This window comes from Oncorhynchus mykiss, chromosome 11 (genome assembly GCF_057628025.1).
Source record: "Oncorhynchus mykiss isolate SJ-2025 chromosome 11, ASM5762802v1, whole genome shotgun sequence".
In the NCBI taxonomy this organism is placed as follows: domain Eukaryota; kingdom Metazoa; phylum Chordata; class Actinopteri; order Salmoniformes; family Salmonidae; genus Oncorhynchus; species Oncorhynchus mykiss.
The window spans coordinates 74511771-74575718 of record NC_143032.1 but is presented as its reverse complement, the minus strand read 5'-3'; the positions used below and the strand labels follow the sequence as shown (position 1 = coordinate 74575718).

General features: G+C 44.6%; 1 protein-coding gene across 1 annotated transcript; it reads left to right on the top strand.

Moving 5' to 3' along the window:
- Positions 1-7567: 7567 nt before the first annotated feature.
- Positions 7568-61724, top strand: LOC110536362 (protein Niban 2). Its single transcript, XM_021622109.3, has 14 exons — positions 7568-7989; positions 25286-25416; positions 26771-26899; positions 27134-27239; positions 28327-28494; positions 38776-38891; positions 39542-39646; positions 39919-40081; positions 41215-41402; positions 41654-41809; positions 42777-42890; positions 43160-43267; positions 43967-44078; positions 57893-61724. Exons 1-14 carry the CDS (start codon positions 7935-7937, stop codon positions 59110-59112), a joined length of 2871 nt encoding a protein of 956 aa, XP_021477784.3. The 5' UTR covers positions 7568-7934; the 3' UTR covers positions 59113-61724.
- The last annotated feature ends 2224 nt before the right edge of the window (positions 61725-63948 follow it).

The window sequence follows — 63948 nt, the reverse complement described above, 5'->3', positions numbered from 1 at the left end:
AGGTTAGGAGAATTAACGAGGCAGGTTAGGAGAATTAATGAGGCAGGTTAGGAGAATTAACGAGGCAGGTTAGGATAACAATTCTTTTTTTTACCCCTTTACCCAATTGGTAGCAGTTACAGTCTGTCTCATCGCTGCAACTCTCGTACGGACTCGGGAGAAGTGAAGGTCGAGAGCCATGCGTCCTCCGAAACACAACCCAACCTAGCCGCTCTGCTGCTTGACACAACGTACATCCAACCCGGAAGCCAGCCGCACCAATGTGTCGGAGGAAACACTGTACACCTGGCGACCTGGTCAGTGTGCGCTGCGCCCGGCCTGACACAGGAGTTGCTAGTGCACGATGAGACAAGGATATCCCTGCCGGCCAAACCCTCCCTAACCCGAACGACGCTGGGCCAATTGTGCATCGCCCCATGGACCTCCCGGTCGCGGCTGGCTGCGACAGAACCTGGGCTCGAACCCAGAATCTCTGGTGGCACAGCTAGCACTGTGATGCAGTGCCTTAGACCATTGCGAGGTTAGGATAATTAACTTGGCAGGTTAGGATAATTAACTTGGCAGGTTAGGATCATTAACGTGGCAAGTTAGGATCATTAATCTTAGGGATCCGATCCCGTTAGCGGGATCAAAAATCGACAACATCCGGTGAAGTAGGAGACGCCAAATTCAAATTACAAAATAGTAATAAGAAACATTCATGAACATACAAGTGTCCTACATCATTTAAAAGCTTAACTTCTTGTTAATCCAACCGCGTTGTCAGATTTCAAGTCCTTTACGACAAAAGCATACCATGCGATTATCTGAGGACAGCACCCCACATCAAAATACTTTTTCAAACCAGCACAGGAGTCACAAAAATCACAAATAGCGATTAAATAAATCACTTACCTTTCGAGGATCTTCCTCTGTTTGCAATCCCAAGGGTCCCAGATACACAATGTATGGTCGTTTTGTTTGATAAAGTCCTTCTTTAGATCCAAGAAAGTCTGTTTAGTTGGCGCCATTGATTTCAGTAATCCACTCGTTCAACATGCATACAAACAAATCAAATGTTCGCCAAACAAGTCAAACGATGTTTCAAATTAATCCTCAGGTACTCTAATATCTAAATAAATGATCAAATTTAAGACAGAGAATATTATGTTCAATAGGGAAGATAAATAATGAAGAGACTACTTTTCTAATAAGGGACACCTTGGAAAAACTACCTGCTCATTTTTCAAGAAACAAGCCTGAAACCCTTTCTAAAGACTGTTGACATCTAGTGGAAGCCATAGGAACTGCAATCTGGGTCCTTGTTATTTGTATATCCCATAGGCTAGCATTGAAATGGCCTGTGACCTCAAAAAACACATTTTCGGATGGATTTTTCTCTGGTTTTCGCCTGCCATATCAGTTCTGTTAAACTCACAGACATTATTTTAATAGTTTTAGAAACTTCAGAGTGTTTTCTATCCAATGCTACCAATTATATGCATATCCTAGCTTCTGAGCCTGAGTACTTTGGGCACATCAGTCATCTGAACTTCCGAACACTGCCCCCTAGCCATGTGGCATGTTAGGAGAATTAACATGGGAGGTTAGGAGAACCTTAATGATCCTAACCTGCCCTCCCCAGACAACCCCCCAGGTAAATAAGCCTGATGTGGAGGTCCTGGGATGGCATGGTTACATGTGGTCTGCAGTTATGAGGCAGGTTGGACATACTGCCAAATTCTCATTGGAGGCAGTTTATGTTAGAGAAATGAACATTCAATTCTCTGGCAAAAGATCTGGTGAACATTTCTTTCGTCAGCATACCAATTGCGAGCTCCCTCAAAACGTGCGACATCTGTGGCATTGTGTTGTGTGACAAACTGCACATTTTATAGTGGCCTTTTATGGTCCCCAACACAAGGTGCACCTGTGTAATGATCATGCTGTTTAATCAGCTTCTTGAAATGCCACACCTGTCAGGTGGTTGGATAATCTTGGCAAATGAGAAATGCTCATTAAACAGGGATGTTAACAAATATAGGCACAAACTTTTCTGGGATATTTTATTTTCAGCTCATGAAACATGGGACCAACACTTTACATGTTGTGTTTATATTTTTGTTCAGTGTACATATAAAAAGCGTGAATAGATACCATACAGTGCCTTGTGAAAGTATTTGGCCCCCTTGAACTTTGCGACCTTTTGCCACATTTCAGGCTTCAAACATAAAGATATAAAACTGTATTTTTTGTGAAGAATCAACAACAAGTGGGACACAATCATGAAGTGGAACGACATTTATTGGATATTTCAAACTTTTTTAATAATCCAAAAACGGAAAAATTGGGCGTGCAAAATTATTCAGCCCCTTTACTTTCAGTGCAGCAAACTCTCTCCAGAAGTTCAGTGAGGATCTCTGAATGATCCAATGTTGACCTAAATGACTAATGATGATAAATACAATCCACCTGTGTGTAATCAAGTCTCTGTATAAATGCACCTGCACTGTGATAGTCTCAGAGGTCCGTTAAAAGCGCAGAGAGCATCATGAAGAACAAGGAACACACCAGGCAGGTCCGAGATACTGTTGTGAAGAAGTTTAAAGCCGGATTTGGATACAAAAAGATTTCCCAAGCTTTAAACATCCCAAGGAGCACTGTGCAAGCGATAATATTGAAATGGAAGGAGTATCAGACCACTGCAAATCTACCAAGACCTGGCCGTCCCTCTAAACTTTCAGCTCATACAAGGAGAAGACTGATCAGAGATGCAGCCAAGAGGCCCATGATCACTCTGGATGAACTGCAGAGATCTACAGCTGAGGTGGGAGACTCTGTCCATAGGACAACAAAGTCGTATATTGCACAAATCTGGCCTTTATGGAAGAGTGGCAAGAAGAAAGCCATTTCTTAAAGATATCCATAAAAAGTGTTGTTTAAAGTTTGCCACAAGCCACCTGGGAGACACACCAAACATGTGGAAGAAGGTGCTCTGGTCAGATGAAACCAAAATTGAACTTTTTGGCAACAATGCAAAACGTTATGTTTGGCGTAAAAGCAACACAGCTGAACACACCATCCCCACTGTCAAACATGGTGGTGGCAGCATCATGGTTTGGGCCTGCTTTTCTTCAGCAGGGACAGGGAAGATGGTTAAAATTGATGGGAAGATGGATGGAGACAAATACAGGACCATTCTGGAAGAAAACCTGATGGAGTTTGCAAAAGACCTGAGACTGGGACGGAGATTTGTCTTCCAACAAGACAATGATCCAAAACATAAAGCAAAATCTACAATGGAATGGTTCAAAAACAAACATATCCAGGTGTTAGAATGGCCAAGTCAAAGTCCAGACCTGAATCCAATCGAGAATCTGTGGAAAGAACTGAAAACTGCTGTTCACAAATGCTCTCCATCCAACCTCACTGAGCTTGAGCTGTTTTGCAAGGAGGAATGGGAAAAAAATTCAGTCTCTCGATGTGCAAAACTGATAGAGACATACCCCAAGCGACTTACAGCTGTAATCGCAGCAAAAGGTGGCGCTACAAAGTATTAACTTAAGGGGGCTGAATAATTTTGCACGCCCAATTTTTCAGTTTTTGATTTGTTAAAAAAGTTTGAAATATCCAATAAATGTCGTTCCACTTCATGATTGTGTCCCACTTGTTGTTGATTCTTCACAAAAAAATACAGTTTTATATCTTTATGTTTGAAGCCTGAAATGTGGCAAAAGGTTGCAAAGTTCAAGCGGGCCGAATACTTTCGCAAGGCACTGTACATGGATACAATTAAAATACATCGTATAGGCCTGCAAACACTGAGTTAGAATGGATAGCAAAAACACAATCACAGGAATGGCTTCAGATCAAACTCTAGGTTGAGACTGAAGGGAGCTAGGGTGTTTAAATTAAAGGACAATTAACATGGCAGGTTAGGAGAACTAACCTAGCTGGTTCAGAGAATGATGTTAAGGTTAGGAAAAGAGTTAGGCTTAGATAAAATGCTACAAGGACGCAGCAAACATCCACGCAAAACGGTCTTGAGTGGCAACCAATCCGCCCAATTAGCTGTTAGGTTTCCATACACCCACTTCGTGATGATCCTCCCACTTGTTTCGCAACGCACACTTTCAAACTCACTCCACCTATCTATCCACTTATCCATGACTCCCATTGAAAAATATTGAAACAGCATCCTTCCTCCCTACCTTATTTGAAAAAGGCCCATGTTATTTTTGTGAAGACCTGAAAAGTAGGTACATCTCATCTGTATATGCCCTGTTTATCAAAGTGCTGGAAAAAGTTGTCAATAATCAACTGACTGGCTTTCTTGATGTCTATAGTATTCTCTCTGGTATGCAATCTGGTTCTGCTCAGGTTATGGATATGTCACTGCAACCTTAAAGGTCCTCAATGATGTCACCATTGCCCTTGATTCTAAGCAATGTTGTGCTGCTATTTTTATTGACTTGTCCAAAGCTTTTGATACGGTAGACCATTCCATTCTTGTCGGCCCGCTAAGGAGTATGGGTGTCTCTGAGGGGTCTTTGGCCTGGTTTGCTAACTATCTCTCTCAAAGAGTGCAGTTTATAAAGTCAGAAAATCTGCTGTCTCAGCCAATGCCTGTCACCAAGGGAGTACCCCAAGGCTTCATCCTAGGCCCCACACTCTTCTCAATTTACATCAACAACGTATCTCAGGCAGTAGGAAGCTCTCTCATCCATTTATATGTAGATGATGCAGTCTTATAATCAGCCTGCCCCTCCCCAGATTTTGTGTTAAATGCTCTACAACAAAGTTTTCTTAGTGTCCTACAATCTTTCTCTACCCTTAACCTTGTTCTGAACACCTCCAAAACAAAGATTGTGTTGTTTGGTATGAATGCCCCTCTCCCCAGAGGTGTGATTACTACCTCTGAGGGTTTAGAGCTTGAGGTAGTCACCTCCTACAAGCACTTGGGAGTATGGCTAGATGGTACACTGTCCTTCTCTCAGCACATATCAAAGCTGCAGGCTAAAGTTAAATCTAGACTTGTTTTCCTCTATCGTAATCACTCCTCTTTCACCCCAGCTGCCAAACTAACCCCGATTCAGATGACCATCCTATCCATGCTAGATTACGGAGACAATATTTATAGATTGGCAGGTAAGGGTGCTTTCGAACGGCTAGATGTTCTTCAACATTCGGCCATCAGATTTGCCACCAATGCTCCTTATAGGACACATCACTGTACTGTATACTCCTCTGTAAACTGTTCATCTCTGTATACTCGTCGCAAGACCCACTGGTTGATGCTTATATATAAAACAATCTTAGGCCTCACTCCACCATATCTGAGATATCTACTGCAGCTCTCATCCTCCACATACAACACCCGTTCTGACAGTCACATTCTGTTTAAGGTCCACAAAGCACACACATCCCTGGGTCGCTCGTCTTTTCAGTTCGCTGCAGCTAACGACTGGAACGAGCTGCAACAAACACTCAAACTGGAAAGTTTTATCTCAATCTCTTCATTCAAAGACTCAATCATGGACACTCTTACTGACAGTTGTGGCTGCTTTGCGTGATATATTGTTGTCTCTACCTTCTTGCCCTTTGTGCTGTTGTCTGTGTCCAGTAATGTTTGTACCATGTTTTGTGCTGCTACCATGTTGTGTTGCTACCATGTTGTTGTCATGTTGTGTTTCTACCATGCTGTGTTGTCATGTGTTGCTGCCTTGGTATGTTGTTGTCTTAGCTCTCTATTTGTGTAGTGTTGTCTCTCTTGTTATGATGTGTGTTTTATATAACTATAAATATATATGTAGTTGTGTGTTTTATATAACTATATATATAGTTATTTTTGTAATCCCGTCCCCGCAGGAGGCCTTTTGCCTTTTGGTAGGCCGTCATTGTAAATAAGAATTTATTATTAACTGACTTGCCTAGTTAAATACAAATAAATAAAAAAGTATATAAACTACAGTGTTGAGTGTGCTTATATATGTCCTATTTCAAGTAGGCAATTATACGCATGTGTGAATTGTAAATGTGTTTTTTTTGTATATCCCATATCCCCCTGCAGGAAATTCTATTAAACTATCCCGAGCACCTGGGTAGGCGTGTTTTGCAGCAGGTGAACGTTGATCGCATTTGTTTTGGAACTGAGCTGCCTCCCGGGCGTGAGCCATGTGCACTATTCAAACCCATAGCGAAGTTGTCTCAAAACAAAAGCGACGTAATTAAGCACGTGGAGTTATGTAGCAGTCTGTGTTTTAACATGAAAAATGTATTGGTTTTGATAAACACGCTTTATATGCTTCCTCAATGAAAACAAGTTAGACAATTCAAACAGCCTATATTTAATGGAAAAGATAACCAACCGGCTATTTGGCAGGCTAACTCCAAAAATGTCGCGGTTCAAAACAAATAGAAACTCGGAAATCTGACTTCCGAGTGTTCACGACAACTAGAAACACTGAAAAAACGAGCTCCGACCTAGAAAAAATGTTTTAAACTGTTATCGAACTCGGAATTCCAAGTCGGGACGTCGGGCCTCTTTCTAAAACTCCCACTTTCCGACCTGAAGACCACTGACGTCATAATTTGACCTCTTATTTGTTCGAGTTCCCAGTTGTTTTAAAAGCACAATTTCCCTGACTGAAACGACTGAGCCGAGAGTTGAGGACTAATAAAATCATATTACCCCCCTCTTGCAAAGATTGCGTCATCACCCCTTTCATTTGAAGGTGACTGATTAAATATTGTATTAATCAAATGTTTGTTTTTGTATTTAAAAAAGTGTAGGATTAATGTTAATTACACATTTAGTAATGAATTTCACACAATGTAACACTTTTGTAAGAGGCTCAGCATAATCGAATCCACCCATTATCAACGCCTAATATGGAGCATTCGCGTTAAGTGCCTTGCTCAAGGGCACATCAACCGCTTGATCACCTTGTCGGCTCGGGGATTCGAACTACCGACCTTTTCGTTAGTGGCCCAATCTAACCGATAGGCTAAATTTGGGGTCATTTCTAATGTAGCATAAGCACAGCAGTTTGGTTTATAGTTCAAACGCAGTTTAATTTCCTTCAATCACTTTACATATCGTAACATTATTATGGAAACTCTTTAGGCTCCCTCCTCCAGCTAGAAATTCTGGAATACGCGCGATGCAAAGGTAAACAGATCATTGCGCGATCTCTTGACGCGCCCTTGATATTAACGAATTGGCTTTATCAGTCAGTTCTGTCGAAGCCACACCTTTGCTTGCTTAAAGAAATGAGACTGAGGGAGTTTGATTAAGTGTAGTAGGCTTTTCCCGTAACTTGAACAGGAAAAATCTGCGAGGGAGGAGCGCCCTCTCAAATCGAACAATAGCGTATGGTACAAGGCAGAAAGATGCATCGTTCTGAAATATACATCTCTTTTCCAAAAATATAGGCCTATGTTTGCATTTTTAAACTAGTTTTAATTGGAAAGGCAGATCAAGCCATTTTATCTCAATAAAAAAACTTCCGCATGTGAAAACAGAATCCTACCAATGATTTGCATAATGTTATACTGACGTTACTCATTACTCCACGTGCTTAACCTTAGCCATCACGCCCAGGAGGAAGCACTGTTCCAAAACGAATGGAATCAACGCTACCCCGGTTCACCCGGGGCATTAATCAAATCCCCTCACTGGCATATGAACTCACATTGAGGGTGTGTCTCCCTTACTCTCTCAATGCGAAATAATAGACTGCAGCCTTGTGCTCAAGTCAACTTTGCTCTTTCCCGCTCGTACTCCAATCTCACTAATCACGTTATGTTGGCGGTTTAGCTAAGGGTGCGAAGGAGGCACCAGAGTTCAAAGTTGTTGCTGTGTTAATTTGTTTCTGTGTTGGTAGATTTCTGTGTTCTATTTGCCTTTGAAAAGAACGGGAGAGTTGTCATTGGATTAAGTTGTATTTGTCGCTATGGGAGACGTGATTTCGAGCCACCTGGATGAGGGCAAACGGGAGATCATTACAGGTGAGTGGGTGGGTTGGGATTACACACCCTGATGCGTTACTGCGGTAAAAGCGAAGTTGCATTTTGTCGCTGTGGGAGACGTGATTTCGAGCCACCTGTTTGAGGGCAAGCAGGAGATCCTTACAGGTGAGTGTGTGGGTTGGGACTTTGTCAATGTTTGCCTTTACCACAGTAACGCATCTCTGTGTGTGTAGGCGACGGATCATAAATGGGTGAATAAGAACTGTGAAACTGAACAGTAGCCTTCAACGTCAATGTTGCTAACAATTTAATGTAGCACTGAAGGGAAACACTAGTTCCCTCGGGTGCCCGCATGAAGAGCCAGAGGTAGCCTACACCACGTTCGTTTCTGTCATCTAGGAAGTAATTCCATCCATTCAATTTCTAGTCCAGTTCCCACAATGTAGTATTACCACATATAGCCTATTCCTAGTCCTGAACAGAACATGATTGGGGTAAAACACAGAGGCGTGGCTTAGGAGGGGGAAAGTTGTTACTTTTTTCCCAAAACATTTTTGTTGTATTTGTCACATGTTTTGTAAACAACAGGTGTGGACTAACAGTTATAGAATTACGTGCCCTTCCCAACAATGCAGATAGAGAGAGGAAATGGAGAGATAATAGAAAAGTAAAACGTGTAACAATAACTTGGCTATATACAAAGGGTACCAGTACTGAGTGGATGTGCAGGGGTATGAGGTAATAACATGGCTATATACAAAGGGTACCAGTACTGAGTTGATGTGCAGGGGTATGAGGTATTAACATGGCTATATACAAAGGGTACCAGTACTGAGTGGCTGTGCAGGGTTACATGGTAATAACATGGCTATATACAAGGGCTACCAGTACTGAGTTGATGTGCAGGGTTACATGGTAAAAACGTGGCTATATACAAGGGCTACCAGTACTGAGTTGATGTGCAGGGGTATGGGGTAATTGAGGTAGATATGTACATATAATTAGGGATAAAGTGACAATGATAAACCGTAGCAACAGTGTATTTGATGAGTCAAAAAAGTTAGTGCAGATAGTTAAATAGCTAACTATTTAGCAGTCTTGTGGTTTAAGGTAGAAGCTATTCAGTGTCCTGTTGGTTCCAGACTTGGTGCATCGGTACTGAATGCCATTCGGTAGCAGAGATAACGGCTGGAGTCTCTGACTATTTTTAGGGCCTTCCTATGACACTGCCTGGTATAGAGGTCCTGGATGGCAGGGAGCTCTGCCCCAGTGATGTACTGGGCCGTACGCACTACCCCCTGTAACGCCTTGTGGTCGGATGCCAAGCAGTTGCCGTACCAAGTGGTGATGCAGCCAGTCAGGATGCGCTCAATGGTGCAGCTGTAGAACTTTTTCAGAATCTGATTGCCCATGACACATCTTTTCATTCTCCTGAGGGGGAAGAGATGTTATGACTGTGTTGGTGTGTGTGTGGACCATGATGGATCCTTAGTGAGGTGGACACTGAGGAACTTGAAGATCTCTACCTGCTCTACTTTTATTTATTTTTAATTTTTTTGAGACTGTAAATGAATTGTTCTTTAGCTGTGTGAAAACCATAGACCAGGATGAGCATACGAACTGAGTTTTATCTGACTGTCTGATTAGGCTCTTGTGCAGCAGCCTGTATGACAGTTTCATGGATGTGCCTGTAGAAACGTGTCCAGTCTGGCAGCTGAGAGGATGGGCCTTGATCATAGTGGAATAAGACTTAGGGATTTAAGAGGGTGTGGTGGGCTATATGAGTGAATGTATGCTCCCAACATTGACGTTCAGTATCAATGATTAGCTTACCACCTCAATGCTTATGTTTTTCATTGAGTATTTAAAGCATCTTCAACAGAAGATGAACCTCACTGGTTTCAGGCACAGAGCATTTTACTGTCCGGTATCAAAATCGGTTCCAGCATTCCCGTTCTATGGACATTTTCATAAGAAAAGCTGCAGACAATATAAATCAATATGAAGAACTACCAGTGAAAACCTGAAGGATGGGGAAACCTTTGACTGAAGATGAAAGTCTTCCCCTATACCTTGATCAGGGAAGCATCTGAGGGAGTGGTCCTTGCAGATAAGAGGGAAACCAGGCAGCAATGTTGTAGGATTTGGAGTGATACTTTTAATGTCTTGGCCAGCCAATCCAGAGACTTGTGTATCATAAGTGGAATTGCAGGAATGCATGAAAAAACGCATGTGTGCCTGTGACTGGGGAAACTGACTGGGCCTTGGAAACTCTGACCTTGGGCTGCATGTAGTCTCCTAGGCTCTAGGGTACTGGGTGTCAAAGGCCTGAAGACGCCAAGGTATTCTTTCAAGCCCTGAAGTGTTCATTATGTGCCGTGTGTGTGTGTCTCCTGTCCTCTCTCTCTCTCCATGGCCTTGTTCAAGACTGAATGTCATGACTATTGTTGTCTTCAGTAATCTCTCGAAAGAGGTCACCACTAACCATTCCTTTCCTGTTTTAGATTGTGTTCACTTTGTTTAGTTGGTGGCATGTTCAAGAGTATGTCCTTGTAAGTAACTTGTGAATTACTGGTCAGTGGGTGTGGGCTGTGCAATGTTTCCTTGTGGCAGAAAGAGGCAGGGTTGTTGTCGGGTTTCACTGTGGGGAGTGGTGGGCTGCGAAAAGGGAGGTTTTGCGTGGCCTGGCGGGGCACTTCTCACTTCTCACTCACTCACTCACCAACCCACACCCTTTTGAGGACAGAGGTCTGTTTGAAAGAACAGGTAGCAGAAACACCCATGGGTTAGCTATTATCTCACTGGCAACATGGTCCAACACACCTAGGCTAATCCCGTTAGGGCCCATTTACCCTGTTTATGCCATTACACACATTAAATCAAACATTAAAACACACTCTCCCTCTGCTTTTGATGGCAGCAGGGTGTAAGTGTGTGAGTCAGTCTATGGGACTATCCCATTGGAATATTTTTCTAAAGCTCTGTGGTGCCCTGAGAAAGATGTGATTATATTTGTCTGTGCAAGACAAAAGAGTTAAAAAAATGTTTACTTGAATTCAATATTTCCCCACAGTTCGCTACATTACCGGTCAAAAGTTTTGGAACACCTACTCATTCAAGGGTTTTTCTTTATTTTTACTATTTTCTATGTTGTAGAGTGATAGTGAAGACATCAAAACTATGAATAACATTAACTTAATTCTAATACATCAATAAAATCAATTTAGCTTCAAATAAATAATGCAAAAACAAAGTGTTGGAGAAGAAAGTAAAAGTGCAATATGTGCCATGTAAGAAAGCTAATGTTTAAGTTCCTTGCTCAGAACATGAGAACATATGGTGGTTCCTTTTAACATGAGTCTTCAATATTCCCAGGTAAGACGTTGTAGTTATTATAGGAATTATAGGACTATTTATCTCTATACCATTTGTATTTCATATACCTTTGACTATTGGATGTTCTTATAGGCACTTATGTATTGCCAGTGTAACAGTATAGCTTCCATCCCTCTCCTCGCCGCTACCTGGGCCAGAACCAGGAACACATCGACAACAGCCACCCTCGAAGCAGTGTTACCCATGCAGAGCAAGGGGAACAACCACTCCAAGTGTCAGAGCGAGTGATGTTTGAAACGCTATTAGCGCGCACCCTGCTAACTAGCTAGCCATTTCACATCGGTTACACCAGCCTAATCTCGGGAGTTGAAAGGCTTGACGTCATAAACAGTGCAAAGCCTGAAGCATTGTGAAGAGCTGCTGGCCAAACGCACGAAAGTGCTGTTTAAATGAATGCTTACGAGCCTGCTGGTGCCTACCATCGCTCAGTCAGACTGCTCTATCAAATCATAGACTTAATTATAACTTAATAACACACAGAAATACGAGCCGTAGGTCATTAATATGGTAGAATCCGGAAACTATAATTTCCAAAACGTTCCGTATTTTATCTAACGGGTGGCATCCCTAAGTCTAAATATTGCTGTTACATTGCACAACCTTCAATGTTATGTCATAATTACGTAAAATTCTGGCAAATTAGTTTGCAATGAGCCAGGTGGCCCAAACTGCTGCATATACCTTGACTCTGCATGCAATGAACGCAAGAGAAGTGACACAATTTCACCTGGTTAATATTGCCTGCTAACCTTTCTTTTAGCTAAATATGTAGGTTTAAAATATATACTTCTGTGTATTGATTTTAAGAAAGGAATTGATGTTTATGGTTAGGTACATGTTGGAGCAACGACAGTCCGTTTTTGCGAATGCGCACCGCATAGATTATATGCAAAGCAGGACAAGCTAGATAAACTAGTAATATCATCAACCATGTGTAGTTATAACTAGTGATTATGATTGTTTTTTATAAGTTTAATGTTAGCTAGCAACTTACCTTGGCTTCTTACTGCATTCGCGTAACAGGCAGGCTCCTCGTGAGGCAGGTGGTTAGAGTTGGACTAGTTAACCGTAAGGTTGCAAGATTGAATCCCTGAGCTGACAAGGTAAAAATCTGTTCTGCCCCTGAACAAGACAGTTAACCCACCGTTCCTAGGCCGTCATTAAAAATGGGAATGTGTTCTTAACTGACTTGCCTAGTTAAATAAAGTTGTAAAAAAACAATCAAATAAAAAAATCGGCATCCAAAAATACAGATTTCCGATTATTATGAAAACTTGAAATTGGCGCTAATTAATCGGCCATTCCGATTAATCGGCCGACCTCTAGTCCATATTATGTTATGAACAGCTCAAATAAACAAAGAAAAATGATAGTCCATAATTACTTTAAGACATGAAGGTCAGTCAATATGAAACATTTCAAGAACTTTTGAAAGTTTATTCAAGTGCAGTCGCAAAAATTCGTCCTTTGGTCTGGTGTCCAAATTTGCCGTTTTTGGTTCCAACCACTGTCTTTGTGAGACGGGGTGTGGGTGAATGGATGATCTCCGCATGTGTATTTCCCACCGTAAAGCATGGAGGAGGAGGTGTTATGGTGTGGTGGTACTTTCCTGGTGACACTGTCTGTAATTTATTTATTATTCAAGGCACACTTAACCAGCATGGCTACCACAGCATTCTGCAGCGATATGCCATTCCATCTGGTTTGGGCTTAGTGGGACTATCGTTTGTTTTTCAACAGCACAATGACCCAACACACCGCCAGGCTGTGTAAGGGCTGTTTGACCAAAGAGAGTGGAGTGCTGCATCAAGGCAAAGGGTGGCTATTTAAAGAATTTCAAATATAACACATTTTGATATGTTTAACTTTTTTGCTTACTATATGATTCCATATGTTATTTCATAGTTTTGATATCTGTAATATCATTCTAAAATGTAGAAAATGCAAAAAAAAGAAACCCTTAAATGAGTAGGCGTTCTAAAACTTTTGACAGGTAGTGTATAATTTTTCAACATGCACTTAACTAAAGAAGTTGGTGGATTTTATGTAAGTCTGGTTGCTAAAGATTTGTTCTGGTCTTAAGCAGTGTGGTGTGTTTTGTGTGTGTGTGTGTATATAGGGAATAGAGTGCCTTTTGAGAACAGCCTTCTCCAGTGAGGCATTGGAACAGGACAGGATGGTATGCAGAAACCCTTCTGTTACCCAGACTCAGCACTGTTGAGGCCCCCAAGACAATTATCCTAGGCTGGGACATGACAACACTTCAAATGAATGAACACCACAACACAGCGTCAGCTAGACTCACAGTAACGCAGCTTTAGCTCTATTCGGACAGGATACTTTTTACTGGGGGATACTCTTGATGATACTTAACCTGTGTGAATAGTTATCCCTGTGTTTTGAGGGATATTACAGTTGAACAGGTGCTGCGCTCAGTTTGGGTAAGAACAAATTGATGCTTAAAGCAAAGTGCTATGCACATAGCCTATAGATGAACGATCTGTTCTGTAATATATCAACCTTCCTAGTGCCATTCTCTCTTTTAAAAGATGAGGTGGACGATATCGTGTCAATGAATTGATACATTGACAAATGTCAGTTAATTAAATATCTGCGTAGGTTAGTTTACGGTTCTTATTGATATGCATTATTATTTGGACTTTCTCCGAACTGAAGGCCATTAGGCCAATATTAGGATGTCCCTAGACATATTAAATATATTCACACCTAGAAGAGCCTCCAGGCTTCCGTCATAATGGTCAATTGTGAATTCAGAAAAAAACTAATGACGGGCAGTTCGGTAAAACGAATCCCGTCGGAATCGCCTTCTCGAAAAACAGACATACTGCGGTAATAATTACATAACCGAGGTTCTATAGCAATACTAGTGTCCTGTGCAGATGGCGCTTCAGATACTCACCCGTCTCTTCAGCTCTTCTATCAGTTCTTCTCCATCAAAGTGGATGTAAGGGAACATAAAGGAGGCTAATAGGGCGCTGACCTATTGACCCCGATGTTACTGCTTGACAGCGGTGTAGAGATCAACCTTGTAGTATACTATACACTCAACATTGACCTGGACTTCCTACCTAAAACAGGAAATAATGTATCCCCATCAACTCCCTATAGTAGCCAGGCTGTACACTTGCACAGAAGGATGGATGCTCTTCAGTCTGTGCACTAAAGCATATTGTATCTGACTGAATTATGTGAGTGTGTATATAAGAGTGAGAGTGTATATAATATTGCGGTATTATTTTTGAAACGATGTTATAGCAATTTATTTGTTGTTGTTGAGAAGCAGTGTTATCTAGTGCTAGTCGGCTGTACCTGCACCAAAACTCTGGCATTTTTCATCCTATAACTTGTTCTACATCTTTTCTTTACAATTTAGAGCAAAACATGTTTTCAGTACTTTTTTATTTCCCTGACCGAAACTCATTTTTTCATGCTCTCTCTCTGCAGCAGACATAGTGAGCAATACGTTTGGGACATCAAATTGCAATAAATATAGAATCAAGAGAATTGCAGTAAATATTGTATCGGCATCTAATTATCGTGAGGTCCCTGGCAATATAAAGGCGATAGGGTGTCATTTTAGGACACGGGCCTGGATCGAGTGTTTTTGTGCGTGCTCTTTCAGCTCATTTTGTTCTTCCATGTCTTCCCTCTGTTCTTGAGAGCTGTTGCTGTCTTCCCCCACATGGCCCCTCATGCCCAGTCAGCACCTCCTTCCATGCCTTCCTCCCCCTCACCACTCTGACAGAGAGACACTCCATCAGCCCACAGTCCTAACTACATGAAGAAAGAACCCTCACCCATCTGAACCCCCAACCCATCTGAACATCATGTTTCCCCCACTCATGCTCCAGATCTCTAGGACACAGTGGAGTTAGGGATTATGAGACCGGTCTTGTCAACTTTGAGGCCCATGATACTGTATGCCAGTTTTCACACAACATGAGAATGGAAAGTTTATTTTCCATTTTTGATTCTGCTGAAGTTTGGGAACAGCGTCAACAGACACAAGGTCGGAGAGTTGGCTGCTTCGTCAGAGAAGTTCTCAGTTGAACCAGACGTTCCTTCACAGAACATGCGTTACAGGGAAGTTTATTCAAGTGTAGCCTGAAAGGCAGCTGAGGCCAGTTGAACAGGGACTGTGTTATCTGCCAGTTCAGCTCCTTCATGCTGTCTACTAAGCATAATGGACTGAGATGAATACATGTTTTTCTTTGCTCAAGAGGTCCATTGGTTCCTGTCACCATGTGATCATGCCTCACTTCATAACAACAGAGTAACTCAAAGGACAGTGTTGGGAGTATGGCAGCTGAGTCATGCTGCCAAACCAACCACTTACACCTCACTGTGAATCTCTGTAGTGTTTATCAAGTCTGCCAAAGTCACACAGTGTGCTCTTTGTGTTACCTTGTTACAATCATAATAGTCGGGATGAACACTGCCTGTCTGTTCGTCTGATTTCATCAGGATATCTATTCTTGTGTCATGTTTGAGATGAGTGGCACGTCTGTGTGACTCAATCAAGTGACGTACAAACACATATCTTGTGGTTTGTACTCCTCAGGCCTGTCACAAGCTCTCAAAAGTGACTATTTTCCACACTCCCAACATATGACGAATTTGATTGTCACACTGTCAGTGAGTGAAGGGTTTGCTCGGCCAACATTGAGACCCAGGCCCCCTCTCTCTCTCCTAGCTCCCTGGTTAAGCTTTTCATCAGGAACAGTTCAAACATCGCTAACCCTTTAATGGGGCCTTAACCATTGAACTCATTTCCAGGTTTTGTTCCGTTAGTGGCACTGTGATGAAGACACTGGACTTACTCTTTCCTCCCTGACTGAGCTTTCTTAAGGTTACATTCCACAGACACTTCCTTCCAAGTCGGCCAGCTGGCCCACCACTGCCAAGACATTCCTCAGAATTTCATCTTATTTCTGTCCAATATTACCACCTCTGGCTATTCAACCCTCACAGATCACTCAATGCTTAATTAAACAACATTTAGTAACTTGTCTGTTTTATTCTTAGACTTAATTTTACTGCAGGAAAGTTGGTGCATTAGACTCGCTACATAAAGGAGGTGAACTACGTGAGACTGAATAGCTGTCACAAACACAGATGCTGCAGAATCTGTGGGATAGTTGAGTTCAGGGAAATTCAATAGTAACGGAAATACGCTGAGACTCATTTCATTTTTTTTCTCACTTAAAATGTATGCCAATCAAAGACCATTGTAAAAAAGTTAAACAAACCATACAACTCTATGCACAAGGACTACCTTTAACAATGTACACAGCATTTGACAAAAACACACTTATTAGAAGAACACCCTAGATGCAAAGAACCCCCCCCCCCCCCCCCCCCCCCAGAAATCAAAGCCTGAAATTTAAATATGCCTTTATTGCCTTTATTTTCATTTGACATGCTAGGATTGAACTTTGCTTGTTGGTGCTCATGGGTCCTTTCAGATGACAATGACCTTGAGATACCATATGTCTGGTGACTGGATGGATTTGGGCTACCTGGGAGTGGTGCAGCAATGGGCAGTTTTGTACTCTGTTGTCAGTCAGGATGTTTGTTCAGGATGGTTTGTGAGTCACCACACTAACAGTGATGCAGCTATGAATGGCTGTCCTAAACGTCTCTGCTAGATCCACTCTTGAGGCAGTGGGAGCACAGAGGATGGACTGAAAGTGGAATGTAAGAGTTGTAGATGTTATGGAAGGTCTATGTATCAAGGCCATGAGGAGTGGCTCATGGTGAACTGTCCTGTTATCCTGTCTCTCCTACATGTTAATAATAGTGGACAACCCACGTTGGTGATCTGCTGCCTGTTATCCCTCCCCATGACTTAGTTCCTTAGCATAATTCTTTAGTCCAGTTTATAGAAATGAAATCAGCCATTAGATCCATTGAGTGATTGTTTCTTTGGTCCTATGACTCAAGTCCCCCCAGACTCTTTGACTGACTGACTGCCTTATGGATTTACCAGAGGCTTCAATTAGTCTTTAGAAAGCTAATCTGATCCGAGGCTATCTCTCATCATTTTTTCCCCCAACCACCTCTACTCTCTTCCAGTAAAATAAAAATGTCATAACTGCAATGCAGAACAGATGGGATCAGAGGAAGATGATCTCTGCTCCAGTTATAATTACAATTGTCGAACATTAGAATATTTCCTGTAGAAGTGCTGTATGAAAAATACATATTTTGAAATTCTAGTTTGACGTATGTACTGTAGATCACTGACCTATTCACCCTTGTTTGTAAAGCACTCAGAATTATTCAGTATACCAATCTCCACAGAGTGTAGATAAGGATGGTTTGCAGCTGTGTCCTGAAGGGTTATGGGTTGGTTTATGTGTTATTAGAATATGATTGGTCCACAGAGCAGTAGATGGGAGGACCCAAGCCGTGGTTTGCGTCCCAAATGGCACCCTTCCCTATATACTGCACTATGTTGACCAGAGTAAAAGTAGTGCGCTATTAAGGGAATAGTGCCATCTGGAACACAGGTGCTATTCTGTCCCCTACGCCTGGCCTGGTTCCAGCTATCCCTCCTGACTCTCTCTCTGGAAGAGAGTGAACCCCTGAGCCTGAGTCTCCCTCTACCCTGCCAGCAGACCATTCCTCCCTACGCTACGTTTACAGTCTCCCTCTACCCTGCCAGCAGACCATTCCTCCCTACGCTACGTTTACAGTCTCCCTCTATCCTGCCAGCAGGCCATTCCTCCCTACGCTACGTTTACAGTCTCCCTCTACCCTGCCAGCAGACCATTCCTCCCTACGCTACGTTTACAGTCTCCCTCTACCCTGCCAGCAGGCCATTCCTCCCTACGCTACGTTTACAGTCTCCCTCTACCCTGCCAGCAGACCATTCCTCCCTACGCTACGTTTACAGTCTCCCTCTACCCTGCCAGCAGACCATTCCTCCCTACGCTATGTTTACAGTCTCCCTCTACCCTGCCAGCAGACCATTCCTCCCTACGCTACGTTTACAGTCTCCCTCTACCCTGCCAGCAGGCCATTCCTCCCTACGCTACGTTTACAGTCTCCCTCTACCCTGCCAGCAGACCATTCCTCCCTACGCTACGTTTACAGTCTCCCTCTACCCTGCCAGCAGACCATTCCTCCCTACGCTACGTTTACAGTCTCCCTCTACCCTGCCAGCAGACCATTTCTCCCTACGCTACGTTACGTTTACAGTCTCCCTCTACCTTGCCAGCAGGCCATTCCTCCCTATGCTACGTTACGTTTACAGTCTCCCTCTACCCTGCCAGCAGGCCATTCCTCCCTACGCTACGTTTACAGTCTCCCTCTACCCTGCCAGCAGACCATTCCTCCCTACGCTACGTTTACAGTCTCCCTCTACCCTGCCAGCAGACCATTCCTCCCTACGCTACGTTTACAGTCTCCCTCTACCCTGCCAGCAGGCCATTCCTCCCTATGCTACGTTACGTTTACAGTCTCCGTCTGCCCTGCCAGCAGACCATTCCTCCCTACGCTACGTTTACAGTCTCCCTCTACCCTGCCAGCAGACCATTCCTCCCTACGCTACGTTTACAGTCTGCCTCTACCCTGCCAGCAGACCATTCCTCCCTACGCTACGTTTACAGTCTCCCTCTACCCTGCCAGCAAGCCATTCCTCCCTACGCTACGTTTACAGTCTCCCTCTACCCTGCCAGCAGACCATTCCTCCCTACGCTACGTTTACAGTCTCCCTCTACCCTGCCAGCAGACCATTCCTCCCTACGCTACGTTTACAGTCTCCCTCTACCCTGCCAGCAGGCCATTCCTCCCTATGCTACGTTACGTTTACAGTCTCCGTCTGCCCTGCCAGCAGACCATTCCTCCCTACGCTACGTTTACAGTCTCCCTCTACCCTGCCAGCAGACCATTCCTCCCTACGCTACGTTTACAGTCTGCCTCTACCCTGCCAGCAGACCATTCCTCCCTACGCTACGTTTACAGTCTCCCTCTACCCTGCCAGCAAGCCATTCCTCCCTACGCTACGTTTACAGTCTCCCTCTACCCTGCCAGCAGACCATTCCTCCCTACGCTACGTTTACAGTCTCCCTCTACCCTGCCAGCAGACCATTCCTCCCTACGCTACGTTTACAGTCTCCCTCTACCCTGCCAGCAGACCATTCCTCCCTACGCTACATTTACAGTCTCCCTCTACCCTGCCAGCAGACCATTCCTCCCTACGCTACGTTTACAGTCTCCCTCTACCCTGCCAGCAGGCCATTCCTCCCTACGCTACGTTTAGTCTCCCTCTACCCTGCCAGCAGACCATTCCTCCCTACGCTACGTTTACAGTCTCCCTCTACCCTGCCAGCAGGCCATTCCTCCCTACGCTACGTTTAGTCTCCTTCTACCCTGCCAGCAGACCATTCCTCCCTACGCTACGTTTACAGTCTCCCTCTACCCTGCCAGCAGACCATTCCTCCCTACGCTACGTTTACAGTCTCCCTCTACCCTGCCAGCAGACCACTCCTCCCTACGCTACGTTTACAGTCTCCCTCTACCCTGCCAGCAGACCATTCCTCCCTACGCTACGTTTACAGTCTCCCTCTACCCTGCCAGCAGACCATTCCTCCCTACGCTACGTTACGTTTACAGTCTCCCTCTACCTTGCCAGCAGGCCATTCCTCCCTATGCTACGTTACGTTTACAGTCTCCCTCTACCCTGCCAGCAGGCCATTCCTCCCTACGCTACGTTTACAGTCTCCCTCTACCCTGCCAGCAGGCCATTCCTCCCTACGCTACGTTTAGTCTCCCTCTACCCTGCCAGCAGACCATTCCTCCCTACGCTACGTTTACAGTCTCCCTCTACCCTGCCAGCAGGCCATTCCTCCCTACGCTACGTTTACAGTCTCCCTCTACCCTGCCAGCAGACCACTCCTCCCTACGCTACGTTTACAGTCTCCCTCTACCCTGCCAGCAGACCATTCCTCCCTACGCTACGTTTACAGTCTCCCTCTACCCTGCCAGCAGACCATTCCTCCCTACGCTACGTTACGTTTACAGTCTCCCTCTACCTTGCCAGCAGGCCATTCCTCCCTATGCTACGTTACGTTTACAGTCTCCCTCTACCCTGCCAGCAGGCCATTCCTCCCTACGCTACGTTTACAGTCTCCCTCTACCCTGCCAGCAGACCATTCCTCCCTACGCTACGTTTACAGTCTCCCTCTACCCTGCCAGCAGACCATTCCTCCCTACGCTACGTTTACAGTCTCCCTCTACCCTGCCAGCAGGCCATTCCTCCCTACGCTACGTTTACAGTCTCCCTCTACCCTGCCAGCAGGCCATTCCTCCCTACGCTACGTTTACAGTCTCCCTCTACCCTGCCAGCAGGCCATTCCTCCCTACGCTACGTTTACAGTCTCCCTCTACCCTGCCAGCAGACCATTCCTCCCTATGCTACGTTACGTTTACAGTCTCCCTCTGCCCTGCCAGCAGACCATTCCTCCCTACGCTACGTTACGTTTACAGTCTCCCTCTGCCCTGCCAGCAGGCCATTCCTCCCTACGCTACGTTTACAGTCTTCCTCTACCCTGCCAGCAGGCCATTCCTCCCTACGCTACGTTTACAGTCTCCCTCTACCCTGCCAGCAGGCCATTCCTCCCTACGCTACGCTTCGTTTACAGTCTCCCTCTACCCTGCCAGCAGGCCATTCCTCCCTACGCTACGTTTACAGTCTCCCTCTACCCTGCCAGCAGACCATTCCTCCCTACGCTACGTTTACAGTCTCCCTCTACCCTGCCAGCAGACCATTCCTCCCTACGCTACGTTTACAGTCTCCCTCTACCCTGCCAGCAGGCCATTCCTCCCTACGCTACGCTTCGTTTACAGTCTCCCTCTACCCTGCCAGCAGGCCATTCCTCCCTACGCTACGTTTACAGTCTCCCTCTACCCTGCCAGCAGACCATTCCTCCCTACGCTACGTTTACAGTCTCCCTCTACCCTGCCAGCAGACCATTCCTCCCTACGCTACGTTTACAGTCTCCCTCTATCCTGCCAGCAGGCCATTCCTCCCTACGCTACGTTTACAGTCTCCCTCTACCCTGCCAGCAGGCCATTCCTCCCTACGCTACGTTTACAGTCTCCCTCTACCCTGCCAGCAGGCCATTCCTCCCTACGCTACGTTTACAGTCTCCCTCTACCCTGCCAGCAGACCATTCCTCCCTACGCTACGTTTACAGTCTCCCTCTACCCTGCCAGCAGACCATTCCTCCCTACGCTACATTTACAGTCTCCCTCTACCCTGCCAGCAGACCATTCCTCCCTACGCTACGTTTACAGTCTCCCTCTACCCTGCCAGCAGACCATTCCTCCCTACGCTACGTTTACAGTCTGCCTCTACCCTGCCAGCAGACCATTCCTCCCTACGCTACGTTTACAGTCTCCCTCTACCCTGCCAGCAAGCCATTCCTCCCTACGCTACGTTTACAGTCTCCCTCTACCCTGCCAGCAGACCATTCCTCCCTACGCTACGTTTACAGTCTCCCTCTACCCTGCCAGCAGACCATTCCTCCCTACACTACGTTTACAGTCTCCCTCTACCCTGCCAGCAGACCATTCCTCCCTACGCTACGTTTACAGTCTCCCTCTACCCTGCCAGCAGGCCATTCCTCCCTACGCTACGTTTAGTCTCCCTCTACCCTGCCAGCAGACCATTCCTCCCTACGCTACGTTTACAGTCTCCCTCTACCCTGCCAGCAGGCCATTCCTCCCTACGCTACGTTTAGTCTCCCTCTACCCTGCCAGCAGACCATTCCTCCCTACGCTACGTTTACAGTCTCCCTCTACCCTGCCAGCAGACCATTCCTCCCTACGCTACGTTTAGTCTCCCTCTACCCTGCCAGCAGACCATTCCTCCCTACGCTACGTTTACAGTCTCCCTCTACCCTGCCAGCAGACCACTCCTCCCTACGCTACGTTTACAGTCTCCCTCTACCCTGCCAGCAGACCATTCCTCCCTACGCTACGTTTACAGTCTCCCTCTACCCTGCCAGCAGACCATTCCTCCCTACGCTACATTTACAGTCTCCCTCTACCCTGCCAGCAGGCCATTCCTCCCTACGCTACGTTTACAGTCTCCCTCTACCCTGCCAGCAGACCATTCCTCCCTACGCTACGTTTACAGTCTCCCTCTACCCTGCCAGCAGACCATTCCTCCCTACGCTACGTTTACAGTCTCCCTCTATCCTGCCAGCAGGCCATTCCTCCCTACGCTACGTTTACAGTCTCCCTCTACCCTGCCAGCAGGCCATTCCTCCCTACGATACGTTTACAGTCTCCCTCTACCCTGCCAGCAGGCCATTCCTCCCTACGCTACGTTTACAGTCTCCCTCTACTCTGCCAGCAGACCATTCCTCCCTACGATACGTTTACAGTCTCCCTCTACCCTGCCAGCAGACCATTCCTCCCTACGCTACGTTTACAGTCTCCCTCTACCCTGCCAGCAGACCATTCCTCCCTACGCTACGTTTACAGTCTCCCTCTACCCTGCCAGCAGACCATTCCTCCCTACGCTACGTTTACAGTCTCCCTCTACCCTGCCAGCAGACCATTCCTCCCTACGCTACGTTTACAGTCTCCCTCTACCCTGCCAGCAGGCCATTCCTCCCTACGCTACGTTTAGTCTCCCTCTACCCTGCCAGCAGACCATTCCTCCCTACGCTACGTTTACAGTCTCCCTCTACCCTGCCAGCAGGCCATTCCTCCCTACGCTACGTTTACAGTCTCCCTCTACCCTGCCAGCAGACCATTCCTCCCTACGCTACGTTTACAGTCTCCCTCTACCCTGCCAGCAGACCATTCCTCCCTACGCTACGTTTACAGTCTCCCTCTACCCTGCCAGCAGACCATTCCTCCCTACGCTACGTTTACAGTCTCCCTCTACCCTGCCAGCAGACCATTCCTCCCTACGCTACGTTTACAGTCTCCCTCTACCCTGCCAGCAGGCCATTCCTCCCTACGCTACGTTTAGTCTCCCTCTACCCTGCCAGCAGACCATTCCTCCCTACGCTACGTTTACAGTCTCCCTCTACCCTGCCAGCAGGCCATTCCTCCCTACGCTACGTTTAGTCTCCCTCTACCCTGCCAGCAGACCATTCCTCCCTACGCTACGTTTACAGTCTCCCTCTACCCTGCCAGCAGACCATTCCTCCCTACGCTACGTTTACAGTCTCCCTCTACCCTGCCAGCAGACCATTCCTCCCTACGCTACGTTTACAGTCTCCCTCTACCCTGCCAGCAGACCATTCCTCCCTACGCTACGTTTACAGTCTCCCTCTACCCTGCCAGCAAGCCATTCCTCCCTACGCTACGTTTACAGTCTCCCTCTACCCTGCCAGCAGACCATTCCTCCCTACGCTACGTTTACAGTCTCCCTCTACCCTGCCAGCAGACCATTCCTCCCTACGCTACGTTTACAGTATCCCTCTACCCTGCCAGCAGACCATTCCTCCCTACGCTACGTTTACAGTCTCCCTCTACCCTGCCAGCAGGCCATTCCTCCCTACGCTACGTTTAGTCTCCCTCTACCCTGCCAGCAGGCCATTCCTCCCTACGCTACGTTTACAGTCTCCCTCTACCCTGCCAGCAGGCCATTCCTCCCTACGCTACGTTTACAGTCTCCCTCTACCCTGCCAGCAGACCATTCCTCCCTACGCTACGTTTACAGTCTCCCTCTACCCTGCCAGCAGACCATTCCTCCCTACGCTACGTTTACAGTCTCCCTCTACCCTGCCAGCAGACCATTCCTCCCTACGCTACGTTTACAGTCTCCCTCTACCCTGCCAGCAGACCATTCCTCCCTACGCTACGTTTACAGTCTCCCTCTACCCTGCCAGCAGACCATTCCTCCCTACGCTACGTTTACAGTCTCCCTCTACCCTGCCAGCAAGCCATTCCTCCCTACGCTACGTTTACAGTCTCCCTCTACCCTGCCAGCAGACCATTCCTCCCTACGCTACGTTTACAGTCTCCCTCTACCCTGCCAGCAGACCATTCCTCCCTACGCTACGTTTACAGTCTCCCTCTACCCTGCCAGCAGACCATTCCTCCCTACGCTACGTTTACAGTCTCCTTCTACCCTGCCAGCAGACCATTCCTCCCTATGCTACGTTTACAGTCTCCCTCTACCCTGCCAGCAGACCATTCCTCCCTACGCTACGTTTACAGTCTCCCTCTACCCTGCCAGCAGACCATTCCTCCCTACGCTACATTCACAGCACCACTCTCTCTAAATAAAGGGGATGGTAAAAACCAAACAGAGTATCTTCATTCCGTTCTCTCTGAGGTAGACAGACATAAAGAGACCAAGTTAACACCAGAAACCTAAGTAAGCCTTGTCTAAACCAGAATGGCCCGTAGTCACACTAACAGAGTGCTAAACTAGTTTGTTGAAGGTCCAGGGGTGTAACTTTGAAGTCGGGCCTTTTCAGTTTCACAAACGGGTTGATGGTGTGCCAGGTTTGTTGCCATGCCAACTCCATTTGGTAAAATATTGAAATGCTGAACTGAAGGCTAACTCTGTAATGCAAACACTGCCGTGTGGACATTCTGATAAAGGACACAAAGGACCACGTGAAATGTGGTAATTATTTCTTTACACTGTGCTAAGCGTAGTAAATAGTGATCGAGGTAACCGGCAAAAGGCGACCCTTTGCATTCAGATGGTTACTTAACACGTGAATGAAGAATACACTTACAAATACATCACTATTGACAGGGAATGTCGTCATACAACGTTTGATTTGCAACACCTCAGGTCTGTTCGGGGATGTAGCATTACAGATCTTTCCGATAGAAGTGTAGAAATGTTATGAATAGAGCTGACATGACTCCGTATCTTCCAACACTGAGTGTTTCATGTCCCCTAATATAGCCTTGTCCTTCCTTCCTCCCGCAGCCAGGACAGGCGAGGTGATTGGAGAGTTTAGCCGTCTGTATGAGCAACAGTATGCAGTGGCCCTTTTCAACAAGGTCCGCTTTGACATCGAGGGAGGAGGTGGGCCCCAGCCACAGCTACTGCACCGCAAGGTAATTCACTTTCTCCTCCACTCCTCTTGTCCTCTACTCTGTTTCTGCCCTGATAAGGTGACAGAATAACACCTGAAGTTCTGACATTTGGAACACTTTGCCCACACTATGTTGAAACTCAAGAAACTCGCCTCGCTATATCAATATCAGTTTGTTCTGAAGATTGAAGTGTGTTCAGATATAATAGTAGCTACAGCATGAGAAGTCCTTGCCACTCCCACTTAAGCCAGAGGAGTAAACAGTAGTTTAGAGTTCTGTGCTAGGCTACAGAGAGAATCATTCAAGGAGCATTGAGATATTTCCATCTCTGTGTAACAGATGTGAAGTACAAGTTACCCTGGTGTGATGCCACTGTCCCTGAGGTATCAAGTCAACCGTGCTACGAATGGAGGGAGCAACAATCTAACTTGTGACTTCTTGAGCCACTGCCACATTTGACTTTAGGGAGAGTGAGGTCACTGCAGAGGACCCTAGGGCTCGATTTAAATCCGTAGCGCTGAAGATCTGCTTTGTAGCACGATTGACATTTTAAAGGCAATGTTCCCGCCTTAGCAGAGACTGCATTCACAGTAAACGATGTCATTTTGGCTCAATTAGACATGACCTTTACATTTCAACCGCTCTATAAAGGCGATTTGCACATGGGCCACTGTAAACGGCAATTGAACCGCAAGAATATTTGCCTACCGTGTGTCGTGACCAGCGGTCCCGGGTTGTCAGCTCGAATGTTGTAGTAAAAAAGTTGGTCAACCATGCGTAGGGAATGTTCAAGACTTTTCCAGCTGCCGCCCTACTCCCAGAACCTTTGATGCTTTCCGCAGCCAGTCTGTAAGCGCATTAATGCTGAACATAAGCGCTATGGTTTGAATCGAGCCCCTAGTATAACTCTTTTATTAGGCTTCTCCTGAGGGTCCAGTGTTAAGCCTGTTGCCCTGTTTTTAAAGGCCCGTAACACTCTCGTAAAGAGAAACAGTTAGCTACATTCTGTCTGGTGTTACAGCTGCACTGACAATGCTAACTACATGAGGCTGTGTAAGAGATTGCAGTTTTATTGTCAGTGAGGTTTTTGAGGAATGTTGGCTGTTTTCCTGAGAACAACAATACTGTCTTGATGGGCAAATGATTGGATAAATTACTCAACACTACTGTGTCTAGACTACATTTGAGACATCACAGACAGTAGTACCACATGGCAATGTAGTAAGTATACCTGATGTTTCAAGAGGAACTCCAAGGCTTTAAATAGTAGGCCAGTCCTTGGTCCATGAAGATGGACCAGTCCACCAAAGAGGTGATGTCCCTAGATGCCAGTCATCAGAAGGTTTTTACAGACTCTCCTGTCCGGCCCATTCAGGTTCCTCTGGAGAATAGATCCATCTTCTCTGGAGCTCTGTTCCAGTTTCTGGAGGAGAATAATAAATGGAGAAACCACTTCATCTTCGTTCCTGACTCCTACACTATCAACTACTATGACAACAAAGCGGTAAGGAAAGATTTAATTCAAATGCCCCCCCCCCCCATTATGATGGTGCATTTGTCAGTATTAGTGAATTGGCTAATAAAATGTGTCAATCCCTGTAATGTACATGGAGTTCTAGATGTGTGTTATATCTGCAAGGCTCATTCTCATAAATGTCATATTGTCAACAAGTTTAACTTTTGGGGATAAAGATGCAATAGAGCGTTACATCTGCCTTGTCCTTGTGTTCCCCGTCAGTCTCACGAGAGAGGGCTTCACCCCAAGGGGAACATCAACTGTGCTGGGTACAAAGTGCTGACTTCAATGGATCAGTACCTGGAGCTGCTCAACAACAGCCTGCCTGGTGAGAACATGTTAGGACTGAGAACCAGCGAAGGGAGTGAGGCACATGTTAGGACTGAGAACCAGCGAAGGGGGTGGGGGTGAGGCACATGTTAGGATTGAGAACCAGCGAAGGGAGTGAGGCACATGTTAGGACTGAGAACCAGCGAAGGGGGTGGGGGTGAGGCACATGTTAGGACTGAGAACCAGAGAAGGGGGTGGGGGTGAGGCACATGTTAGGACTGAGAAGGGGGTGGGGGTGAGGCACATGTTAGGACTGAGAAGGGGGTGGGGGTGAGGCACATGTTAGGACTGAGAAGGGGGTGGGGGTGAGGCACATGTTAGGACTGAGGTGGGGGTGGGGCACATGTTAGGACTGAGGTGGGGGTGGGGCACATATTAGGACTGAGAACCAGCGAAGGGGGTGGGGCACATGTTAGGACTGAGAACCAGCGAAGGGGGTGGGGCACATGTTAGGACTGAGAACCGGGGGTGGGGGTGAGGCACATGTTATGCAGGTTAACTTTTACTGTCATGAATCTTGCCCTGGCACCAAAACTGAGCGATTTCTGCCAGATGGGCCAGCTGATGAGTCAAAATTGCCTGTCATGAAAACAAACATTAGCTTTTTGGTCTTCATTTAGAATTGGGCATTAGGGTTAGCAGTGTGGTTAGGGTTAACATCAGACTTTGTGGCTGTGCTAGCTAGTGAACACTGCAGAGCTGCCTCCAGGGTAAGATTCAGGACCATAAATGCCAACCTACATATGTTAAGACTCCTCCCATAAATGCCATATGTCATCATTTTAAAGAGGAACGGAGACCTGGTATTGCACTTATGAACGGCTCGCTGTTATTTTATGTAATGTGGGCATGTTCCTGTTTCCAAAGGGCTGTTTTTGTGCTACTGGATGGTTCACAACATGTGCAGAAAGGATCACTTCCTGGCTGGTGCAGGACTGTTTGATGCAGTGTTGTATAGACTGTCAATTATTGTCTGAATATTTGGTTTATTGTGAAGCATTGTTAACACCATTTCACCATATCAACATTCCGGTTACATGTAAATGTACTTGTTGCATGAAGGTTATTGTGATGGTGTGTTTCAGGTGTAAAGGCTAAAGTGGGTAACTCTCCCTTCCTGAAGTGTGCCACCCAGTTCCCCCTGATCCTGTGGCACCCGTACGCCCGCCACTACTACTTCTGTGTGGTGACGGAGAAAGAACAGCAGAAGTGGCATGCAGTCTTTCAGGACTGTGTAAGACATGCCAATGATGGTGCGTATCCCTGTCAAACCAACACATTCAATCCCAGACACACTGTATTACCCGTCAAGATCATCCTGTCATTCATTCTGTGGTTGTGCGCATGTTGAAACACAAGTGTCCATTTTTATGGTTCTGCGGCATGCTTGAAGGTTCTGCGGCATGCTTGAAGGTTCTGCGGCATGCTTGAAGGAACTTAATTGCAGTGTTCAAACACAGTGAGTGACTGACGTGTCTAGATTAATTGGTTCCCAGCCTTGGTCCCGAGGTGTTATGGTGAGGCAGTTATTGAGTAATACATGAAGGCAAGAGCACACTTGTCTAGAATAAATGACCTCAAGAGTTTTGATATGTATAGCAAAGTTGATGATTTAGAGCCCCATTAACAGTAGTGCATTGCTACTAGCGGTAGCATAATGACATGTTAGCTGTTCCCATAGACTTCCAGTCATTGAGCCAACGACTAATCATTTAAGTGCGCCTTGACAGAAACTTATTCAAATATTGTATTTATTTATTGCAGCGGTGGGCCACCACTGCTTAATGAATATAGGTGAAACACTGGCTCAAGTATTTGAAAGATTTCAAATAGCATTGCCCACTAATTTCAGACTAGATATAACTCAAACAGGGAGAGAGATTTGAGCAGGGGAGTGGAGTGTAGCAGTGAAGTATACACTGAACTGACTGCTGATGAAGTGATTATGTCTGAACCCAGGAATTATGGCTTCCAACTGACCACCACCTAGCCAAACCCAGACTGTTGTCCTCCCACCATCCTCACTGTCTCTTGATGTGTCCCATCATGTTCCTCATGCAACAGCCTCTCTGCAGAAATGTAGATTGATCAACAGTGATAGAAGTGTCACCTGTCTCCATACAGGTCTGTGTCAATATAAAAGCCTAGTAGGTTTACAATCCAGTACATTATGATCAAATGGGGAAATGACTTAACAATCCTCCTAGGGACTTACTGATAGTGTTTTGAATTAGGCCACCCATGTTGGCTCTGTAGAGCTGCACAGCAACTATGTTGGCAGAGACTGACGTATAGCTACATAGTTTATACATAGTTCTATGGTTTTGGCTTCATTTCCTCTACAGCATGTGTCAAACTCATTCCATTGCGTGTCTGTGGGTTTACGCTCCTCCCTTGTACTTCATTGTTGAATTAAGGTCACTGGTTAGTAAGGGACTCTCCTCACCTGGTTGTCTGGGTCTTAATTGAAAGGAAAAAACAAAAACCAGCAGACACTAGGCCCTCCATAGAAAGAGTTTGACACCCCTGATCTACAGTATCATAAGCAGCCACAGCACTTGAGCATTGACATCTGTAGTAACATCCAGTTAGTTATAATGTCCAAGCAGACAGAAACTCGGGTGAATGTTGCATTGGAATAGCCTGTGTCCCAGTCTGTTTTGGATTCTGGGATAGACTATGTCCCCATAGCGACAGGGAAGACAGTCTCTGAGAGGGAGTAGCTACCTGCCACGCTGTATGCCATACACATGATTCAATATGTTTTAGAACTGGTGTCATGTTAACTTGGGTCCAACAGTTTCATCATTGACAGGAAGGAAATTAAATCTGCTGTATCTGTCTGCACAGGGCCTGTGTTTGGTTATTGTGTGCAGACCAATGTTTTACTTGAATTGCAGTGTCATGTTTTTATATACATGTATTATGAGTAGACCAGGAATACTTTTGGAGGTTTATTTATTTATTTTTAGCAGGGTGAATGTGAGGACAGTGTTTTGGGACGAGATCTATGCTCCCTGAACTAAGAAAAAAGAGCTGTACTGTACTCACTCCATTCTCTTTAGCCTCTACGTGGCCAACAGAATTATCTTTCATTGAGGAATAAATCGGATTAGAAAAACAGTCATGTCTGTAGAGAATCCCAAGAATGACAGCTGCCTCTTGCCTGCTCAAAGATTCCTTTACCAGATTTTCTCTATTAAGTTAGAGCTTGTTCCATTTGTCTAAACAACGGGCCTACGGTAAGCCCCGGGGGTCTTCCTTCATGCCCTCTCCCTCTCAACATAAAACATGTGGCCAGCTCATGCTAAATTCCCTACAGACACTTTCTTCTTTTGTCAGAAAACAAACTGTCCTCTAACTCTCAGATACTGTCAGCAGTACTTAGCATGTCTACTATACAACAGTAGATGACTCAATTAAGTCACAAAATGACTCTAATTAAACCATCAGATTGTGGACCAGGAGTGCTTAGTCAGGCAATCCATCCCTGTGCTCGTTTTGTGTAATTGTTATTTAACCTTTTTAATTAACTAGGCAAGTCGGTTAAGCACAAGTTCTTATTTACAATGACATACTACCCCAGCCAAACCTGGACAACGCTGGGCCAATTGTGCGCCGCCCTATGGGACTTCCAATCCCGGACGGATGTGATACAGCCTGGATTCGTACCAGGGACTGTAGATGCACTGAGATGCAGTGCCTTAGACCTCTGCACCACTCGGGAGCCCTGTTACTACACAGCTGATTCAAATGATCAAAGCTTGATGGTGAGGGTGTTTTTATTCTTTTGAGTAAGCTGTGTAGTGCTATAGCAAAAACCCATAAAGTGTACCCCTTGGGGTCCTGAGGACCAAGTTTGGGGAAACCCTGGTTTAGGGTTTGACTATCCATTTATGTTTCAGTCGTTTTAAGGATTAGCACTTCAAGTACTGTGATCTCTTTATTAGGGTTGCAAAAGGAGGGTATATTACTAGAAATGTTTGAAGTTTACCTGAGAACTACCAGAGTTTTGTATCTTTCAAGGATTTTGTGTAATCCATCACAAAACATCTAGTGGCCCTTTTGGGTACTTCAGGTTCTAACAGGTGTCTGTAATGATCCTGGCCCTCTGGTAAAATAGATTATAAAATAGATTTTAGAATTAAACATGTAACGACATCTGTAAAACATGATCCTAAATATAAACCCACTTAGTGCATACTATTTGTTTTTTTTAATATGAGGCTTTCAGCATGAAATATCCTTACATTTTTTTTAAACACTTACACAAAAAATATTTTGTGTCAAACTGGTAGCAGTTTTGGAAAAAAGTAAATGGTTGGAAGAGTTGCAGAGGAAATGAGAAATGATGTTTTTTTTATAATGCTATTTTCTGGAACTATATGGTCTTTGTACTAAACTCCTGGACATATGGACACATATTTTTGAAGTTATTCAAGTATAAATGATCAAAGTTATGATACATTTTCCAAAATTACTGAAGATTCTGGTAACTTTGGTAAATTACCGGTAGTTTTTCACCTCTACTCCTTATAACGGTAGCCTAGTGGTTAGAGCATTGGGCCAGTATCCAGTAAAAGTTGCTGGATCGAATCATCCTTGAGCTGACAAGGTATAAATCTGTCTTTCTGCCCCTGAACAAGGCAGTTAACCCACTGTTCCTAGGCTGTCATTGTAAATAAGAATTAGTTCTTTACTGACTTGCCTAGTTAAATAAAGGTTAAACTATTTTATTTTGAATTGCCTTATGACCCAATGCACAGACCAGCCTATACACAGCATATTACTAAATGTATACAATTTGTAGAAGCTCCAGTCTGATCCACCATCATAAAGAGGTGACCACAATGTTATGGAACCAGTCTGTAGCATGCACATCCCATATGTCAGGGGTTCTCAAACCTCTCGTCGGGAACCCCAAGCCGTTCCATGCATTTCAACTATTCCTGAGCTAGCACACCTGATTTCAACTTATCGTCAAGTCCTTGACGAGGGGAATCATATTAGATACAACAAACATGTGAAACGCCTGGGGGTCCCCGATGAGAGGTTTCAGGACCATTGCCAAATGGCACCCTATTCCCTATATAGTACCAAAGTAGTCCCTGGTCAAAAGTAGTACACTATATAGTGAATAGGCTTCCATTTGGGATGCACACCAAGTGTTCATGGAGCCAGGCCCTGAGTGGACAGACAATGTGTCGTACTGCTGGCAGCATAGCTTCGTGTTTAGATTGCAGGCTCAGTAAACTCTGGTATGTGGTGGCAATTCATTTCCTTGGCTTGGCCGCTCCTCCTCTCTGGCTCTTCAATGGTATTATAATTGTTTACTGTTATCACTTCGCTTTAACAGCAGGGGATTTGTCATTCATGCTAATGAAGCTTATTTGAATCCGAAAGACCGGTACGTACACGTGTCTGCTCTGAAGCTGGTCCCTCTATTTTAAAATCTATTTTAAAATCAGTCTGAAAAGACACAGCCTGACCAGCTCCTGATAAGGACATAGCTAACATGCCCCAGCTGTGACCCAGGCTTGGGTAGTGTGTGTAGCAGTGTTAATTTTGGCACTTTTTATTATTTTGTCTACTGTCATTTTGTCTAAAATATTAAGTCATAGTCACGTTGTAATTTGAATAATGACTTGGTCTAGTTACAAAGTGAGCCATTTTAGTCAACCAAATACCCTTTAATTTGAGTCACATCACATTTGTATTGCCTCCAGTAACCTATAGTAAACAAATCACTTACTTCCATGTGCACTAACATATATATATGTATATAGCCTTGTCCTACCAAAATGTTTTTCCTATTCTCTTCATAATAGCAGAAATATGACATGTATAAAAGTATGTGTTGCAGCGACGGCATTGTTATCAGACACTGCAGTCACAATGATGTCCAAAGTAGAACTGGAGCTATTGACTTTCGCCCGGTGATGTAGTCAAGTCACTAAACCTAGAGCCCCAAGTCCCCTGTGCTCGAGTTGCAAGACCCTATGGCTAAAGTCTGAGTCCCAGTGCTCCAGTCCTGATCCAGGTGCTCACGTCTGAGTCCCAGTGCTCCAGTCCTGATCCAGGTGCTCACGTCTGAGTCACTGGGTCCACATGAACTCAAAGCCACCGGTCGGCTGTATTGGTACTCCCCAGTAGGACCAGTCCTCCATTGGAATGAAGGACATTCTACAGTATTTCAAGTCGATGTTTAAAGGACAAAATTACATGTGTCTGTTTGTTGTAATGGAGACTAACATTAGCAGCAAAAAAAAATACTTTAAGAAATAATTATTTTTGAGGTTCAGTTCACAAAATATAATTTGAAAGTATGTCTGTCACAGAATAAATGTGTCAAACGAATGTTAATACATTAACATTAATAAATACGTTTCTATAGATTCCAAATCTTACAATGGAGGAGTGCCAAGATGGCTGTGCGGGGGTTTCAATACAATGCCCCCTGTCAGTCATCATGGTTTACAGTGCCTTCGGATAGTATTCAGACCCCTTGACTTTTTCCACATTTTGTTACGTTACAGCCTTATTCAAAAATTTATAAAATAGTTTTTTCTCCTCATCAATCTACACACAATACCCCATAATAATAAAGCAAAAATAGTTTTGTGGAAATATTTGTACATTTATTACAAATTTAAAAAACTGATCATGTTTACATAACTATTCAGACCCTTTACTCAGTACTTTGTTAAAGCACCTTCTGGCAGCGATGACAGCATCTATTCTTCTTGGGTATGATGCTACAAGCTTGGCACACCTGTATTTGGGGAGTTCTTTCCCGTTCTTCTCTGCAGAGCCTCAAGCTCTGTCACGTTAGATGGGGAGCGTCTCTGCACAGCTATTTTCAGGTCTCTCCAGAGATGTTTGATCGGGCTCTGACTGGGCCACTCAAGGACATTCAGAGACTTGTCCTGAAGCCACTCCTGCGTTGTCTTGGCTGTGTGCTTAGGGTCGTTGTCCTGTTGGAAGGTGAACCTGTAGCCAAGGTTCTGAATACTTATGTAAATAAGGCATTTTTTTATGCAAAAATATCTATACCGGTTTTTGATTTGTCATAGGGTGGTGTGTCAACCACGGGACCTTGTATCTGGCCTTTCCAAATCATGTCCAATAAGTTTAATTTACCACAGGTGGACTCCAAGTTGTAGAAACATCTCAAGGATGATCAATGGAAACCTGAGCTCAATTTCAAGCCTCATAGCAAAGGGTTTGAAAACTTATGTCAAGGTATTCTGTTTTTTATTTTTTATGATTTTGCAAAAATTAACAAGAATTTGCTTTGTCATTATGTGTAGGTTGCTGAGTATGGTATTTAAAATGAAATAAAACATTTTAGAATAAGGCTGTAACGTAAGAAAATGTGGAAAAATTCCAGGGGTCTGAATACTATCCGAAGACGCTGTATACAGTCGTGGCCAAAAGTTGAGACACTTAATTTTCACACAGTCTGCTGCCTCAGTGTCTTTTAGATATTTTTGTCAGGTGTTACTATGGAATACAGAATTATAATTACAAGCATTTCATAAGTGTCAAAGGCTTTTATTGACAATTACATAAAGTTGATTCAAAGAGTCAATATTTGCAGTGTTGACCCTTCTTTTTAAGACCTCTGCAATCCGCCCTGGCATGCTGTCATTTAACTTCTGGGCCACATCCTGACTGATGGCAGCCATTCTTGCATAATCAATGCTTGGAGTTTGTCAGAATTTATGGGGTTTTGTTTGTCCACCAGCCTCTTGAGGATTGACCACAAGTTCTCAATGGGATTAAGGTCTGGGGAGATTCCTGGCCATGGACCCAAAATATCGATGTTTTGTTCCCCAAGCCACGTGGTTATCACTTTTGCCTAATGGCAAGGTGCTCCATCATGCTGGAAAAGGCATTGTTCGTCACCAAACTGTTCCTGGATGGTTGGGAGAAGTTGCTCTCGGAGGATGTGTTGGTACCATTCTTTATTCATGGCTGTGTTCTTAGGCAAAATTGTGAGAGAGCCCACTCTCTTGGCTGAGAAGCAACCCCACACATGAATGGTCTCAGGATGCTTTACTGTTGGCATGACACAGGACAGATGGTAGCGCTCACCTTGTCTACTCCGGACAAGCTTTTTTCCAGATGCCCCAAACAACCGGAAAGGGGATTCATCAGAGAAAATGACTTGACCCCAGTCCTCAGCAGTCCAATCCCTGTACCTTTTGCAGAATTATCAGTCTGTCCCTGATGTTTTTCCTGGAGAGAAGTGGCTTCTTTGCTGCCCTTCTTGACACCAGGCCATCCTCCAAAAGTCTTTGCCTCACTATGCGTGCAGATGCACTCACACCTGCCTGCTGCCATTCCTGAGCAAGCGCTGTACTGGTGGTGCCCCGATCCCTCAGCTGAATCAACTTTAGGAGACGGTCCTGGCGCTTGCTGGACTTTCTTGGGCACCCTGAAGCCTTCTTCACAACAATTGAACTGCTCTCCTTGAAGTTCTTGATGATCTGATAAATGGTTGATTTAGGTGGAATCTTACTGGCAGCAATATCCTTGCCTGTGAAGCCCTTTCTGTGCAAAGCAATGATGACTGCACGTGTTTCCTTGCAGGTAACCATTGTTGACAGAGGAAGAACAATGATTCCAAGTACCACCCTCCTTTTTAGCTTCGTCTGTTATTCGAACTCAATCAGCAGGACAGAGTGTTCTCTAGCCTTGTCCTCGTCAACACTCACACCTGTGTTATCGAGAAAATCACTGACATGTCAGCTGGTCCTTTTGTGGCAGGGCTGAAATGCAGTGGAAATGTGTTTTTGTGGATTCAATTAATTTGCATGGCAAAGAGGGACTTTGCAATTAATTGCAATTAATCTGATCACTCTTCATAACATTCTGGAGTATATGCAAATTGCCATAATTCAAACTGATGCAGCAGACTTTGTGCTAATAAATGTGTCATTCTCAACTTTTGGCCAAGACTGTACACATCATTGGTTTTCAACACATCGCTTGCGCTGCCCATATGTGTTGCTAATATTTGCTTATCACTGAAAAGCCCTCAATTTCCTTAAACTCTTGTCCAGTCCACTTATTAGTCCGATTTTAGTCACACACAATTTTGTATAGTCTCATTTTTGTCAACTGAAATTGGAGAAAAAACATTTGTTTTTTTTCTGGGTCTATTTAGTCATCTAGTGTCGTCAATTCGCACAAAAAATGTGTTTGACAAAAATTGTAATCACTTTTTATTGACAGAACTTGCATATGGTTGGCAGATGACCATGTATACACACACATCCATTAATAGACAGTACTGGGATTTCAGCACAGGCTAGACTTTGTTTGGTTTAGCTTTTTTGGGGGCCCTCTAATAAATCCCTCCAATTTCTCCTGAGGCAGTTCCAAAATAAATGGCCTGGCCCCACCCTTAATCTCACTCACTCACTCAGAGGGAAGGGGGGGGGGGTCTGGGCCTGTGCACTTCCTGCCTGTAGCAATGTGCTCTGGTAGATTATCTACACCCCCCTCCCCCCTCATAACACTCACAGGCCTCTCACACAGCCCTACCCTGCCCTGCACACATTCACTTCCTGCCTTTGTCATAGCTGGAGTCCACACACACAGCATTTACACAGAATCTCATTGAGTTCATTTCTAAATTCTCCCATTTTTATCACAACACAGGGTAGCTCTTTAGTGGCCTCCTGTTGAGTTGTTTGGCTGGAGAGCCTGTGCATGCCATTCTAAATCTTGATTCCAAACACAGCTGGATGCGTTCATTATTACTTCATTTTGACGCTTTCAGCAGAGGTGGAGATAATCTGAGCAGGTGGTGTGATTGAACTCTATCCATTAGGGGGAGCAGGTGGTGTGATTGAACTCTATCCATTAGGGGGAGCAGGTGGTGTGATTGAACTCTATCCATTAGGGGGAGCAGGTGGTGTGATTGAACTCTATCCATTAGGGGGAGCAGGTGGTGTGATTCTGCCTCAAGAGAAGCTTTCACCATAACTGACTTGATGGTGGAAAGGAAACAGTACCTTGCCAAACAAATGTCAAATCAGTTTATTTGTTGTCTACACAGATTTGCAGGTGTTATGACATGTGCAGCAAAATGCTTATGTTACTATGTGAATTCAGACCCTTTGACTTTAACACAGTTTGTTACATTGCAGCCTTGTTCTAAAATGGATGAAATTGTGTCCCCCCCCCTCAATCTACACACAACACCCCCCAAAAAATGTTTTTTTTTTAGAAGTGTTTGCAAATGTATTAAAAGTAAACATATCACATTTACATAAGTATTCAGACCTTTACTCAGTACTTTGTTGAAGCACCTTTTTGGCAGCGATTACAGCCTCGAGTCTTCTTGGGTATGATGCTACAAGCTTGGCACATCTGTATTTGGGGAGTTTCTCCCATTCTTCTCTGCAGATGCTCTCAAGCTCTGTCAGGTTGATGCACAGCTATTTTCAGGTGTCTCCAGAGATGTTTGATTGGGTTGAAGTCCGGGCTCTGGCTGGGCCACTCAAGGACATTTAGAGACTTGTCCTGAAGCCACTCCTGCGTTGTCTTGGCTGTGTGCTTAGGGTCGTTGTCCTGTTGGAAGGTGAACCTGTAGCCAAGGTTCTGAATACTTATGTAAATAAGGTATTTATTTTTAGCTAAAAAATCAATACCGGTTTTTGCTTTGTCATAGGGTGGTGTGTGTAGATTTGATGGGAGGGGGGGTCAATACATTTTAGAATAAGGCTATAACATTACAAAATGTGGAAAAAGTCAGGACGTTTGAATATATTCCAAATTTGCAGTATATACACAGTGAGTTAACTGTATATAAACAGAATGAGGTGACCAGCTTTCAGACTACATACGGTACATGGGTAATTAGTTTCAAGGTGCAGTGTACCGGGCAAGTAGCCGGCTAGGCATGGCTCTTCAACAGTCTGATGGCCTGGTGACAGAAGCTGTTTCACAATCATTAAGCCATTATGGGGTGTAGCTACTTCAGTATTCGGAAATGATTGGGCGATTTTTAGGGAAGACAAAAGTTCTTACTTCCTTTAAAATGGTTACTGTGGATTCTCCCTGGGTTGCCATGGCAATGCTCTGATAACTAAAAGCAAGGCTACTCCCTGCTGCCACTAGAGGGTGACCTGTTCTGTGTGTGTGTGGTCACTCTGCAGTGGCCTGTTCTGTGTGTGTGGTCACTCTGCAATCTCACTGTATTAGACTGTTTCCTTTTAAGGAATAGCCGCCTACTCCGCTGTCCAGATTAAGACTGTGACCCTTGGTCTACATACACTTCTCTTTCTGGGCAAAGTGCAACAAACTAGGAATGGAGCTCCTTTTTCAAGCATGTTTTAGCCACAAATATTTTAGAAAGCATTTTGTATGTACTTTGTAGAAAGTGTAACCAATATTTTCTGAGATTGTTGTGATTTAAATGATAAACTTGTACATTGTGAATTTAGAAAGTATTAAAATCAACCATTACTATGTTGTTTCTCGTCCACTAACAACACTGCTCCTCTGTGGTTATCCCATAGGTTTATCAGAGGAGAGCCAGGTGCAGACTCCGGCCTTCACAGACGCAGTGAGGCTCTACCGCCAAGCCCATGGGCAGTATGGCACCTGGGAGATGATGTGTGGGATCCCCTCACAGGTCAGCATGCCACAGCGAATGACAGTCTGTGTCACATGTGCTGGTCTGATCTGTATGTGTCTCATTGGTGGTGTTATAGGGAGCTATGAAGGAAATCCACTGTTTGGTTATAGTGCGAAAACACACACACACACACACAGTGACACCACTCTCTGCCCTGTCTGCCTCCCATTCTGCTGTCCAACAGGGGGTCAGGGCCCAGTGAGTTCATGCCTACAGGATTGTGTCACCAGGGCAGGGGCCATAGTGACATCAACTCGCAGCTGGACTGTGCATCTCTAATGATATGCTATTCCCTATGTAGTGCGCTATAGGCCTTGGTCAAAAGTGCTGCACTGTATAGGATACCATTTGGGATTCATCCCTGTATGCTTCCTGTTGCTGTTCACTCTGGGGTTGCTGAGTCATACTGATGGTTATTTTGCTGACCAGGCCAGGGCTCTGACTGTAGGTCATACAAATTGTGGAGCGTGCGGAGCACCCAGATTCTGGTGAATAAGACTACGGATTTCGTATCACTATGGAAAAATGGCTGTCGGTTCTCATACAAATACTTTTGGACAGCTGAAGCAAGCTTCAAGGAAATGGTCCTTTCTAATTGTCATCTGTAACACATTAATCCACCTATGTGTTGTGTATCCCTCCTGTAGATTCTGGCCAACCTGGTGATGGAGACTCTTCTCCCTGAGCTCAGGGATCTGATCTCCCCTCGACTCAAAGGCAAAATGCACGACAGGCAGAGGAACTGGATGCTAGTAAGTCCCATCTCTCACCCAACAGTCCAAGTACACCTTTATATATTATACCAAGCAAGCGGAGAAATAGCTTACCCCTTAGCTTCTGTGGTTCCTGTTTTGACATGAGTCCCTGTGTTCCCCTGCTATGTACCTGATGGGTGGGCTTTACGCCAACATCTTCAACCTGTTTGTGTGTCTTTTCAAAAGGGCTGGGATCAAGGCAGAAGATTAATTTATTTTGACTGCAAGGAAAAGGGCTCAATAAAGTATTCTTCTGTGTCCCCATGCAGGTGTGCGACGCGGTGTATGGTCTGGTGGTGAGGCAGGCCCAGGCCCAGTACGAGGCTGTGGTGCAGAGCTGTGAGGCCCGACGCCCTCCTCTAGAGGCCTCCATACGCACAGACATGGACCAGATCATCACCTCCAAGGAGCACGTCGCCAACAAAATCAAAGGTGAGCCCTCGGTGACCTCTGCTGTTAGTTCTGTGGACGACTCTTCTCCCCTTTTCATTGTCCTATCTCTATCAAAATAAAGAAATATCACACATATATTTAAGAGGATGAGCCCTCCACAGAAGAATGAAGTTGACCCTAGTCCTAGAAACTGACCCAAGGTCAGTTTTTCCAACCACCTCGTGTGTGTGTGTGTGTGTGTGTGTGTGTGTGTGTGTGTGTGTGTGTGACTTTTTTACAATTATTCCTGCACAATAACAAAATAAGGTTACCCAGTAATTTATAATACAGACATGTTATTTTCATGCTACCCACAACCCCACCCAACTTCTCATCTACCTTCTCAGGCACAACCCTACCCAGACATCTCTTCCCTATGGCTGGGAGAAGAGCAGACACAATTTTGCAAACATTTATAAACAAATAATAACACACAGACATACAGTAAAATTACAATACAGTTATATGCATACGAAAAAACAAGTCATGAATTTTGTTGGAGTGAACTCATCTGACGTCTCTGCCCAATAAGGGTAACTTGGAACAGTAACTGGTCAATTCCAGTAGCTTCAGTGCACAGTGGATCATAGTCCTCCATGTCTGGTCTGCATGTTTATCTGTGAGTCCACAGGTATTTACCAACAGATTGACAGGTGATTTTCACAGCCACATATGGCTCGATTCAATCCGTAACGCGGAAAAGTTCAGCGTGATTTGAAAAGGAAAGGCATAATGTTTTCGCATTAGCGGAGACTGCATTCCCTTTAAACGCTGCATATGTCATCTCAATCAGAAAATACCTTTACATTTCAAGGGTGCAATCTGTATAGCAGCGACACAGATTCAGTAGAGCCCTCCTTTGACAGGTTAATGGTGTGTGACAGCATGTGTCCATCGAGTGGAACGCAGGAAGACTAGCAGCATTCCACAGTTATGAGGGTGACTAAACCTTACCATTACAGTCTGACAAACCTGCTGTCAGAGCGATGGCTCTGGTCATGGACAGGAGCTGAATTCCTTTGGATGACTCGTATCTTCAGAAAAGCACGTGTGTCACAGTAGAACTTCTGCCAGTTTCTAAAGTTATCTAGCCTTGCCCACTCTTTGTTGACATTCTCTCTACTCTGTCACAGCGGTGGTGCTGCCTAAGGCAGAGAAGCTGCTGACGGTTAGTATCCAGCCCTACATCAGCTCTATCCTGGAGGCCCTGATGGAGCCCACCAGCCGAGGCTTCTCTCAGGTCAGAGACGTCTTCTTCAGAGAGCTGGTGGACTTGAGCAAGAACACACTGAATGACGCCACCAAGGAGAAAGTGGGAGAGGTGAGAGGGCTCAGCTTCTGATTATAAGCCTAGTGAAACTGCATCTCAGGTTCGCGGCTTACACTATAGGTTTCCATAGAACAATGTAGTGATTTTACATTTGTAATTGTATTTGGGATACAGACGTGTAAAATGAATGACTAGGTTGTATCGTTCTACCCTTTTGGCATATTGTGTGTGTTCTGTGGGGACTATAGTAAGTATACTAGGTCAATGCCCAGTCTCTCTCTTTTTATTCCCCCCATCCTCAGCACATGGAGAAGATCTCTATGCTGGCGTTCCACCCGGTGAAGATGCAGAGCTGCTATGAGAAAGTAGAGGACCTGAGTCTGGATGGCCTGCAGCAGAGGTTCGATGTCTCCAGCCCCTCTGTGTTTGTCCAGAGAGCACAGATTCTCATGAGAGAGGTAAAACTACTCCTACACATTGAGGCCTTGTCCCGGCCAGAATGGCCCATAGGGTAGTAGGTGATCTCATGTTTTTGTAATGTGGGGCGGCTCCATGTACAAGTACACCACCTGGACAGGATACTCGTCTGTCTTCCTACACATTATTACATGCTGCAAAACGTGACACGGCGTCTTACTGCTGATAGTTTTTCAATGAGCTGATAGTTAGAGCTATCACACACACAGTATGTTACAACTAGTCCTCAGAATATGGTACTGATTCAATAAGTGCTCATGTCTCCTTTTGAGTTCCTGCTGGTGACTGCTGAAAGGATGCGGTCTGCAGGTCTCTGTGGTGGGTGGTTGTGCTGTTTTGTCTGAGGTCCTCAGATCTACAGGGCGTTCTTCATTGTTGTGGTTGGAGAACAAGCACATTCTGGTCAGCGAGTGGTGGGGCTTTGGTTGGCTGGCTGGTCTCTATTGACAGGCTGTAAGTTTAGGGAAAGCGATTCTGGAGCCATGTATTCACCTCCCAGTGTGTCCCCCATTGTGAAACACGTAGTCTGCCCTCTTTGTAGTGGCCATAAGCTGCTGGGAGTCAGACTTCTCAAGTAAAACAATGGAGCGTTTAACTTTGCTTTGCATCCAAGATTCTGTATATAATTCAGATGTACAGTAGTTCAAATCTTCCGTCAGTGTTCGGAGCATGCTTTGTGTAGAATGAAAGGAGGGAGTGTATTGGACAATATTCCACTAGTATACAGTAGAAAGATTTTATATTCTGTAACTCTACACTTACGAAGGAATTGTTGGGAAGATAGTGCCCCCTTGTGGTAAATGTGTGGGCATTTTCTCAGCTAGATTTTTGGAAATTCTGCAAGTATCTTGTGTGAATGTTGCTGTTATGTTTACTATATATCTTTTGAATATCTTATCCAACTTGCCACTAAGCTATTCCCTATTCCCTATTCCCTATTCTGTGCAGCAAATGGACGATGCGGTATACACGTTTGAGCAGATCCTCCACCAAAGTCTGGAGGACCAGGGGCCAGAGGGGCTCTGTAAGAACATCCAACGCTGCCAGGACCGGGTCATCAAGGTAAGACAGGAAAGGGTTGGCCCTGCTGCCCGCCATGGCACAGTGATGGGCAGAGGAAGGGTGGGGAAATAGGATTGATACTACACACACTTTCTCATTTTCCTGTATAGAAAATCCTACTATAGGAAACCAAGAGGGGATTTAGTTTATTTGTTTGTTTGACGTTTTAGCTCTGAGGTCTTTCTCAGTGATGCACTATATACTCTTATGGTGATTCCCAACCTCTTCTGACTTTCGTTTCCCTCATTTATGTCCCCCTCTCTCCTCAGAAATTTGACTATGACAGCAGCACAGTCCGGAAGAGGTTCTTCAGAGAGGCTCTTCTTCAGATCTTCATCCCTTACATGCTGAAGCAGCTCACTCCCTCTTTATCCCCTGTAAGTCTATCAGCTATATACCGGCTGTTGGAACACTTCACATTCTAGTTTGACAGTGTGACTAGACATACACTGTTGGGTGAAATTCATACATTATGAGTTTGTAAATTCACTCTGGAGTGCTAGAGTGCATTCTGGGCATTCGTAAATTCAGAGTGTTGTCAGATTGTCCATTAGTAGATTCATAGCGTTTCGTTCTCGGAGCGCACACTGGACGCTCTGGCCGAGGAGTAGGGTGGATCCGAGCGTTCTGACCTCACAACAGCAGTCAAGCACCCAAGCTAACTGGCTAAAGTTGGCTAGCTACTTCCAAACACAAATGTGAGAACACCTCACTCTGACCATTTGACTTGCCCTAGCAGAGCTGGTTAGGCTGTTTTCATGTTATCTAGCGTGTTGGTAACTGTGCTGCTGGCAACAATTAAACATATATATTTTTTTACTGACACTGGTCATATTCAATGGGTGCTGCGCATTCGTAAAATCATCAGTTATTCTGCGCTCTGGCACACAGGAGAGAGGGCTCTGAAATCCGAGTGAATTTATGAACGCAACCAATGTACTGTGTGAAACTGACATTACACTTCCATGCGATGGCATTCTCTTTGTCATTCATTGTGATAAGTTATTCTCTCTTTGCATGTCTCCCCTGAGTGAGTGATTCCTTTGGGTCCTAATACTTTTTCCTCTGGTGGCCAGGAGCTGCCTCGTTTCCAGGAGCTGATCTTCGAGGACTTTTCTCGTTTCATCCTGGTGGAGAACATCTTTGAGGAGGTGGTGTTGCACTCTGTCATGAAGGACATCATGATGGGTGAGTCTCACAGCTTAAACAGTGGCTGGTGTCCTTAATGGCACGTTATTCCCTTTGTAGTGCATCACTATGGGCCCTGGTCAATAGTAGGAAAAGGCTATTTGGGACTCAGAAGTATCTTTCTCCTATTAAACACGAAAACAAGGTTTTAATTGAGAAGCAGGCATTGGTCTGAATTCACATGAGCACCACACTGCCTACTTGACCTATGCTCTACCAAGGTTTTCCACCACACTACCTACTTGACCTATGCTCTACCAAGGTTTTCCACCACATTGCCTACTTGACCTATGCTCTACCAAGGTTTTCCACCACACTGCCTACTTGACCTATGCTCTACCAAGGTTTTCCACCACACTGCCTACTTGACCTATGCTCTACCAAGGTTTTCCACCACATTGCCTACTTGACCTATGCTCTACCAAGGTTTTCCACCACACTGCCTACTTGACCTATGCTCTACCAAGGTTTTCCACCACACTGCCTACTTGACCTATGCTCTACCAAGGTTTTCCACCGCACTCTCTACTTGACCTATGCTCTACCAAGGTTTTCCACCGCACTGCCTACTTGACCTATGCTCTACCAAGGTTTTCCACCACACTGCCTACTTGACCTATGCTCTACCAAGGTTTTCCACCACACTGCCTACTTGACCTATGCTCTACCAAGGTTTTCCACCACACTGCTTTGACTTTTTTACCTATCAATAACCCTTATGCAACACCGATACAAATAACTGAGAGCAAAGACAAGAAAACAACCAACATATGTCAACATTTGAACGTGTACTTTAGTGCAATATTCATTGTGACATTGTCATTGTGACATTTTAGTGCAACAGTGAATCAATTTACCTTTTTCCCAAAAAACATTTCAGTCATTTTGATTTGTCTTTTTTGTCAACTTTTCTTTTCTTCCTAGAGTCTGTTGTACTGCTTCTCCTCACCCTTAGTGACTTGTCTTTTCTTCCTAGAGTCAGTTGTACTGCTTCTCCTCACCCTTAGTGACTTGTCTTTTCTTCCTAGAGTCAGTTGTACTGCTTCTCCTCACCCTTAGTGACTTGTCTTTTCTTCCTAGAGTCTGTTGTACTGCTTCTCCTCACCCTTAGTGACTTGTCTTTTCTTCCTAGAGTCAGTTGTACTGCTTCTCCTCACCCTTAGTGACTTGTCTTTTCTTCCTAGAGTCTGTTGTACTGCTTCTCCTCACCCTTAGTGACTTGTCTTTTCTTCCTAGAGTCTGTTGTACTGCTTCTCCTCACCCCTTAGTGACTTGTCTTTTCTTCCTAGAGTCTGTTCTGCTTCTCCTCACCCCTAGTGACTTGTCTTTTCTTCCTAGAGTCTGTTGTTCTGCTTCTCCTCACCCTTAGTGACTTGTCTTTTCTTCCTAGAGTCTGTTGTACTGCTTCTCCTCACCCCTTAGTGACTTGTCTTTTCTTCCTAGAGTCTGTTGTACTGCTTCTCCTCACCCTTAGTGACTTGTCTTTTCTTCCTAGAGTCTGTTGTACTGCTTCTCCTCACCCTTAGTGACTTTTCTATTTTTCTTTCATTGGCTTTTCCAATCCTTATACCATGGACAGTAGAAAAGGAGATCCTGAAGCACTCAATGTGCAGTTGTACTTTGTATTTCTCACATGCATAGGTAGTGCGTTTGTCACAATGACATCTGTGGAACCGGTGCATCGTGTTGATTGGCCAGTGAGAAGCGTTGTCATATCTTGCCTGATCTTCAACAGTAGCAGCCAGTAGAGATCTCCTTTTGTGACTCAGCGGTTTTCTGCCAAACATTTTCATAAGAGACTGTGCCACTATCCGTGAGAAGGTGAGCAGGTCGATGGTCCCTCCCATAACGTCTCTGTAAAATAAATGTCTGTTTACGAGTGCACTATTGAGAGACCATGCAAAGATGGGCCTCCACCACTTCTTAGACCTGAATGAGATATGGTATCTTGAAACCTGTAGGCCGTGAAGTCAACACTTCACATGTGCTCATTATATCAGTTGATGCATTTTGGTTGTGGGACTTTGTCAAAGGCACGTCACTCCCTGTTCCATCTCTTGACAGAGGTCTCACTGTATTTCTCCTCCATGTTTGTTGCCACGGTGACAATGTTATTTTCTTTTCAACGGACCAGCAACTTGCCTCCTTGGGTCATAACCTCAGACTCTCCGGGGTAACTTCATGATGTCCTTCTGTGGCTCGAATGGGACATCAGACGATTTTGCCTCATCGTTCCAGAGCTCCCATATACTATTTTTGTCATTTCACCGAGTGCAAGCGAAGTGAAGATGTTGTCATGAAGGAACATGCAACCTTGAGGCACCTGAGAGTGCTCTGCAAGACCGAGAACGACACTGGGTCCCTGACCCAACTCAGTCTCAGGGAGGAGAGTATGGGATCCACCATATGGCTCCATGTGATACATGTAACCATTGGATGAGGCAAGGCTCCATAGCTTGCAACCAAAACGGATTGGTTTACCTCTTATTAATTGCTTACATCCATGTCGGCCATAGTATCGGATCATGCTCTCATCAACTGACAGCCATTCCTGAAATGGCATGACTTTGTATGACTGATTGAGCTCGGAGAAGATGGACCTGAGCTTAAAACAAATGGGTCATCAGTGATCTTTGTGTTGTCAACCACATGAACGGAGGCCATTATTTAATCAAAGCAATTTCTCCGCATTGCATCTGAAATGCTTTCATTGTGTACATCACTGTCAAGTGACCAATACATGTGAATTCTTGGAACAGAGCTGTACACAGATGTGATAAGGATCCCATAGTCACCCATTGGATCCCATAGCTTTATCAATAAGTGCATCGAAGATGTCGTCCCCACAGTGACTGTACGCACATACCCCAACCAGAAGCCATGTATTACAGGCAACATTCGCACTGAGCTAAAGGGTAGAGCTGCCACTTTCAAGGTGCGGGACTCTAACCCGGAAGCTTACAAGAAATCCTACTATGCCCTGCGACGAACCATCAAACAGGCAAAGCGTCAATACAGGGCTACGATTGCATCATACTACTCCGACGCTCGTCTTATGTGGCAGGGCTTGCAAACTATTACAGACTACAAAGGGAAGCACAGCCGCGAGCTGCCCAGTGACATAAGCCTACCAGATGCGCTAAATCACTTCTACGCTCGCTTCGAGGCAAGCAACACTGAGGCATGCATGAGAGCATCAGCTGTCCCAGACGACTGTCTAATCACACTCTCCGTAGCCGATGTAAGATCTTTAAATAGGTCAACATACACAAGGCAGCGGGGCCATATGGATTACCAGGACGTGTGCTCCGGGCATGTGCTGACCAACTGGCAGGTGTCTTCACTGACATTTTCAACATGTCCCTGATTTGAGTTTTTAACACCAACATGTTTCATGCAGACCACCATAGTCCCTGTGCCCAAGAACACTAAGGCAACCTGCCTAAATGACTACAGACCCGTAGCACTCACGTCCGTAGCCATGAAGTGCTTTGAAGGTTGGTAATGGCTCACATCAACACCGTTATCCCAGAAACCCTAGACCCACTCCAATTTGCATACCACCCAAACAGATGATGCCATCTCCATTGCACTCCACACTGCCCTTTCCCACCTGGATAAAAGGAACACTTATGCGAGAAGGATATTCATTGACGATAGCTCAGCGTTCAACCCCATAGTACCCTCAAAGCTCATCACTAAGCTAAGGCTCATAGGACAAAACACCTAGCAACATATCTGCCACACTGGAGCTCCCCAGGGTGTGTGCTCAGTCCCCTCCTGTACTCCCTGTTCACCCATGACTGCATGGCCAGGAACGACTCCAACACCAAGTTTGCAGATGACACAACAGTGGTAGGTAGGCCTGATCACCGACAACGATGAGACAGCCTATAGGGAGGAGGTCAGAGACCTGGCCGGGTGGTGCCAGAATTACAACCTATCCCTCAACGTAACCAAGACTAAGGAGATGATTGTGGACTACAGGAAAAGGAGGACCAAGCACGCCCCCATTCTTATCGACGGGGCTGCAGTGGAGCAGGTTGAGAGCTTCAAGTTCCTTGGTGTCCACATCACCAACAAACTAGAATGGTCCAAACACAGCAAGACAGTCGTGAAGAGGGCACAACAAAGTCTATTCCCCCTCAGGAATCTAAAAAGATTTGGCATGGGTTCTGAGATCCTCAAAACGTTCGACAGCTGCAACATCACTGCCTGGTACGGCAATTGCTCGGCCTCTGACCACAAGGCACTACAGAGGGTAGTGCGTATGGCCCAGTACATCACTGGGGTTAAGCTGCCTGCCATCCAGGACCTCTACACCAGGCAGTGTCAGAGGAAGGCCCTAAAAATGGTCAGACCCAAGCCACACCAGTCATAGACTGTTCTCTCCACTACCGCGTGGCAAGCGGTACCGGAGTGCCAAGTCTAGGACAAAAAGGCTTCTCAAAAGTTTTTACCCCCAAGCCATAAGACTCCTGAACAGGTAATCAAATGGCTACCCAGACTATTTGCATTGTGTGCCTCCCCCCAACCCCTCTTTTTACGCTGCTGCTACTCTCTTTATCATATATGCATAGTCACTTTAACTATACATACTACCTCAATTGGGCCAACCAACCAGTGCTCCCGCACATTGGCTAACCGGGCTATCTGCATTGTGTCCCGCCACCCACAACCTTGATCCAACATATCCAGAACTGGACTCAAAGTGAAACTAAAAGAAAGAACAGAGTAGAAAGTTAGTTAGAACAAGAACTATGTAGGTGTATAACTATGTGTATACCTAGATGAACTGTGTTATCCCGCCGGTCACTATTGTTACCGTTTACTCATTCTATGACCACACTGAACAAAGTTGAGTAATTGCAAATGATATATCAATACTAGACACCTTAAAGATATGTACCAAATATCTTTGTCCTAACTATCTTAACATACTTTCCTAACCTTTTGTTTGGGAGCTTTGACGCAACCATCCTCTTCTCATGGTGCAACCAGGAAGTAAACGGCTCTGGTCATGTGACAATTTACACTAAACATGTGACACTGCACATATTTCATTGAGACCCTTTATTATTTCAATATTTACTGGAAATGCATTGACACATCATTCAGTAAAAATTTTAGAGCCGTATAACTGGGAGAAAAAAAATACGGTCACTACTGTGACTGATGGGATGAAATAGGTTAAGATGTGAAGGTCAGTCAATCCAGAGAATTTTAAGAACTTTGAAAGTTTCTTCAAGTGCAGTTGCAAAAACCATCAGGCGCTATGATAACTGGCTCTCATGAGGACCGCCACAGGAAAGGAAGACCCAGAGTTACTTCTGCTGCAGAGGATAAGTTCATTAAAGATACCAGCCTCAGAAATTGCAGCCCAAATAAATGTTTCACACTACAATAAAAGTCTTATTGTAAATGTCTATCTACAAACAGTGTAATAATATAATACATACATTTAAAAGCAGGACACTGTGACGTTCATTATCCCTCTGAAGAGTATAAATTAGGCTGTTTGAGAAGGTTTGAATCCTAAGATACCTGCCTATGCGTTGTTTGAAGTACAATAGACCAATAGCTACTGTTGTCGGCCAAAGCTGTGTGCTTAACACTAAAGTAGAGCATGGGTGAAATACTTTCTTAAAATGTATTTATTTTTAAATCTCTACCCGGCACAGCCAGAAGAGGACAGGCCACCACTCAGAGCCTGGTTCCGCTCTAGGTTTCTTCCTAGGTTCATCTTAGGGAATTTTTCCTAGCCACTGTTCTTCAACATCTGCATTGCTTGCTGTTTGGTGTTTTAGGCTGGGTTTCCGTATAGCACTTTGACATCGGCTGATGTAAAAAGGGCTTTATAAATACATTTGCTTGAAATAGGCATTGTGGTGCTCATGTGAGTTTTCTTTTTTGGCTCAAGGCCAATGCCTACTTCTCACTTAACACAAAACATTTTTGTGTTACATTTCCATGGTTTTTACACCGAAAGGTGATTAAACAACATTTCCACATACAAATAGTGTAATTTGCACCTAAAAATTGTTTTACAAATTTGTGTTTTGTCTCACTTAATTTATTGTCCATGGCCCAGTTTCCCCAAAGCATCTTAAGGCTAATAAGTTAATTAGAAATTTTGAAGGAGCATCGTTAAATCTCAGCTGTTTCCCAAAACCAAAAGGTCAAATGCCAACCATTTTATCTCGAGTTCATCTGTTATCGTCACTGCTGTCTACATCCCTCCTCAGACCAACACCTCCCTGGCACTAAACGATCTGTACGAGGCTCTAAACAAGCAGGAAACCGTGCACCCAGAAGCTGTACCTTTTGTTGCCAGGGATGTTGCTAAGACACGTGATGCCCAACTTATAACAACACGTCTCCTTGGCCACGAGAGGCGCTAAAGTTTTTATACTCTTGCTATTCGACACAAGCGAGCCGACAAGGGCTGAAACATAACATTTGGAAAAAGTCAAGGGATCTGAATACATGTTTTCTCTGAATAAGCTTTGTAAGGAAAGCGGGATACCTAGTCAATTGTACAATTGAATCAGAGAGGGGGCTGCCTTAATTGACATACAGTTTTGGCAGCCGGGGAACAGTGGGTTAACTGCCTTGCTCATGGGGAAGATCAACAGTTACTGGCCCAATGCTCTAACCACCTGCCTCCCCTTTATCGTAGTACAATAAAGGTCAAATACACAGCATTTCAAACAGTCTGCAATTACTAGATGAATTCAGGTCACGTGAAATAAGTCTAAATATAAGCCCCACTAATTTCATTATTTTAGAAAATAGTTTTACCTGCTTTTTTGCAGTAATCACTGGTCTGGCTTTGAAGTCTACGGAGATGCACTTCTTGTAAAAAAATAAAATAAAAACAGAACCATGCATAATGCACATTCACTAATAATGACTAACTTCATGTAGCAGCCATTTATACGCAATGTAGCACAAGACAAACTGAGCGTTACTTTTCCAGAATCATTGTTCATTGATAGTTCTGTTTTAGTAGTGTCTGCTCTTCGTGCAATTTGAGTTGAGACATATAAAGCTTAACTTCTCCTCTACATTAAAATAATGTCCCTGTATTTCTGTGTCCATATGACCCATTCTGTTGGACCAAACCTCAAATGCAGGTAGGGAGTTGAAACCACTTGTCAGAGAGGAAGTTTCACTCTAGACAAAATGTCTAAAATAAGCCCAATGCGTTTCTATGGGCTTATTTTGGACCTAAGCTGTACGCCCGCCTTTGAGACTACTCCCATTGTTGGGGTGGAGACAGGATCATATCGGCATTATAGTTAGATCAATGTTGTAAATAGGAAGGTGCACACAGCACAGAAGGAGATGATACCAAAAAGACAGCATGAGAACAAGCGAACATAATCACTCTGGAAAATACAAAAAAAAGTGCTTCTTGCAATAGGCATTTGGAATATTGCACAAAAACACATTTTAATCAAATTAATTTGATATCCTGTGACGTGTTCGATTGAGAAATGGTCAGATGAAGCAGAGTCTAGGATACAAGACTGCTTTGCCAGTAAGGACTGAAATATAACTTTGCCAATAACATTGAGAAGTTTACGACCTCCGTCACCGGCTTCATAAAATAAGCATCGACAATGTTTAAAGTTCGCTGCTTTTCCAAACAAAAGCCCTGGATTAACACTTAGATATGCGCCAAGCTAATGGACAGAGCCACCACATATGGGGCTTTAGCAGCCTGGGGCTAGGGTCATTGCTACGACTGCATACAAGCAGTCCCGCTACGACCTCCACAGATTCATCAAAAATGCGAAAGGACAATACAAGAATAAGGTGAAATCCTGCTACACCGGTTCTGATGCATGTCAAGGACTACAGTCTATGAATTATAAAAGAGGACCCAGCCCTGAACTGCCTAATGATGCCTCTACCAGATGAACTGAATGCTTTTTATGCAGTCTTTAACAAAAACAGAGCTTTGCAAGAGGGCCCCCACTGTCCTGGAGGACAGGATGATCTCGCTCTCCGAGGTTGACATGAAATTATTTTATTATTATTATTACATATTTTAAACGGATCAACAATCCTAAGGCTGTATTCCGGGGCGCGACCTCGGGGCATGCACAAACCAGCTAGCTGGCGTCTTCACTGACATTTCAGCCCTGTTTCCTGCTGACTACCATCATTCCTGTTCCCAAAAACTCTAAGGCAACTAAGCCGACCCCATGTGGTGATACGCAACAGCACAGGGAGCCACTCCGAAGGGACTGCGTTCACAATAAGCTTTCCTCAGCTGGACTCCATTCCTGTTTTCCTACTGCACTGTTCTCATGAGATGCGTGAAGTTAAAGTTGCAGAATGTGAGACTTCAGTTCCTGTCTAGTGGAGTACTGACCGATTTTTATTTTCTATTTTTTAGGTTTTTGCTTGGAGTAGAATTCATTTTCTACTTCTGTCTCCGTCCACGATAATCGAGAATTTCAATAAGCATTTCTCTACGGCTGGCCATGCTTTCCTCCTGGCTACCCCAACCCTGGCCAACAGCTCACCACCCCCCGCAGCTACTTGCCCAAGCCTCCCCAGCTTCTCCTTCACCCAAATCCAGATAGCAGATGTTCTGAAAGAGCTGCAAAACCTGGACCCGTACAAATCAGCCGGGCTAGACAATCTGGACCCTCTCTTTCTAAAATTATCCGCCGCCATTGTTGCAACCTCTATTACTAGCCTGTTCAACGTCTTTCGTATCGTCTGAGATTCCTAAAGATTGGAAAGCTGCCACGACCATCCCCCTCTTCAAAGGGGGTGACACTCTAGACCCAAACTGTTACAGAACTAAACCCATCCTGCCCTGCCTTTCTAAACAGAACATCTGCTATCTGGATTTGGGTAGCTGGGGATTTTAACAAGGCTAATCTGAAAACAAGACTCCCCAAATTTTATCAGCATATCGATTGCGCAACCAGGGGAGGAAAGACCTTGGACCATTGTTACTCTAACTTCCGCGACGCATATAAGGCCCTGCCCCGCCCCCCTTTCGGAAAAGCTGACCACGACTCCATTTTGTTGATCCCTGCCTACAGACAGAAACTAAAACAAGAGGCTCCCACGCTGAGGTCTGTCCAACGCTGGTCCGACCAAGCTGACTCCACACTCCAAGACTGCTTCCATCACGTGGACTGGGAGATGTTTCGTATTGCGTCAGATAACAACATTGACGAATACGCTGATTCGGTGTGCGAGTTCATTAGAACGTGCGTTGAAGATGTCGTTCCCATAGCAACGATTAAAACATTCCCTAACCAGAAACCGTGGATTGATGGCAGCATTCGTGTGAAACTGAAAGCGCGAACCACTGCTTTTAATCAGGGCAAGGTGTCTGGTAACATGACCGAATACAAACAGTGCAGCTATTCCCTCCGCAAGGCTATCAAACAAGCTAAGCGCCAGTACAGAGACAAAGTAGAATCTCAATTCAACGGCTCAGACACAAGAGGCATGTGGCAGGGTCTACAGTCAATCACGGACTACAGGAAGAAACCCAGCCCAGTCACGGACCAGGATGTCTTGCTCCCAGGCAGACTAAATAACTTTTTTGCCCGCTTTGAGGACAATACAGTGCCACTGACACGGCCTGCAACGAAAACATGCGGTCTCTCCTTCACTGCAGCCGAGGTGAGTAAGACATTTAAACGTGTTAACCCTCGCAAGGCTGCAGGCCCAGATGGCATCCCCAGCCGCGCCCTCAGAGCATGCGCAGACCAGCTGGCCGGTGTGTTTACGGACATATTCAATCAATCCCTATACCAGTCTGCTGTTCCCACATGCTTCAAGAGGGCCACCATTGTTCCTGTTCCCAAGAAAGCTAAGGTAACTGAGCTAAATGACTACCGCCCCGTAGCACTCACATCCGTCATCATGAAGTGCTTTGAGAGACTAGTCAAGGACCATATCACCTCCACCCTACCTGACACCCTAGACCCACTCCAATTTGCTTACCGCCCAAATAGGTCCACAGACGATGCAATCTCAACCACACTGCACACTGCCCTAACCCATCTGGACAAGAGGAATACCTATGTGAGAATGCTGTTCATCGACTACAGCTCGGCATTCAACACCATAGTACCCTCCAAGCTCGTCATCAAGCTCGAGACCCTGGGTCTCGACCCCGCCCTGTGCAACTGGGTACTGGACTTCCTGACGGGCCGCCCCCAGGTGGTGAGGGTAGGCAACAACATCTCCTCCCCGCTGATCCTCAACACTGGGGCCCCACAAGGTTGCGTTCTGAGCCCTCTCCTGTACTCCCTGTTCACCCACGACTGCGTGGCCACGCACGCCTCCAACTCAATCATCAAGTTTGCGGACGACACAACAGTGGTAGGCTTGATTACCAACAACGATGAGACGGCCTACAGGGAGGAGGTGAGGGCCCTCGGAGTGTGGTGTCAGGAAAATAACCTCACACTCAACGTCAACAAAACTAAGGAGATGATTGTGGACTTCAGGAAACAGCAGAGGGAACACCCCCCTATCCACATCGATGGAACAGTAGTGGAGAGGGTAGCAAGTTTTAAGTTCCTCGGCATACACATCACAGACAAACTGAATTGGTCCACTCACACAGACAGCATCGTGAAGAAGGCGCAGCAGCGCCTCTTCAACCTCAGGAGGCTGAAGAAATTCGGCTTGTCACCAAAAGCACTCACAAACTTCTACAGATGCACAATCGAGAGCATCCTGGCGGGCTGTATCACCGCCTGGTATGGCAACTGCACCGCCCTCAACCGTAAGGCTCTCCAGAGGGTAGTGAGGTCTGCACAACGCATCACCGGGGGCAAACTACCTGCCCTCCAGGACACCTACACCACCCGATGTCACAGGAAGGCCATAAAGATCATCAAGGACATCAACCACCCGAGCCACTGCCTGTTCACCCCGCTATCATCCAGAAGGCGAGGTCAGTACAGGTGCATCAAAGCTGGGACCGAGAGACTGAAAAACAGCTTCTATCTCAAGGCCATCAGACTGTTAAACAGCCACCACTAACACTGAGTGGCTGCTGCCAACACACTGACACTGACTCAACTCCAGCCACTTTAATAATGGGAATTGATGGGAAATGATGTAAATATATCACTAGCCACTTTAAACAATGCTACCTTATATAAATGTTACTTACCCTACATTATTCATCTCATATGCATACGTATATACTGTACTCTATATCATCGACGGTATCCTTATGTAATACATGTATCACTAGCCACTTTATACTATACTATGCCACTTTGTTTACATACTCATCTCATTTGTACATACTGTACCCGATACCATCTACTGTATCTTGCCTATGCTGCTCTGTACCATCACTCATTCATATATCCTTATGTACATATTCTTTATCCCCTTACACTGTGTACAAGACAGTAGTTTTGGAATTGTTAGTTAGATTACTTGTTATTACTGCATTGTCGGAACTAGAAGCACAAGCATTTCGCTACACTCGCATTAACATCTGCTAACATGTGTGACAAATAAAATTTGATTTTGATTTTTGATTTTTTAAAGTCTTCGAAAGCCAAGTTAACAAACAAATCACTGGCCATTTCAAATTCCACCGTACCTTATCCGCTGTGCATTCCGGTTTCCGAGCTGGTCACGGGTACACCTCAGCCACGCTCAAGGTACTAAACGATATCATAACTGCCATTGATAAAAGACCACTGTGCAGCCGTCTTCATCGACCTTGCCAAGGCTTTTGACTCTGTCAATCACCGTATTCTTATTGGCAGACTCAACAGCCTTGGTTTCTCAAATGACTGCCTCGCCTGGTCCACCAACTACTTCTCGGATTTCAGTGTGTCAAATCGGAGGGCCTGTTTTCCGGACCTCTGGCACTCTCTTTGGGGGTACCACAGGGTTCAATTCTCGGGCCAACTCCTTTCTCTGTGTATATATCAATGTTGCTTTTGATGCGGGTGATTCCTTGATCCACCTCTACGCAGACGACACCATTCTATATACATCTGGCCCTGTTGGACACTTAACAAACCTCAATGAGCTTCAATGCCATACAACACTCGTGCTGTGGTCTCCAACTGCTCTTAAACTCTAGTAAAACTAAATGCATGCTCTTCAACCGATCGCTGCCCGTTTTGACTTAGAATATGTGAACAACTACATACCTAGGTGTCTGGCTAGACTGTAAACTCTCCTGCCAGACTCATTAAGCATCTCCAATCCAAAATTCTATCTAGAATCAGCTATCTATTTCGCAAAAGCCTCCTTCACTTACGCCGCCAAACAACCTCATAAAACGGACTATCCTACTGATCCTCGACTTTGGCGACGTCATCTACAAAATAGCCTCCAACACTCTACTTAGACTGCATCCAATTTGCTATCACAGTGCCATCTGTTTTGTCACCAAAGCCCCATATACTACCCACCACTGCAACCTCTATGCTCTTGTCTGGTGGCCCTCGCTACATATGTCATCAGACCCACTGGCTCCAGGTCATCTAAGTATTTTCTAGGTAAAGCCCCACCTTATCTCAGCTCACTGGTCACCATAACACCCACCTGTAGCACGAGCTCCAGCAGGTATATCTCACTGGTCATCCCCAAATCCAACACCTACTTTGGCCGCCTTTCCTACCAGTTCTCTGCTGCCAATGACTTGAATGAATTGCAAAAATCGCTTTAGTTGGAGACTTATCTCCCTCACTAACTTTAAGCATCAGCTATCTGAGCAGCTGTACACAGCCCATCTGTAAATAGCCCATCCTACCTCATCCGATATTGTTTTTTATTTACTTTTTTTTGTTATTTTGCACACCAGTATTTCTACTTGCACATCTATCACTCCAGTGTTAATTTGCTAAATTGTAATTACTTCGCTACTATGGCCTATTTGTCTTACCTCTTTACTCTATTTGCACACATTGTATATAGATTTTTCTAATGTGTTGACTGTGTGTTATTGACTGTACTGTATTCTGTGTAACTCTGTTGTTTGTCGCACTACTTTGCTTTATCTTGGCCAGGTCGCAGTTGTATGAGAACTTGTTCTCAACTGGCCTACCTGGTTAAATAAAGGTGAAATAATAATAATAATAATAATAATAATAATAATAATAATAATAATAATAATAATAATAATAAAACGTCTTGTCTCACTCTTCATAAAGGCAACTGGTTCACTTCCTTGTAACCCACCTCAGCGAGTTAGGGTTCAACATAAATCAGAAAAAGAGCACAGAGAATATAATACGTAGGCATCGAGCGAAATTCTCTCATCGTGCTACCAAATAACCGTCATGTTCATAACCAGTGGCTATGGATGAAATGTATAAAAGTATTTGTACAAAACATTCAAACATGTATATTTTGAAACACTAAATTTGACTAAATGTGTGAACTTTTAAAAATGTATGCTTATTTGGGGGAATTTAAACGGTTTACTTGTATTGCAAAAGGTTAATCAAATAAAAACGGTATAGGGTTCTTGGTAACGGACAAACAGATCCTGACGAGAGGGGGAGAGTTGTGTACCTCCAAGTTGATTTGCAAAGTTTTCATTGATTATTGGTGTTCTATTGGCATAGTGATGGGAAGATTTGAATTTAACATCCCGTAGTCTATACTATTTGAATGCGTTATGTATTCGGTGCATGGAAGAGTACTCGTGTGCTGTAGCTATGGCCCAGAGTTCTTCCTTACCAAGTGACCTCAGTAGGGAAAACTCCAGGCCGTGTTAAGAGCTACTTCTCCTGTGGTCTGTGTACAATGTCTTAATGTCTCTCTCTTCTTCCCTCTTACTGTAGCTGTCAAGGAGGCAGCAGTCCAGAGAAGACACAACCTTTACAGGGACAGCATAGTGCTGACCAGCAGTGATCCCAACCTCCACCTGCTGGGGGATAACCCTGCCATCGACTGGGCTGGGGAGTATGGGACAGGACAGGAAGAGGTGGAGACTGGGGACAGCACAGGAGGGGCGGCCCAGAGGAGGCGCAGGATGAAGCAGGTAGTCTCTATGATCCAGCTGGATGGCTCTCCCATCCTGGAGTCCCGTCTGGACACCCCCATGGTGGACAGCATTCCTGAGGAGGGAGTGGACCAGCCTGAGGAGGGAGTGGACCAGGACACCGATGCCCCCTCATCTCCAGAGAGGGTCCACCAGGAACCAGCCAAAGTTAATGGAACCAGTCTGAAAGGAAAGAGAAAGGCCCCTCCTCCTCCAGTCCAGCCAGAGAACATTCCATCCCCTGCCCTAACCAATGGCTCTGTCCTAGAAGGTGAGCCGGCGACAATCTTGAGTGAGGCCCCAGAGATACAGACCAAAATCTCAGAAGATTTACCCCAGGAAGATGAGTGTGCGATGAAGTCCCCAGAGGCTAAGAGCTTTTTACACGACCCTGAGAGCACAGCGTCAGCCATCGAGAGTGCCATACGGGAGATTGACAATGCAGTGCAGGGAGAGGACAGCGAGCCAGCTGGAGGCAGTGTACTGGAGGCAGTGACAGAAGTTTCACCCTCAAGCCAGGATAGCGTACCCTTTAGCAAAAAGGAGGAATCTTTAAAACCAATTCAGCAGGAGGCTCTGGCACCAACAGCTTTTAGCCAAGAGGAAAGCACTCCTTCCAGTTTAGAGGAGGTATCGTCCTCACTCTCTACTCAGACTGGGGTAGCAGCAACACCCGTAGCAAAAGAGGAGATCCCCACACCAACAACCCTGGACAGCAAGCAAATCCCTGCAGCCATACCAACAGAAATGCCTAAAGCCATACCAACAGCCCTGGAGACGGAGCAAGTCCCTGTCCCAGAACCAATGCCAGGGGAGCTAGAGAGCGCTTCAGTAGTCAGACCAGAGTTGGAACAGGCCACAGTGGATTTGGACTCCCTGTCCCCGCCACATGACAACAGTGGCTTCCAGTCTCTCACCAGTGAGGCAGTGAAGAAGGATGCTGCCCCCAGTACAGAGGGGCCAGAGGCAGTAGAGGTGGTCCCTGAGGCAGGGGGTGATGGAGTGACTGTGGTCCAGTAGGGAACAGCAGAGCGAATGACTGGCCCAGTAGGGAATGGCAGCACAGAACAATGACTCTGAGACCGGAAAGGTGGAGAAGGAATCCAGGAAGGCAGAGAGTCAGTGAGGAATTCATCTTCGTTTAGGCTGTATGCTGGCATTGATTTAGATGTGGGGGGGTTTCTGAAGACAGGCATATTATACTATATTAACCTAATCTCACAAAAGCATAGACAATTTAATACATGGAAAATGGTTTGTATACAGTAGTTTTCCATTAGATCAACTGATGTGGTTTACACCTTCAAGATAATTCTAATAAATTCTAAACTTTTTTGTTGTACTAATATTATCTACCAATACTAAATCAGTCTGTACCTTAGGTGGGGCTCAAGTACAACTTGCATGTCTCTTGTTTTTGTGTTTCTATATTTCGACAGACATTCCAACTGATAAAGCATGTGCATTCCATTCAACCCACATTCCAGTTGATAACATGTACATTGTAGTCCGAGTGCCAGATGTTTGTGCGCTCATGCCAACTCATTGTCACTCATTTCATGCCAAACATGGTTTGATAATGAATGGAATTGACAAGCGCACAAACAAATTTGGGACCAGGCTATGTGTGTATTGCATTGCATTACATCCACACAAGGGGAACTCATTCCATGATCCTTTTTTAGTATATATTCACTGTGTAGTGAATGATGAGGACGATTGAAGGACCCAGTTGTCCTCGTCATGGTGTTCTGTAAATATGAAATCGCACAATTCAGGTGCTGTTCTTGGTTGTGTATACAAAATCTTAGACACCTTCCTAATATTGAGTTGCACCCCCTTTCCCCTCAGAGCCGCCTCAATTCGTTGGCTCATGGACTCTACAAGGTGTCATGCGTTCCACAGGGATGCTGACCCATGTTGGCTCCAGTGCTTCCCACAGTTGTCAAGTTGTTTTGGGTGGTGGACCATTCATGATACACACAGGAAACTGTTGAGTGTGGAAAAACCCAGCATCGTTGCAGTTCTTGACACAAATCGGTGCGCCTGGCACCTACTACCACTTCCCGTTCCAAGATGCTTAAATCTGGTCTTGCTCATTCACCCTCTAAACGGCACACATCCACAATCCATGTCTCAAGGCTTAAACAACTTCTTTAACCTGTCTCCTCCCCTTCAGCTATACCGATTTTGAAGAGGATTTAACAAGTGACATCAATAATTGATCATAGCTTTCACCTGTATTTACCTGGTCAGTTTGTCATGGACAGGACAGGTGTCCTTAATGTTTTATACACCGCGTATAATGTTCAGTGGCATCATTGATTTGTTTAAAGTTTGCTTAGTAAACCCTCTGATCTGCACTGCTGCTCCACCAGTTGGCTTAACCCTGAATCTACATGCTGTCTAGCGTGCTGCTTACCCACGGTGTTAAATTGTATTTCGATTGGACCACGGCAAGGTGTGCAAAGCTAGAGCTAGCCATAGCGAAATACAAATGAGTATTTATTCCATAGATTCAACAACCAATATGTCCTTTGTTATCTTATTGGTGTTTGTTTGTATGTCCCACTACTTTCATACAGTTGCTCTCTGAAGTTTCCTGTCAGTTTAATATGTCTTATTATCAGAGGACTTCAAATACTTTTGTAATCGTGCTTCAGTCTTCAATAATCTTCTGGGATATTTGATGGAAAGGTGCCTGGGAATCGAGCAATCCATGTCTCATGGAATACAGGAAAACATTGCATTCAAAGTACCTTTTCTATTTTCTATTTCAAATTGTCATTTCAATCTGTCAAATATAATGATAGGCACAACTGTTCTGTTATATCATGGCATGGAAATCATAGCAAAATACAACATCAAATGAGTAATGCTATTTGATATGTTGTCCTTAATATTTTACAAGTTATTATTGATATGACTGGGAATACCTCAGTTCTGACATTGAATGGTTCCTAACAGAAAAAGGCCTCTGTACATACAGTATTAAATACATTGTTGGCCCTTTTCACCACCATAGTCATTCGTTTTGCAAAGACTATAGTACAAATTACATATCTTCAGTGCCTTCATTGATATGCATGTTTTTTCCCCCTTCTATTTATGATGTATTGCACACTGCCTTATGTCCCCAACCCACACTGCCTTATGTCCCCAACCCACACTGCCTTATGTCCCCAACCCACACTGCCTTATGTCCACAACCCAACCTGTTTGATGAGGGTACTTTTAGATTTGTTTTACTCAATGTTATACAGCAGACTTATTGATTTCATAAATAATTAAGTATGTTGGTCTGTTATGGTTTTCCTTTGGAACACACAGGTTTGTTAAAGGGGGCAATCTGGGAATTGAAACACAACCGTGGGCATCCTGACACTACTGTTGGCAAACAGGTGAGGGATGGGAATGGAGAAATGTTACCACTCAAATTCCAAAATGGATGTGCCAATCGCAGATTGCCCTCTTTTTAAATTGTTGTTGGGTTCATGTGGAGCAGTATTTAAGCTTGCATTCACATTGACTGTCATAATTCCTCATGTATTTTTCTCCATTGTTTGAAAGCAATGTAATTGTAAACATGGTTAAAAGTTGAAATAAAAACAAATCAATATGGTTAAAATGTACCAATGATGGTCACTCCTTGTGTCCATAGCCCTGTATATGATTGATCTCATTTCTCCAGCCCCATCCCTCTGCATTTGTTCTAAACAGTGGTGGGGTGCCTGCTTTATTGTTTCAACTGCAGATTCATAGTTCACCAGAGATGCATGAACCAATCTGTCTGAAGGGAGACGTAGTAGCCATAGTCTGTTTTTAGGAAATGCCAACTGTAGAGACTACAGGCCTACTACAAATGTATAGTATGTATAACCCACATTTAAATAGTGATCTTCCACGAACCAAATGAAAGATCCCTCTTAAAAATGTTAGGTAATATTTCAAGAGACCTTTGTTCAATGTTTTGGATCTCCTATTTTAGCCTTATTATGTAACCTTGGTGTCACGTCTTATGCACTTGATGTATGAATCATCAATGTGCACTAATAGAGATTATTTTCCTCCTTGGAAAAAATAGCAAAGTGTTATTTATGAACACAATTTCTTTCAGAACTGGTGGAAAGCACTAGAACTGGGTTCCCCAACTGGTGGGTTAAAAAAACCATTGTTAGACATAAGACTGTGAAAACACCCGCAAATGAGCTCTAACGGATTTTAATTTTGGAAATCTGTTAAAGTATTCCCACGCATAGTAGAGTGACGTATACAAATCAGTGAGGGAGGGTGATTTTAAAAAATGTTTAAAAAAATCATAAGCATGGCCTTGTTTCTATTACAGCATATTGGATGACTGTCATTCATATTCCATTCAACCAGCTCAATGTAACATCAATGGGTTCAGGCTACTACATGATACTAACATTTTCCCTATACCCATGATGACATTGCTACAACCTAGCCTATGAATTAAAGTACAAGGTGCACAGGTCAAGAGACATTTTTGTAATCAAGGTGACCGACGGTGACACATTCAATACCGCCTTGCACACTCTTGCCTGATCTAGGATGAAATCATTAGTCCAACAGTTGCAAACGAGAGTTTCTGTTGAACAAATTCAGGTATCTTCGTTCCATTTTCTTTCCGTTTTAAGAAACATTTTCAACCGAATCGGCGGAATGAATACAGCCCTAATCACATACAAACACAGTTCAATTTTAAAGCAGCCACATTCAAACAGCATGAACATTTTGCATGAACACATTGCTTATCGCATCTACGCGCTCTCCTCTCAACTGTTTCTTTCGCTTATAGACTTCGGTGCACAACACCGCTGTCTGACCAGGCGGAAAAAAACTTTCCAAGCCAAACCAAATAACCGCTACCCATAGCCTGCATTGTCACCATATTAGCTAACGACCTTATTAATGTCATACTCAACATGACTACCATTTTTATTTATTTGACCTTTTTTTTTATCAGGGAGTAATACTGAGATGAAGGCCTCTTTTACAGATGAGCCCTGAATGACATGAATTACAGAAAAAACACATCAAAATATAAACACAAAATGCAAGCAGAAAGAAACATCAGTAATAAGGTCCTCAATCAGCTAGAACTAACGCATTCGTAAACCCGCTACACTCATGCAGTACAGTTTCAGTTGGTGGCAATAAATGAAAGCCTTGACTTGGAAGAGTTCCAGTGTTGGATAGCCACAGCCAGCTAGCTAACATAGTATCACTCTGTTTTGAGCCGGGTGTTTGAAAAGTGATGAAAATACAATTAAGTATTGTGCTCTCCCTCTTCATTTTTAAAGAAATTAATTTGTTCAAAACTCTCTTTCCCTACATTTTATCCACTGCAGTCCTAGCTAGCTGTAGCGTATGCTTTCAGTACTAGATTAATTCACTGATCCTTTGATTGGGTGGATAACATGTAAGTTTATGCTGCAAGAGCTGTGACAGGTTGGAGGACATCCTCCGGAAGTTATTATTTAAGTGTAAGTCTATAGAATGGGGTGAGAACCATGAGCCTCCTAGGTTTTGTATTGAAGTCAATAAACGCAGAGGACGGAAACTATTCTGTCCTCCGGCTACCACATGACGCTACTCTACAGAGTTCTGTTGAGGCTATTGTAGACCTTCATTGCAAAACAGTGTTTTAATCAATTATTTGGTATAGTTTTATCAAAAAATTAGAAATGTTTCACTATATTAATGAAATTCACTGAGGAGGATAGTCTTCGACTTCCTCTTCTGAGGTTTGAAATTATTGTTTTAGTGTCCGCTTCTTGCAGTGAATTTGCAGTTCACAAACTATTTGTAATTATGTTCAGGCCCCCTGACCAT

Bases quoted from the DNA above. Each gene is read 5' to 3' on its own strand.
- LOC110536362 (XM_021622109.3), top strand. From the start codon at position 7,935: ATGGGAGACGTGATTTCGAGCCACCTGGATGAGGGCAAACGGGAGATC. The intron at 39,647-39,918 runs GTAAGTCCCATC...GTCCCCATGCAG, and splicing joins GGCAGAGGAACTGGATGCTA to GTGTGCGACGCGGTGTATGG. The intron at 42,891-43,159 runs GTAAGACAGGAA...CTCTCTCCTCAG, and splicing joins GCCAGGACCGGGTCATCAAG to AAATTTGACTATGACAGCAG.